Raw genomic sequence first — 72,089 nt, 5'->3', positions numbered from 1 at the left:
TCCCAGTTCCTCAGTGGCTGCAGGGCCCAGTGTGCCAAGTGATCATTAGACACCTCGGAGAGACAGACAGCGTGGCAAACTGGATGCAAATGAGTGTCCTGGCGAAACTCCACTCAGTCACCAGCTGTGTTTCACTGAGCTATCACCATGAGCATGCTGCTCACTAGAAATGCTCTTTGATGAGGCAGATTGTGGCTCCAACAGTCCTACCTAGAAGCTTTGAGAAAATCCTGCTCGTTACTCATCAGGCGCTTCTCGGTTTCTGAAGGGAGTACACCTTACAAGAAGTGTGAGTCTGCAGTGCTGGGAACTGCTGAAAGACCTCCTGTTTTGCAAGAAGACCCCTCTTTTACTTCTACGAAACAAAAAAAGAATTGTGAGGAAATTGCTTGAGGGCTGTTTTTACCAAGGATCCTTGCACAATTTTATGGAGGTGTTCAGCTGAAATGAATATGGTGTTAGGAATATGCTCACAAGTTCAGGTTATATGATCAAATGTTCAGGTTTGTTACTATACAAAAATGAAATTTGCACCAAGCTTGCAGCACTGAACTAGGCACAAGTGAAGCCTCTCACTCTGAAATGAGCCACACATTTTCCCATGTCCTAATTGCTACTGTTACCCCTGCCCTCTCTGGTTTTCATTAGTCACTGGAATATATGGCTTCTTTCCAAAGCAGAATGCTCTGTCTGCTTCACTGCTCAACTCTCTGTACCAAGCTGAGATAAACAATGTTCTGATTTAACCTCTCCTCTGGGACCCCAGGCAATTTAAAGAACACAAATTCAGCTGGACTCGGCCAGATTTCCAGCACTACCTTGGCTTGCTACATGTGGTGCCATAGTGCTTCTATCTGTAACACAGACACAGGGTGAGTGTGAATCCTTTGGTATTCACTGTCCTTTGAAATAGGAGGATAACAGAAATAAAATACTTTATTTTTAAAGACATAATCATTACTGGATGTGCTCTCAGGATCTCCTGGATATCCTTGTCTCTTTCTTCCATTGTACATATGTACATATTTCTCCTATATGACTTTAAGTGTCAAGAAGCTGAAAAAAAACCCTGACCATGAAGGAATGGTAGCTGCCCTTATAGCAGCTGCAGTAAAGCTGTAATACTGAAATATTAAGGGATAAAATTTTAACATTCAAGTGCCCAAAGCTGCTCATAGAAGGGAAATATTTTAGATGTGGTTGTGCTGGTATTTTGATGAATAGTAATGGTTTGGGGGTAAACTTGACAATCTTCCTGTTTGTTTTTTTTCATGAGGTAAAATAAAGACAAAAGAGCTTCACTGTTCAGCCTTATTGGATGTCCCATTATGGTAAACAGAAAAAACAGTACTGCTTTCACACTCTACAGACCAACAATTTATTTAATGTTTTCCCAGGAATAAACCCTCAGTGTCAAAAGAGAGAGAAAGAAAAAGAGAATCAGAAGGATGAAAAAAGATAAGAGAGAAAGGGAAAGGTAGGTATCTAGGAGATATTCTCTAGGTTATAGTGGGAGAGACTGAAGTTAAACTCAAAAATAAGATTATATTAATATGGAAATTAATAAAAAGATTAACAAGTTTGATGGCAAGATCAGTGGCCACTTGAACCCAGTTGGTCCCAGTGCAGGGCTGATCCTGAGCTCAGTGTGGTCAAGTGTACATTGGACTCCCACCTTATCAAAAATATACCTGCAGAATTTGTGCTGTCAACTTTATCTAATGTGGTGTAAAACAAGCATGAGGAATTAAGATAAAACTTTCACAATGATACTTGAAAGTGTTCATTTCCACAGATGTTTGATTTTTGAACAGGTCCTTGGCTGTTAAATTCTTGCTAGAACAGAAGATAGCAAGACATGTGCCACGTATCCTGCATTTCTTTCCAAAGCTCTGCTGTCAGAAGTTTCACATATCTCAAATGCATGGGGTCATTCTTTTCATTTGAGAAAAAAAAAAAATCTTAGCTGTGCACCAAGCCAACAGTTGGAGAGATGAAGCACATTTCCTGTAGAGCACCAGATCCAAGTACATTCCTTCTGTTCCCAAAGCAGGAGAAGTCAGAGGCCAGAGGCAGTCTTCAGGCTTGGAAAAGGCTGGTGACCAATGTGTACATGGGGATTTGTGTCTCCAAAGTGATCAGAGGCTGATACCTTTCCTTTCCCTCTTCATGACTCACAGTGCCATTGTGCAAGAGTGAGAAGCCCAGGGATTAAGGCTCACTCCTTCAATCACCACACTTGAGGACTTGGTTAACTTCTCTGGCTGGGGCAAGGCTAGAAAGGCTTCAAGAACATCTCTGCTTCCAGAGTGTTGAGAAGATTAAAGTCAAGATTCTGTTTTGCAGAAAATTTAGTGGATCCATTGATAAGTGCCGAAATGTTTCCTGCTGCTGGGAAGGGCGTGGCACAGGAAGAGGAGACAACTGGACCCTCACAGACTGGGAGCTGAATGAAATGACCTTTCTCAAGGAGCCTTAAAAGCTCCACCAAAGTATTGCAAGACAGGACTGTGCTTTAAGTTGTGACTACTTGGGAAAAAAGTCCTTGAGAAACAGGAGTGTGAGAGCCTTCCCACCCTAGTGAGTAACCATGTAACTATTATTTATTTTCTTCCCTATAAAAGCAGGAAAGCCTGGCACAATGTTATAAAGGCAGACTGAAGGCATGTGCTGACTTGGCATCTAGCTGTGTCATACAAGTTTTAAACCACAACAATGCAAACACAAGGAAAAATTGGATACTGCTCAGCAATAACAGGGAATATTGCCAAATCAATTAGTGCCATACTAATAATTAATCAGGACAGCTCACTGAGGGAAGCACATCTTATTTATAACCCTTGTATAGTAATCTAATGTGAATTACCACAATGAATCCACAACACTAACCAAACACAACGTGAACTTCATAAATCATGCCACAGTATACTTTTAGACATCTTCACTTATATAAATTTACTTAGATCAATATGTACTTAAATCATTATTAAGTATATATTTTCTTTAGGGTTTTTACACAGAAATATTGAAATTTTGGCACTACAGTTACTCCTCAATCTCTTCAAAAGCATTTTATCTCAACATGGATGCTAACATTTGAATCCCTGTCAAAAAAAAAAAAAACAAAAAAAAAGGAAATACCTTCACCTTTTAAAAAGATGCTTGATGAGTCTTTGTTAGCTCTCCTTATTTTTTTTTTGGGTAAAGTCCTTGTATTTTACATTTTTCAGGTTAAAGTCTGTGATGCAAAATGCAGCTTCCTATTTTGACAGCATCGATGAAAAATAAGTTTGAGTGCATTTGTTACATCTTGGTTTCTCTTCTACTAGAATAGTAACTTACCCTTACTGCACAAGATAGAATTTTTTAAAGGAGAATAAACTAATAAAGACACAATAGGTTGTTGTGAGACAGAAACAGTTTCGATAAACCTCAGATATATAATTCAGTGGAAGGCTTGGAGTGCATCTTTCTGTCAAACAACATTACTCTTAAAAGTGCCTCTACATTTTTCAGTGCCTCTGACACTGCTTCAAATAAAGGCAGGCTAAGCCATATTTTTGCTACTACAAAATTCCACAGTTTCTCCGAAACCTGAACATCTAAAGCTGTGCCCTGCCTTTAAGCAGCTTTATCCACATTCCACATGCAAAGCCATCCATTTCTTACAAACACCACATAAATGCCCTCCCCAAAGTCTCTGCCTCTCAAGCACTCATGCACATAGCCCTGAATCACAGGAGGTGCCCTTCAGGAGTTTCATCATGCAATTTTCAGTCATAAACAACAGAGCCTCTGAACCAGGGATTCTTCATGGGAAGACCTATGATTAATAGAAGATTTAATGCTAAAAGAGAAAATCCTACATTTGTACTTCTTGTTTATATGCAGAAGGGTTGCTCCATGATCATTTTAAACTAGGTGTGTGGTTGTGTTTCTCAGTGAGTAGTGCTGTGCAATCAGCACTAGGAAATGAAGGGAGTTCCTCACAGGTGAACCCTTCAGAGAAGGCAAGGAGGAAAGTGATAATGGTGGGGAGAGGAGAGAAACTAACAGCTGGTGACAACTGCTAGAAGATGAACAGCAGCAGCAGCAGAACAGGAGCTAAAAAGCAAACAGAGAGAGAGGCAAACAACCTTTTATCTTCCAACTGAGCTTCTATATGAAGGACTATCTTTAGCCTACAGCAAAAGGCAGTGATGAATCAGAGGAAACTGCTTAGACACAGACTCATGGCTTGGCATGGTACAAGAGGTGACATGCTCTGAACTCAGCCCTGCTTTGCCCCACGGGGCTGTCAGTGAGCTGACATCCCGGGAGGAGGCTCATGGCATCTTCCTGCTCCCCACCACTCTGGAATGAGACCTGCCAGGAACTATTTTTGGCCCTAGGGAACTGTAACCACAGACCAGATTACATGAATCCAACTGAACAAGTAAGGCCAGCACCCCTGCAGTTTGATTTACCCCTGCTTAGTACAAATACACATCCTCAAGAAACAGAAGAGTGATCTGCTCTGTTCACAGCAGCAGTTTCCATGGAAAGTTTGTCTCCAAATGGAGCTTTTGCAAGTTTTCAAGGCTGGTGGGAAGGACATTGTCCTCTCCACATTTATGGACTGCTGTCTTTGTTACTCTTTGCTCTTGGCCACCTCTGTATTCCTAACTAGGAGCTGAACAAAAGCAAAGTGCAGCTGCCTGGTCTCTGGAAGCCAGCCTTCATCTCCAGCCCCTGAGAGATGTTCAGCTCCCTCTCAGGCACTGCAGTTGTGGTTTTACTTTTGAGCAGAGATAAAGGTATGTACCCAAAGACATTTGCCCAGTTCCTTGGAAACATCAGAAGTTTGAGATTATATGAAAATTCAACAATAACTCATAATCTTGTGGCTAATAAACTCCCAACATGGGTTTTTGCAGAGCTCTCTTTGCATAACCTCTTCATGCAGAGCCAGGTTTCTGAAAGTTGGGTTTTCTTAGGTGACAGAGTTACACTGGCAAGGGCTCAAAATTAATACAAACACAGCTTTGCTGGTCAAGAGCAAAAAGCAATCCTAGCCCCAACTGTGGTTTATTTAAAAATAATAATAATTAATTTTCTATATTCATTTATTCAGGGAACAAAACCAAATTTTAAAACCACTTGAATTGAAATATTTCTTTAGACTGGAGAGTGTAAAATAAATGGTATGGGTTTCCAGTTGAGAAATGGAAATGTAAGATGAGTGCAGCAGGAAAGAAAACCAAATTATTTCTGTGGTATAGTTGTTTGACCAGCTGCACCACCATTCCCAACAGGGTGCTACAGTGTTCAGGCAGACCCAGAACCCCCTTTCCTCTTGGAAACATGGACAAGGGATAAGATTATCTGTCAGGGAAATTTCAGGAGATAATGAGGTCTATAAAGGATATGCTGAAGCATCAGAAAATAAAAAGGAAAATTCTCAACACCAAATAAAGACTAAATTTTAGGGGTGGGAGTGATGCACTTCACACCAGAACCACACATTCATCCCAAACTCTCCTCAGCTCCAGGGAAAGCTTTCACTGTAGCACTTGGTCACTGCAGAGACTGGAATGCACTGTGACAGCACAGGGGCAGAGGAGAAATCCTTTAACCTGGAACAAGTGGCTCATTCTTCAGAACACAGAAAAATATAAAAGGGACTGGGAGCAGACAGTAGCAAGAAAACCAGAATGTTTATGGTTTGCCATTCTACGTGGATCGTAATGTCCTAATTCTCAACACTAGGATGTGTTATTTGGTTGGTACAAAAGATATGGGGCAAAGGGTATTCACTTTTCTTAACTAACATAAATTGACTCCAATAATAGACATATTCAGCCTTTCCCACTTCACACATGTTTTGGGAGTGGGGTAAAGAAAGGGGATGTTCCTCTTCAAAAACAATATTTGAGGATGTTGTGTACTTCAGAGATTAATGCATCAGCCTTTCCTTTGTTAAAAGCTGGATTCAAAGCCCAAATCCATCTCAAAGAAAACTAAATGTGAGCGTTTCATCCTGTTCATAAGTAGCCCTCAAGAAAGGAACCCAGAACCACACTGAAGCAGAAATTTCTGCCCAAACAAGTCCCAGAACTGGAAGAACAAGTGTGAGTGCTTTGAAAATATTTCAGTCTTGAGCTGTATGTGAGCAGTCCAGCCAGCACCTGAGTGTGGTGTATGCAGCCCAGCCTGCTACCATTAAGTGCTCTGCTTATGATTAAAGGAACAATGCAGCATAATAAAGAAAAGTGAATGAGGGAGGGAGAAAATAAAATTGCTTATGCTGCCACTTTGTGGTCTGAAATAGCATTTATTGCTCAATGCATCAATCTAGTTTACACAGCTTCCAGACTCTCATAATCCAGAGCCCTGATACTCCATGGGGAGACAGCAGAAGGAGTTGATAGGGAAATCAAAATGGAAAGTTCATCTCATGTGAGTAGACACAAAGCCTGAACTGTAATGCAAGCATCATGGAGTTCCCTAAGAAGGAGCAATGATTAACATTTAAGGACAGTTTTGCTTTTTGGAAAAATCCTGCTAGCACAGGAATTATTAATTTTACCTTGTTTTCCTCTTTATCATGTCTCTTGCTCAGCACCAAGTGTTTTATGAGCTGTTCTGAAGAATACTTGCAGTGAATACAGCAGTATTAAGACCAAACAATGTTATTTAACAGCACTAATTAAAACCACTGACTGATGCTGCAAAATATACTGAACCCAGCTTTGTTATCTTCCCATGCCCAGTGGCAGAAAAGCCAAAAGTTTAATTCTGATGACTGACTGCTAATAACCAGCAGGTGGAGCCCGGCCACAGCTCCCGCTCGGGAAATGATGCTCTTCCCTCTGCACTCCCTCTTACAAATGATTTTGACAAGCTGAAGTGGAGAATTGGATTATTCTGACGCACTAAAATGGTATTGACTTGTTCTAGAACTGTGTGGTACCGAGAATGGAAAATCCTGTAGCCAGCCACAGACGCAGCAGAAATCTCACTCTCACGTTCAGCAGATTTGCAAGGACTCCAGCCCAACAATTCAGACATAAGAAGTTCAGGCTACTTAGATATGAATTTCCCAGCACCTGCATACACATTTGAAATGTATGGGACCAGAACCTCTGGAGAACATTTCAGATCTAATATCATGCATGCTGTGTTTCCTTCCTGAAAGATTTCCCGTCCCCTACCTGAGCTCTACGACCAAAGAGGAAAAGGAAGCCAACCCTGAGTGTGAAAAGTCCTTGTGCCTCTCACACAGAGCTCAGCTGTGTGTCCTCTCTGGGGTCTCTCCCACCTGACAAGCTGGTGGTGCATGGAAAAGCTCAAGTCAATCCTATCTTAGCCTATCTTGGCTTGCTCCAGACGGAGCCTCCGGAGTGGGAAACCTGTTTGAGGCTATTAAGCATAGCTCAACCTGCTCTTATTTCCCTTCTCAGGGGAAAGCACAAGCTTTCTACAGCCAGCTGTCCACCCACAGACAGAGCTGTTCTCCAAGATATGAGAAGACATCCAGAAGGAAAAAGGCACCTTCTGTCACACCAGGCACTCAACCCTTTCTTTATCCTCCTCTCCCCCCAGGTAGGGAGGAACTGCTCTAGGCTCTCTGGACCTCACCTCTCCTGTTCTTTCCTGTATGTCTGTGTTTTCTTTATCCCTACTCTGTCTCATACCAGGCCACCTCAGGCTCCTTTGCTCCCCTGCTGCAGTGAATCAGGGAACTCTCCAGTCCCTGTTCAGCTGCCAGGATAATGTTCTCTCAGCCTGCTTCGTTCTGAGGAGAAGTGTCAGCTTTTCAGCACACCTGGAAGTCCAGGGAGGCTTTAGAGACATTGGAGCTCTTGGCTGGCTAGAAGTTTAATATTTGAATTTACTCTGCTCTATATTTTGCTTTTTCTGGTTAGACTCAGGTTTTGTCACTATTAGAATAGTACCAATCATAGTAAACACATATCTATACACAGACAGGAACAAATTAATGCAAGATTCCAGAGGGCAAAGACTGCAGCTTGGTTCCCCCAGTACACAGGCAGGTAAAACCTTCCTGTACACACATAAAGGCTCACACTCTGTTTGTGGAATGAGATCAGCCCACTGGGAAAAGGGAGCTGTTGTCCCAAATTCACAAATTTTCTCCCTTCAGGATGCCAAGGAAACTAGATGGAAGACCCATAGAATCATTGAATGGTTTGTGTTGGACCTTAAAGATCATCTAAAGCCATGGGCAGGGAGATCACCCACTGGACCAGGTTGCTCCCAGCCCCATCCAAGCTGGCCTTAGTGACAAAACTTATAGGAAAGGACATCCAGCTTCTCTGGGCAACCTGTGCCAGGGCCTCACCACCCTCACAGGAAAGAAGGAAATCAGTCACCTCATAAAATTTCACAGACCTGCTGACAAATTTACAGACCTTATGAAACAGGACTGTGACAGCCCTGGTCCTGGAAAGGAAGAGTCAACCAAGGTCCCTCGTTGGGTTTTCACAGGGAACTCTGACCCACATGGTGTGACATCAGATTAGAAGGCTGAGCAGGGACTGCAGCCACACACCCCAATGTTAACTCAGTGCCCAAGAAATTCATTAGCTCCAAGCTGCAGCACATTAGAGCTGCCTCCTAGCAGAGGTAAGTGATGAACATGTACAGCTTCCAAAGCCAGCTTGGCCAGAGCAGCTGCTGCACAGCTCTGCTTTCATGGCAGAGGCATATCCTCACTGCTCTCAAATCCTGGTGTATATTATTGTAACCTGGGGAACAGACATAAGGCAAAGGAAGGTGGGCAGCCAGACTTCCCCTGTCAGAGCTGACAAAAGGGCTGGGCATCTGTTTTTCTCCCCAAGTGCTCCAGTTGTTTTTTTACTTCAAGATAATAACTTTCACTCCAAAATAATAAAAAATATGAAATTTTCTGACATACTGAAGGATGGGGCTTGGCAGATGGGAAACAGCTTTGGATCTGTGCAAGTCACAAGTGATTTGGCAGAATTTCACTTGCTCAAACATTCAGCTCCAGGTGAAGTGTATTAGGCATAAAGCTGAAATTCAACACAGGGTAATAATCACCTAAAGCCCAGTGTATGTCAAAATATAACATGTAAAAGCATGCAAGATTATGCAACAGTACCCCAGAAAACACTTCCTCAACTTCTCTGATAGATTCACTTCTTTTGTGGGTCTTCCAAGTAAGTGTTCACGTAGTCTTTGGTTTCCAGTCACTTAGCAGCAGCAGGAATATCTTTTTCTATTACTAGAGAAAAACCCAAACCAAAAATGTGCTCATGGGCAAACCCAGCCTTGTCCTTTTCTTGCCCTGTGCCCGTTGTACCCGCAGTGTGGCTGTGAGTGGCAGCAGTAAGTCATAAAGAAACAGAAACATTTCCTCAGGCATCCATCCTGAGGGAGTTAGGAGCTCCAAGGCAAACCACACACTCAGTGGGATCACAGGGCTCCATCACAACCAAGGAACAACCCTGCAGCCAAAGCCAACTCAGCATCATTTTTACCACTCCAACATTTTTGTCAGTCATCATTCTTCTTGCACAGGTAATTAGAAGTTCACACACAGCTCTGCAGTGCTTTTCTCAGAACTGGGCTCACACACACGTCCAAATCACTGCTCTCTGGCACGGGGCAGGCACTGTAACAGTTCCTCTTCCTCTGGCTTCCACCCAGAGCAGCTAAAGCCGATACTTCCCGTCTCTCCCTGCTCCCCTGGATCCCCTCCAAACCATTCTCTTTTTTTGCTTTTTCACAGTTTCTCTAAGCTCCAAAACAAAACTCCAAGTTTTAGCCTATTGCTCAAAAGATAAAGCCTATTGCTCTGTGTCAAATCAGCTGCTTGATCACCATCGTGGTGCTAATTAGCTATTTGATTAACTATGTGTGGACAGCTGCCATGTGGAACTCTCTTCCAGAAGGATTTAAGACCAGATTCCTATCTATTGCCTTGTCTGGCAGAAATGGGCTGTGCATGAAGTTTTTCTGCAGGTAGGGTGGCTTTGCTATGCAGAAATGAGTTCCAGAAGTGCAGCCATGCCAACACATTACCTGTTTTTACCATATTTACCAAACCAGAAAGGTAGCATCTTCCTGTCTTCTCTGCTGTGTTTTTAAAAGATCAGGCTAAAGGAAAACACTCCATAGGGTTATATTTGGCCTCTAGTCTATCCTTCCTCAAGAAGTCTGACACTTCCACAACCCTATAAACACTTCTGTTTTCCTGCATCCATCAGTGATGCTGTTTAAGTGGCAGTTTCTCCTTTTCTAAGCAGAGGCCATTATGTCTCAGTAGTTGCATTTTGTAGATTACTCCAAGTAGCTTCTGCTAGTTTAATGTACCAATATGCCTCTGACACTTGTGTCAGTTGAAGGGTCACCACAGCAGCTCCTCAGACCAACACCAAGAATCACTTCACATCCAATATTTACTACTATGTCAGTACTGAAATAACCAGCTTTTGTTGTAACCAATCAATTCCCCAACAGCTAAAACCTCATTATACTCAGACATGAGTCCACTTATCCATCCTTATCCCCTCTCACCTTCCCACTTTACAAACCACCCAGAACAGATATAGGGAGCTGTCCATAACTGGAGGGGCCACACTGAGAACACCTTGCTGTGCTAAAAAGGCCTCCACAATATCCCTGACAACAGGAACAGAGCAAGGAAGATGAGTGCAAAAGGATAAAATTAAGAATTCCACCCAAAGGACCCCTGATACCCTCCTAAATAGGATACCACCTCCCACTGAAGGTTTCTCTCTGGCAGCTGGGATGCTACTGCCTTGGTTTAGACTGCAAAATCCAAACAGTTCAAGGAGTAATCTGAAAATGAAAATACAAACATCACATTATTCCACTGTTTTTCAAAGTGGAGGGAGGAGGGATTTCAGATAGAAGTGCTGTCAGTGCTTTCTGTTAGTTAGCTTACATTCCTGTACCAAACTTCATAGGAAATGTCATTCATCTCCATGTGCTGTGTGTGCCAATAGCTGGGCATCACTTGTCTGTGTCACAGGCCAGGACACACTAGTCCAGATTCAGCTGTGGAGGTTCTCTGATGGAAATGGGTCACACACTTCCATCTCACAGATCTGCAAAACTGAGGTTGTCTGTGGGACTCTGAAGAGCATAACCAAGATGTACAAATTGGTGCATCAAACTCCAGCACATGTGCACTGTGTCCTCTAAGGACCTGTCTTTAAGCTATCTGGATTAGGAGCCAGCAGTTTAATGCACTGTTCTTGGAAGAAGTAATTGAGGCTCTTAAAATCAGAGGAAGAGCACAACACATTTTTTTTCAAGAGAATAAAAGGCACTGAGAGCACATTGGAGCTCCTCACTTTGGGCAATGATCTAGGCACAAAACAAATACAATCACTGCCCTTCAAGTAGAACCCTTTACCAGTTCTGTGATGTTTTGAGCCACAGGGACTTCATAAAATGAAAACCTTTACAGGCATCTCCATCAGGGATGTGCTTGAAAACAAGCAGCATGCAAAAGTCATCTTTGATAAAGCTGTTTGTCTATGCTGCAAGAAGAGAAAGATGAAATAAGAACAAGGTACCTGAAGAGCGTGATCTGCTATTGAAACATCCAGATCATGAAACATCTGTATCAGAACCTTCTTCATATTATTCAAAAGCAACAAGTAGATTCAGTGTCCTCTGCTGCTCAGAACATGAGAGCTTATCTCACATTTACTTTATTTATAAAGATCTCAGTGATCATCAGGAGTCAGAACCGACACAGTGGTTTCTGCCTGTGCAGGAACAGGCTGGCTGTGCCATGATTCAGCAAGAACAGAGAGGGCACAGTCACTCTGAAATCTTGGCTGGGAGGAGAATGTGCAGAAGTAGAGCAGCTCTCTGTTTGTAAAGGCATTCCCAACACCTTTTCTCCCTTTGGTGCTGCCAAGGAGACGAAGATTTTCAAGGAGACTCATTCAGTTCATGTTTGCAAGGATAAATTGGAAATCCCAAAGGGGCAGAGAATCAACATCTCCCTTTATCAGAGCAACTTCTGCCTTAGGGATAGACACCAATAAACTTGTAACAAAGCAGCACAACATACACACAAGCCAGCAGAGGGGAACACACAGTCCTGGTAATTTTAAGCAGTTAAATACAGTTTTCAAATTCTTCCCTTTTCTTCCCATAGATTATTACAGTTTTGAACTTTTTCCTTCCAGTGTCTCAGGACTTGTTTTCCAAGAGCGTGGTAAAAATAACTCTCCCAAAATCAGCTTAAATTCACAATGTACACATTGTATGACATGTATATTGTACAACAGGCCCTAAATATTTATAAATAGTTTTAAAATAATGTTATACCTCTGTACCAAAGACTGAAAGTCTCTAAGAGCAAGATCTGAAAAGGTTCAGTTGTTTCCAAGGCTGAATTCCTGCTTCAGTGGGGTTTAATAGTATCCCACTTACAAGAATACAGCCTTGTGTTCTGTTCCTCTTACTTCTGGGGCAAAAAAGGTCCCTATTGATTCAGAAGTAAAAGTCTTATCTCTTCTTTCTTGAAAGCTTAATTTATGAGAATGACTGGAATAGGATGAACACTGTTCTCAGAGAGCAAAGGTTATTCTACTTCCATGATTAAAAGTTTCTTTCAGAAAAAAACAATGGGTGGGAGGAATTTTGTTGCCACTGTCAAACTTTTCCATAAATATTACCTGTGAAAACCTGGAATTATGGTGTCATTTTGAAGACAATAAATACATCTCTAAGGGTCGATAACATCACTTAGATTTAGCAGTGCTGTACAAGAATAAGTAAGAAAAAGACATTTTCCTTCAAACACCTTTTTTGCCCAATGGCCCCTGCTCCAGATCTCCATATTCTGTGCTCCCAGCTTCAGGTGCTCCCTGTACCCAGGAGCAGCTCCCACTGCCAAGGGCCCCATTCAGCTCCTCCCTGAGGATTCATCATCTGAGGATTCACCCAAGGACTTGTTTCCAAGCACTTTCTGAAGGGTGAGATAATATGTGAGCTGCCAGCCCTGAAGAAGACAATAATTCATGCTGATACTGTCACTGTATCAGCAATTTTTATATTTGCTGTTGTGTTGTGATTAATGCCAAAGCTTTTTATGTTTCAATAATTTAGGCTGCTCATAAATTCATGCTGAGCATGAACCAAGCATAGGAAAGAAGCCTGTTAACCCCCCACTGCTGAAAATAGTCTGTTTTGAAAATCATATGTATATTGTCTAAATATGTCAGCAGGAGAAATTGTTCTTTCTTAACAAACTTTGTGTCAAATTTCATACCAGCAAGAGACTTGTGCCTACAGATTCTCTCTTTATTTCAGCTTACCATTAGTACCTCATGCCCAAAACTGTCTATTTATTTTTGTTCAAGAAACTGATCAGACTGAAAAAAGGTCCCTGTAAAAAGAAGCAGGACACATCCCAACAGGCTAAAATGCTTAAAGCTGGAGGAATTACATATCTCCCATCATAAGAAAAGGCAGAATAAGTATTCCCATCTAAAAAATGAGCCTCTCTTCTAACTAATCTGAGGCAGAACTCTGTAAAATTTCCAGTGCAAAATATTGGGAATGAGTTCTCCAGAACAGTAGTAGACATAATCATGTCAGCAAAAAATATTTCCTGCATATTTCTTACTTGGAAAGCAGTCTCTGAACTTGCACAGAGATCTCAGCTCAAGTGGTTCTTTGCACGTAGCACTGGTGTCAATTCCTCTGAAACACCAAATTCCTGGAGTCAAAAACATGTGGAAAGTTTCCCCTGGAACAGCAGAGATGTATCAAAATAGCAAGTATGAGGGAGGGGAACAGGAGGATGATGATCACTGGCACTGTGGAACTAAAGTAGAATTAATGTATTTTCAAGTGACACCTCACAAAGTATCAGCCCAGACCCAGTGTCACAACACAGACACAACTGTGACAGATCATATGCCACTATTTGCACTGGAGTTCCACAAGTGAGGTTTAAGATAAGTTATTAAATTTATTCTTTAATTTAATTTAGTTTAATTTAATTTAATTCCCTCTAAGATAATTGTGTTCTACACTGACATCTAATTCTCCTGGCAAAGCATACAAATATTCAGCATGCAATTAGGGATTTTAGGGGTACTGCTTAGGCAACAAGAGCAGAGCAAGGAATGAGACAGGCTGGACCACAGTCCATCCGAGGTGCAGCTGGAAGTAAAAGCACATTTGTTGTTCCCTGCCCTGGGTGGGTCCAGGTTTGGGTGCTGATTAACCCTGATCTCTCTACTATTGCTGTTGTTCTTCATGGCATCCTCCCTCCAGCCCCAGAGGCACCAGTGACATCCCTGGCATCATTCCCTCCCTGTGCCTGGCACAGGGAACAAACCCAGAGCTACAACAGTTCCTGGAGTGGAGCTTCACTGCTCCTGCAGGACACAATCCAGCTCTGCTCATCTGCAGAAAGGAAACCCTGGCTTCTTCTCAGTTGCTCACTGGTAGTGTCTAAATATTGATACAAAGAAGTGACTAAACTTGATGTCTTAAAAAACAGATGCTGAGAATTTGGCAAGAGTCAGACCTTTGTGTTACAGTCAATGACATGATTCTCCATGGATTTCTCAGTCCCATTCCCTACTGCCTCTCAGGCCAGCTTCCACATTATCACCACTCTGCCCAATGCATGGCCCCATGATGACATATGCTGCATCAGCTAATTTTCAGCTTGCAAATGCAGGTTTCCTCCTAAATGTGGGTGGTCTTGGCTTATGTCTCAGCCTTGAAGGGCCTGGTCCTTATTTTTAAGGCACTAAAGTAATTGGCAGTGCTCATGCAAATCGGATGCAGCACTGAATGGCTGCAGAGAGACCATGTGGAAAAGTGTTTTATATTATTTTATTTTATTTGCTTATTGCTTGCAAGCCTAGTGAGAAAACCTGTTCTTTTAAAGGAAGGATAAAATAAATCTATTCAGGAGAGATTTTTTTTTTTTCAGGTCTTATTAAGACTGGCTTGTTACCAAAGGGTTTATGATAGCCAAAATGCAGCTCAATCTATTGAGAGCACATCACCAGGTACCTGCTGGCATGCTGAAAGATGCAGCCAAACCAACAAGTCTATAACTCAATGTCAGCAGTAAAAAGGGTTTCACTTGTGCAAATGTTTTGCCCAATAAGGAGGCACACAAGCCAAGATAAAACAAAGCCTTTTGTTGAAGGTAATTCTTGAGTAGTCACTGGAGTGCTGCTCCACTCTTACACAGCCCTGCACTGCTTTTACTGGGAGAACGTTCTCATAAATTAACATGGGATTGACATAACCTCAAGAACTACCAAGAAATACTCCACTGATTCAAAAAGCTAAGGCACAGAGAGAAAGGGAGATTAAATCTAAAGCTTAAGACATTCTTATCTGGTTGAGTTTTGATCCAGAAAGACAAGAAATACGTAGGCATAAAGCTTATATTCTCAAGTGATAGAAGCACACCATCTTTGATTTAATCTAAAGCCCTCCTCTGCTAATACTCTTTGTTTTAGCAAACAAAATGAGCTTCAGTTTGGTCAGATATCTGAGTAAAATCAAGTGTAAAGCATCAGCTTGTCCCTGGCTCACCCTTACAAAAATACAAATAGGCTCCCATTCAGGCAAACATCACTCAAGAGTGTTTGAAACACACAGCAGATGTTGCCCAAGCACAGTTGAAGAATAAGGAAGCTTTGATCCCTGTCTTCCCTTTTCCCATGAATTGAAAACAACACCATTGTCAGCAACTTCACAGCTGAGAAAAGTTTAAGTATGAAATTAAGTATTTGTTTCTTAGTACTGAAAGCAATTCAAAATCCAGCCTCATTTTGAAGTTCCAATAATACCTTTTAATAGTATAACAACTATGTTATACATAAAGAATTATCTTAAGGAAATATAAGGATTATGTTACACTGTGTTTTGACACCCTTTTTATATTATTGTCAATATAGCTTCATGCATTTCAACTAAATACCTTTGTTTAAACATAATTTGTCTGTAGATCTAGATTGCTCTTCAGCTAAAGTCAGCAGAAGTTTGAAAGTGTGGTTTCCTTCTATGTCCTTCAAACCAAAAGATCCTGCAGAACTCTCACCTACCAAGGACAGGTAAACAAATGAGCAAGTGGACAAATGTAAGAACTGGGAAAATAAAAACTGTCTGAAAGATTTCACCCCTAATCGTCATCCAAGTCTGGCTGTAAATCAGAACAGATTGCCTGTGGCACCACTGTGACAAGACCCAGTCTCCAAAACAAGATTGAGAGATTATCTACATCACAAAACAAGATGTACTTGAGTCTTACGCTCCATAAGAAAAGCTAATCTTTATTAATTAGTTCTCATGGACACTCAGCCTTAGGAAAGCTATGAATGATACACCAAGATCAGATACAAATTGCTATTACAAAGCCTTCATCATGATTTGGATAAACAAACAGTAAGCAAGGTAAAATTTGACTTATTCCAGAAGTCCTGCTGAGAAATAAATGCCACAGGGGTTCAAAAACAAACAGACAAAAAAAGGAAATTAATTAGAAAACGTTTAAGATAGTGCAAATAACAGCTATTACAGTTCCGTCAGGCTTTCTGGAATATTATCTTATGGTGCCTGAATGATAGACAGCTGAAAATATCAAACCAGCAAGAGCAGGATGGAAACAGCACTCCAAGCACAGGGGTGAGGGCCCCTGCTCTTACCGCCTGCTGCGTGATGCATTACCACAGAGAGACCAGGTTTTAGCAAGTCTTAAATTATTTCTTCACATAAAGTCAGACTTCCAGGAGTACAAGCTGACTTTGGCTTCTTTTCCTCCTTTCAGAGCTGTCTGTGTACAGCATGCTGTTGCAGAGCTTACACCTCGGAGCCAAGAGAAGGAAGATGCACAAGGCTGATGTCCCTGCACAGACACCCCATGGCATCAGCAGAACGGAGCTGAACAAAGCAGGGTGACAGCCCAAAGCCCCCAGATCCAGCTGGAGCTGCCGAGCTGGCAGAATGCTCTGATAACAGAGCTGATAACAAAGAGCTGAGGAAGCAAATCATCTCATTTCTACGTGGGGAACATTTCTCCATTCGCTGCTGCATTTGGAGGGCAAGCAAAGGAAGAAGAAGAGGGAGAGGCAGAAAAATTTTCAGGCATCTGGTTGATTCCACTAACAGGGTGTTATCAGCTCTGTTATACTGGCAGTAAATCCAGAAACAAAATCCCAACCTGTATGTTGCTCTATTAGGTAAAATCTATAAACTTTTTACAGATTAATTAACAATGTAATTTATGATGCTTTGATCCCTTTTTTTTTTTTTTTTTTTTTCAGAGTCGAACAGGAGAATTTCTCTCTAGTTTATTACTTCAGGTCTGTTTTATAGACTGATACATGCAAAGTACAGAAATGAAACTCTTATTGATTAGTAAACTACTACATCACTGTTATGAATGCACCACAATCATCACAATCACCATCATTGGTCAGTGGGGCTCACCACCCCCCAACTTTCTCTTGCAAAGAAAACAAGGGACAGAAAACAACACCTGCAAGGCTGTTTTCTGTCTCTGAGGATTGTTTTAATTCTTTCTCATGTTTTTTCCAGGCTATGGCCTGCAGTTTCACAAGCTCTCTGTTTCAGAGTTAGCATCCACACCTGTGGAGCAGGGCAGGGCCACGACTGCTCATCTCCACAGCAGCTGCAAGGCCCCATCTCTGGCTTTCCTACACAGACAGGATTTGCTCTTTGAACTTGATTTGGATGCAACAGTGAATTACAGCAGAGTGCATACACTATGCACATTACATATTTACACACATTTACACACTTGTGTGCATGTTATAGCAGCCCAGAATGAGCAGCTTTCCTATAAACCTGTAAAGGGAATTTTACAAGTATTTTCCATGTTCACTCAGGAACCACATATCATTACCTGTAGGATTATTAAATGTTCTATTGTGGATCAGAAAACTCTTTCATTTTATAAATGAGTGAAAAGTAATCAAATAGTTTGATTCTTCTGAAGGTAATCAACATTGAAATAAGGCAGCATTTGTCTTCTCAAATAAATCAGCCAGCTCTTCATAAAATGAAATGAAATTAAGTCAAATGAAATAAAATGAAATAAAATATAATAAAATAATAGCCCTACAGCTGGTTCAGGAGTGTTCAGTCTCCTGAAGCTATAATGAATCCCTTTATTATGGGATGTCTGTTAAGATTCTATTGCCAGGGCATTGTGGCTTTTGATTAACTAAAATCTAGAATAAAGAAAACAACAGAGGGATCCTGTTTATTAGACAGCACAAAAGATTGACTTTGAAAAGATATTATTACCCTTACACTTGATTCAAACTATCTCAGTGCCTTTCCATCATTTTATACAATTCCTACTGTAGAGGTCTCTAAGACTTTCAACTCACGGAACTTAATTCTCATGAAAATACATAAAGAATATTCCAAATACCATTTAATGGCATATATTTTCCATTGAAATGTCAAAGTAAAAATTAGAATATATATATATAAGCTGGAATTTGAGAAACAGACAAGAATTCAATCCTATATGCTGCAGCAGCTTACCTTCACTATAGGACACACTGTGAAGTGAAAAACTTTCTTCCTTTCCCAGAACTGGAAAAATATCCATTTCTAACCCAATCTTAATTTGTTAATTTTGGAATATTCATCTGAAAATACATCAAATTCTTTTTGTTGTTGCTGCTTTTCAAAATATGCTTATTGAAACTATGGTTTCTTTACACTATTGGTTGTTTGCTTCTTAAATTATTATACTTGACCTCTTTAATAAGCCACAGAGAGTACAGAGGGCTTGATGCTCACCTGCTACAGAGAGACTTGTACTGAAAAATGGACACATCCCAAGTTTGATCAGAAAGTTGTCTATTGAAAATGCTAAACCTCAGCCAGTAGAGAGAGCCATGCTCTGCAAGCAAGGCTCATCTGAGGCCTTCATGACCACAAAACTGTTTTAAAATGAGAATTTGTTAGCACCAGGAAGCAAAGATGCTTATGAGAGTGCCCTGAAGAGGAAGAGCACTTGCTCTGTTTTACAGAAATGTCACGTTTATGACCAGGTAGCATTTCACTCAGAGTTAAACACTGTCCTCAATTTGCCAAGTGCATCTGTGGCACGCCTACCATGGGAGATTTCCAAGAGAAACAGATTGCTCATTAGCCCCTACTTATTTAGCATCAGTGTAGAAAATTGGCTCAGCAGAGGGGTTTGACACAGAGAAGTGTTAGAAGAAGGAGGAGGAGGAGGAGAAGTCATCATTCAGTTCTGGAGCAAGGCTTGCCTGAATTTCCACCTTCAATCTTGGCAAGAGAGGAGTCTGAAGACAGAATCGATATTTCACTTTATTTTTATGTGTGCAATGAAAGATGCAGCTCAGCTAATTATCTAGAACATCTCCAAAGGCTCCAGCTGCAGCTGGCTGAGGTGCCAGAAGAAGGCTGACCTAGCCAACGAGTGCTTGAGTGTTGCAAAGCACTCTTCATTATTTTAATCTTCTTGCATTTTGCATAAAACCACAAAAACATTGTCATTGACAATTAATCTGATGCAAATTCCTGCCTTGTCTCCTGGGATTTTCATTCAGGCAATAACTCCTGTGGGGTCAAAAGTTGAACCTAAGGCTATGTATAGGTTCTGGTAATGTTTAACTTTGTGGTGTGGTTTAATCATACAGATTTTCATTCTTCATGTATGGGCTGTGTACAGGGTGAAATCCTTCTCTTAAGGAACACTATTTAAGTGCTACCAGATTGCAATCATGTTAATTGAAACTCTGTTTATCTAAGTAATTACATACTCATCTGTATGACCTCAATAATGTTGCTGGAAGTTTCCCAGCAGCAAGACCTACTCTAGCTGTGCAGGTTTCCATCTCTGAAGGCAAAAGAAAATTGTGACTCCCAAGCAGGCTGAATTCTTTGGGGCACAGCCAACAATGTCATCATTCTGGTGATTTGGGAAACTGTACCAATGGCCAAAAGGTACCAAAGGCCACCTTGCAGGAAATCTTGATCTCAACACAAGCTTTGATTATGCAAAAGCTGACCAAGACTCTCAGCACTTTCCCTGCACTTTCACCTGTGAGCAAACCATTCTTCCTTCTTGGATATCTCTTTTCTCATATATATTCTCTTAATGGGCCAAGTCTGTTGGTTGCTCAGCTGGTTTTTGGGTCTGGGGTATTTTTCTGGGTTGGACTTGATGATCCCTGTGGAGGCTACAAACAATGTGTGTTGTCACATACAGAGGTGCAAAATGCCACTGATCCTAGTGGTCAAGAAGTCAAAGTGATTCTCAGTTACAGGTCTGAGCAAATGGATATATTTTTTCATTCCTATCAATGGGTGAATTATAATTGTAACCATTGTTACACTTTTAACCATTGTTACATTTTAACAGCCATTCTCTGCAATGGAAGTCAGGCATTTGTCCTGCCTTAAAACTGACAGTCCTTAATATATACTGAAATAAGTATTAATTGCAAATGTTAATAATTTAGAAACAGGATTTGCTTCCACTCTCCTAATCTGATAATAGCACTCTTATATTGAGGATGAAGACAACCCAGCTTCTGCAGCAGTATTTGAGATGAGGAAGTGTGTGCATCACCCCTTTTAATGTATATACATGCAGGCAGGTTAATCAGGAATTACCTGGCTGCCATAAATTCCAGTTTCTATTATTCTCAAAGGTGCATTAGTGCTTCAGAGACTCTGTCCTTTCATTATTCAGATAGTTTGCATACAAAGCAATATTAACTTTCACTTGATATGTCCTTAAGCCTGTTCCAGACAAAATGCATTCCTTTTTTAAAACAGTCAGAACTCATCTGACATCTTGTTTCCTGACCCAATAACTACAATTGATCCAAACCTCATTCCTTTTTCAGTCATTAATCTTTTCAGGCTAACTTTAATCTTCTGATATGTGAACTCTTAGGTGAACCTCCTCCATTTATTTGCTTTTGATACAGAAGTGGATATCTCCTGTACCTTCATCTGGTATCACAGTCTTTCCCATATTACAGCTTTTTTTTCCTCCTGCATGAAGACTTCCCATTGCCATGCACTGTACTGAATTTTTGGCATTAAGAAAGTACAATATAACTATCTGGGATGAGAAATTCCCAATCCTGATGATTTGCTATACACTCTGCAGCTTAATTCAGGCATTGGGACACAATGATTTTTAGAGGGAAGCCATTCTAAGGATAAAATGTATTAATTACCATTCTTCTTTATATCAAAGGTATTAGTTAAAAATTTAACTCTGGCCATCATATTGCTCATCTCAGTGGAAAATGCACTTCAGTCAAGGCAGGCTACTTTCTCTGGACAAAATTTAGAGTTTGTAGTTACCTCAGCTGCAAAGTATTTGTCTACAGCTGTTTCAGCCTCCCTGAAAGCAAGTCCTTCACAGAGGCATTTTATACATGAATTTATGCTCCTAAAACAGCTGTCTTTTTAAAAGCACTTAAAAACTTCAGCAAAATTAATTTTGTATTTTTGCAAGAGCTAATACTCCCAGCATTGACTGCACTACCCATTCTACATGCCAATATAACCCAGGGCTTCTTACAAACATATCTGCAATCATTCAAATTTGTTGTTTTGCATATTAAATGAGACACTAACAACCCTCTTTAAGTTTTCAATGAAGAGGTGTGTATTCTGGTATTACCTGCAGAGTTGTTACACAGGTAGTATGAGTTGCTGAAGACATTACTGTAAGATCTAAGCTGATATTCTGGGATTGTCACTTTAGCTCCAGCTCAACGCTGTCTTGGTTTAATTTATGCTACAAGAAGTTCATTAACTAAACACTGACAGTCTTCTTCAGCCAGTTTTGCAAGGAAGCAGTTCCCAGCCAGCTGAAATGTTCTGTTTGTTCCTGATACTTTTTGTTGCTATTTAGAAAGCTGCAGCATCAGTGCAGAGAAGTCCCAGAGTACAGGGTGACCTCGCTGGCCAGGAGATTGGAACCTCCACACACTCACAGGGTGCCAGAGATCAGGTTAAGATACCTGGGTGCCATCTGCCTGCCTGACAGCTGAGCACGCTTGAAGAGCACATTCCTCCACCACAACATACAGATCAGATGGCAAATAACTGATAAACACCTATTTAGAACAGCTCTATGATACAGCCATTCCTAAATTTTAGGCAAAACCTGAATTATCCACATAAAACCTAAAATACCCACAGTCATTATTCAGCCAAATATGTTACAGTCAAGACATGGCCCCACGCAGCAGCAATGTTACAACTGCACACAACAGAACCCAAGCTTCTGGAGATAACAAAGTACATTTTCAATGAGAAACATTCTGACTTTCCAAGGACATGTCCACTCAGCAGGGTCCCTGCCTCTGTTAAATGTCTGGCACAGATCCAAATGAAATCTGGAATTTTTTTTTTAGAAATCCCTGCTCTTTCTCATGAAGGGAAAAAGGAGCTGGCCCCCAGAGCAGAATAACCAGACAGTATTTTGCTGCTCAATTCACAGGTACCTTAGAGGTGCCAAGGCTGAGACTAACAAAGATTAGCCCGGAAAAGAGACTGATGGTGACAAAAAGGGAACTCAACCACAAAGTTTAGGTGGGAACCAAAATTTTCAGGATAGGTGAATATCCAGTGAAACACATGCAGGACTTAAAACTGGTACAAATGTGGTCCTTGATTTCTTAAGAACAAAAGTTCCTTCAGAGAAACACAAAAATTGTGAACAAGTTCTTCAGTTCAATTCATGTAAATGCAAGTTTGGCACATTGCTTAAAGAGAAAACCAGCAAAGTTTGGTTCAGATCCAAAGTCAAAGCTGGATGGGCTGCAAATCCAGCCAGGGAGATGACACAGATTTCTGAGCAGAGTTAAATGGAAGTTATGGCCAAGGAGAGAGAAATGTAAAACACTTTTGGATGCAGATTCTGATACAAATTTAGGATGTTCCACAGCTGTTCAATGCTGCTTCCTATGACAGCAGCAGGAGTGCTCCCAAAATCTCTCTCTGCAACTGGTGACATCCCTGCTCAGGCATACACGGCCTTTTAAAGTGGCCAGGAACTGTTTAGCTGGTATTAGTGGCCTGGAGCTTTGGTTCAGAGAGAACAATAGGTGTACTATTTTAGAGGCATTAAAGGTATTAGTGGCAAATCTGCATCGTGCCTTGTTTACTGCAGTACCAGTGGAATTAGAGAGGAATTGGAAATGATTGCAATAGGCTGCCTGTTTTGAAATGCTCCATGCCATATGAAAAAATGATTCTTATTGTGGCCATCATTATAAAAAAACAGCAGTATTAATCAGCATCTTCTGCTTTTAAAATTAAAGGAAGCAAGAAGGTGCATCCATAAACTTTGTTGTCACATTTTTCAAAAAAACAATTACAGCTCAAGTCAGCCATTTATATGGCTTTTTATTTAATAAGGAGTTACACTTTGATTTCTGCATATTTGCAGTCAAAACCAAATATATTCATACCATGTGAACAGTCACATGGAATATTTTAATTAGAGAAGTAAGAAAAACCAGCAGTTCAGACCCATGCAGTCAAGCATTGACAAAAACTCCAAGACCTGTTTCCATTTCTCTTGGGAGAATCAAAGAATAAAAATATTAAGCCTTTAAATTGATTATTAGGGGAGACAAAAAACTTGGTTGGCCAAGATGTAACAATCAACCTCCTAAGATCAGATGTGGATGCAATTTTGTGTCTGCTTAAAAAAGGCACCGTGGTGGAGCTGTGTGCTGCAAACTCAGCCCTGTGCTGGGAATGCCTTGAACCAGACACAAACAGGGGCAGGCTCCTGAGCTCCTCTGCCCCATGCTCTTTCCCCCAGTTCTAAGGAGTTTATACCGGTTTCTTTAATTTTTTATTTTTATTTTTTAAATAATTTACAGGTTTATGCTATTTTCAATTTTTCCTGCTCCTCCCAAAGGTGCTGATTCAACTTCCAGAGGAAGACAAGAGGCACCACAGTAACTCTCCCATAGCAGCATTTATCCCAAATCCAAGGGCAGCTTTATTGCTATTTGGCCCAGCCTGCTTTTTTTTTTTTCAGTCAGATCAGGGTGATACTTTCAAAGTTCCCAAGCATAGACACAGGGATTTTAGTAACTAAAATCCTATTGAGAAACGTGGCTGAGGCCTCAGACTGCATTTTAAGCTATTTGGGTCACTCTAACATGTCACAAGAACATCAGAGTGCAGCATGGTGTGCACAGGACCTCTAAAATACAGCTCTAGAAATACTGTAATTTGGCCAGCTTTCAATTAAGAGCTTTCTATTTCAAGAAAACAGAAAACAATGAAGAAACTGGCATTAAAATGGTGTTAATTTCCCCTCCATTTCAGACATAGTTTGACCCACTTAGCTGACTGTTAGATTTAAGTCAATGAATGAAGAATGAAATTCACGGACATGGACTGGCCTTTCTCAAACTAAAACCAACAGAGATGGCACAAAGCTGTTACATTAAAATGATTCAGGATGAACCCAGTAGTCATCATAACACAGTTGACAGCTAAGAGTTTTACTCACTCCTGTTTTTTTCAAACTGATGACTGTAGATGATTGGTCTTTATAGAAAAATACACTCTTGTAAGTGCTGAGAACTATATACTCTCCCACATTGAAGCAGCATATTTACATACACTTTAGCAGCGTGATTTATGCTAAAATTTTTGAAAGTCAAGGCTTGTCATGTGATAAAACAGCAAGTATGCAACCGTGATGAGTCAATAGCCATATCCCAGTAACAGAGAAAAACTTTCCCATTGTATTTTTCCTGTCCCTCACTTTTATCTCTCAAAGAATGCAGTGTTTAGAGTAACAATGTGATTCAGAAAAAAATAAGCAGATGTTTTCAACCCAAATGTAAGCAATTTTTTCAGATCAGCTCTATACAATGTCCAAAAGGAAGCCTGCTGAAAACAGAGGTCACCTCCTTAGCAGTGCTACTTGTTTCCCATGGACAATCAGGTGGTTGCAGGTGCTAATTGTAGTTATATCTCTTAGGACCAAAATTAAGCTTTTTCTCATATTTATTTCAAACACCAGTTGCTCTCCACAGAGCAGCTCTGAGCTGAGATCCACTGCTGGCTTTCCACTGCAGCTGCAATCCTGCAGTGTCCTTTATCAAGAAGCAGTTTGGCATGCAAATGTGCAAGTGACAACATAATGAGAATCTGGAATTCATCTCACTACAGTTATTCTATTCCTTAAGCATTTTTCCTCTAAGTTAGCGTAATTCTCTATTGAGCTTCAAATTCTAACATTTTAGATCTCAGAATAATCCAATATTCTCTAATCTGATTAAACTTTCATTCCTTTGACCCACACTTGTCTAAATCATCTCTGCATTTCCCAGTGCACACTTGTAGGCAAACCTGCAGCCCACGCTGTGGCTGTGAGCAGGGTGACACAGCTGGGACTCAGATCTCACACAGCTGCAACAGCACAGCCTCTGTCACAAAACTTAGCCTCACAGAAAAAGAAACTGATATTCAGTTTTTAGGTATTTGGTCTGGTTGTTTCTTATGAATTTACACTTATCAGCAAAAGTTTATAATGTATTTTGTATCTCAAATATTTTTAATTATGTTAGTGTTCAATTGCTCAGTTTGGCACATTTAAAATACAGCAAACAGATCAGGAAATCATAATAAAATTGGAAGGTAAGATTTGGGTTTGTCTCATAAAATGCATCTTTCACTGCTAACAACTCCCTTGTTGATGGAAGTAGCTTACACCATAAATTTCATGGTTTCTATCATAAAAGGATCTCTCAAACCCACAAGTGTTTCTTTTTTATGGTAGCTGCAAACAGGCACCAAATCAGATGTTAACACAGCCAAGCAAATTGCAAACCTGGTGAGTGCATTTGCTTTACTGGGCATCAGTTCTCAAGAAAACTTCTCACTACACTCCTGCACAAACTCTTCAAATCCAAGTTTCTCTCTCATCAAAACAAAACTAAACGAAACAAACAGGAAAAGTTTGAAAGTGCTTACCTTGAAGAAGCTCCGAAGAAAATACATTATGCTTAGCATTTTGGAGGGTTTGAAATGAAGAATTGTTCAATCTTTAGAACATCCAAGGCCTGGGTGAATTCCTACACTCCTGCTGTGTCTTTAGTTACATGCTTTCTTGTTGCTATTTTGGACAGTCTTAGTACAAGGGAAGCATATGAGCCATGCCAGGAGCTTATGCTAAGGAGTTGCATAACAATTAGGGCTTATCTGTGCTGTGCTGTGCAGTGCAGCAATGCAAACAGGTTTGTTCACAGTTTACTAGCCCCAGAACACTTCCACTAGGCATGCCCAGAATGATGCCATTGTATTTGCTAAAGAAACTAAAGCTATTTGTGAGTGCTTCTAAAAGAACTGGAACTACAAAGGACAGCACATGTTCCCGTACATCCCCCCCAGCTTTTGCTTTTGCCAACTCCAAGTTCACCCAGTGAGTATTACGCTTGCTGCAGCATTTAAAAGCAAAGGCTCCCACACTGGGAGCTTTCCAGTTTGCTATCTTTAAAGGTAAGGAAAAATTGCAGAACAAGTCTTTTGAAGTGCAGAAAAGTAAATGTAATTTCACTTTCGTCTTTTTTCTCGCTTAACATTAAAGTCCCTTAAAATTTACTTGTGCTTCTGTAACATTCAGCCACACAGAGATGCAGCTGATGTCACGTAGCAAAGAATCTATCAATGTTTCGTGGCCAGGACAGAGAGTTATGCAAAGTCTCCTCACACAGAATTAAAGACACCTAGAATTAAAGATAACTCCAGAGTGCAAGCAAAAGTTCTCAGAGGGGGATCATTCTGCAGTTCAGCAGCTCTCAGGCACAGCCTGACTCTGCAAGCTTTCACCTATTTTTTAATCTAGCTATGGTTTATATTAATTACCAAAAGAATTACCAAAATCCTTCCCCCAGAAGAGGTGTTTTAAGGAGTAGCAGCTCCAGAGTAGCTGCTGATGCTGCACACTGCTGGCACAGGGAGGAGAAAGAGGGAGATGTGCACAGCAGGGTGGCAGGGGGACACTGATGCCCCAGCACCCACCCAGAGCTAACCCAGCTCTGAGGATGAACTTCAGCCTTGCCCTGTGCACTGCAGGATCTCTGGGCCATCACCCCCCTAAACACAGCCCCACTTGCTTTGAATTTACTGCAAACCCCTCTGCAGCTCCCAGCAGCCGCAGCTCTGCTTAGCCCATTGCATCCTGATGTTTAGCTAGGACATGTAAATCAGATTTTTTTCCATGCAAAAATCAAATATTTTAGAGCAGGAAGCCATAATTTGCCACATACACAATTTTTTTCAGTGTGAGCTGCATGAGTTAAGCACACACAGTCACACAGAAGGGCACACCTAACTTGTTAGAAACCAGGGCAATAATTTCTAAATTGCAACACAAGGCACAAATGCAATATCATCTGTGGTTTGATCTGCCAAATGACAATACTGCTTCAGTGAAGTTTGGTCCTGTTGACTCTTAGGATTTCATGAATAAAAGGAATATTTTTAGGCCTAAATCTTAGCTCTCAAATATAGGCATATGTCAATATTATAGACCCACAGCAATCTTTTAAAGTAAAGTTTTGGCCCAGATTATGGAAGGAAAACTCCAGATAAAAATTATAAAAAGTCTCAAAACAGCTAAAAATCCAATGTTTGTTTTCAAAATTTCTCTTTGGAGGAAAATGAGCCTGGCTTATGACTTTCCAGTGCTTTGATTTGTTAATATTTAAGTTTAAATTATTTTGAACTACTTTCTATGATTATTCTGAAATTACTGTCATTCTTTTAAAACCTGCTCATTCAAGAAGTGCCAGGCACATTTTTATTTCCTGCATGCCTCTCCTGTATTGACTCAACAGGTTGTGCTCACAAGGTTCAGGTGAAACATTCTTTGCCCAAGCCCTGACATCAGACTCTGAGCAGAAGGAAATGCCCACTGAGAAAAGCCCAGCTCTGCGGTGCCTTGGCATTTGTTTTTCAAAAATGAAAAGGAAAATAAAGCTTTATTCACATTTGAGTTAGGGGTTTTTAATAATAATCTATGTATGTTGAAAGGCAGATTTTTGCTGCCTGATTTTTATCTAGAGGTATTTGTAATTTCCACAGAAATGTCTCTTACAAACAACATGCCAAAGCAGGCCATGGCCCAAAGGACTTGACTCCACTTTCCACTGGTTATCTTTTCTGAAATTAAAGTTCAACTGCCCATCTTCATCCTATTCTTCCATGCTTTAGTCATTCATGGGCTAGAAATAAGGATGTTCCTTCTGTAAATCTGTAAATCAGCTGGGACCATTCCCTCAGACTGGTACATTTCTTGGGCTGATACAATTCACCACACAGGATGTGCAAATTGCACAGTATTCCCTTGATCTGTAATTTCTTGAAGACAGTTGGAACTCTGCTGGTCAAAACACCAGGAAAATTGCAATAAACTTTCTAACAATCAGGCCTGTGTGATTCTGCATCTTAGTAGATCATTATGGAGCTACCTATGGATCATTATGGATCATTATGGATCCTTTTACAGCCCTGGGAAACACTGGCTGGGAGTGAAGGAGGGAGCATCAACCTTGGGGGGAACAAGGGAGAGGTGGGGGGAGCAGTTTCCACTTTGTTTCTCACCATATCTCACCATTTTCTCCAAGTTGAGTCTGTTTTGCCCATAATTGTACTTGTTAAGTGTCTTTATCTCAACCCATGAGCTTTTCCATCTTATTTTCTCCCCTGTCCTGTTGAGGAGGGGGAGATAGAGGGTGGCAGGGTGGGCAGCTGGCAGCTGGTCCCTGTCAAAGCCACCATGCACTATGACTGCACACAAACCTCAAAGCATTAGAGAGAACCTGCAGCCTTATTTAATCTGGGTTACAACATGTGCAAACACCTAAAAAATCTTCTTTCCCCCCTGAATCCTACATAAAATTAAGTTCTTGATAGTAACTTTGATTTGTAAATGTATAAAAAGCTCTCTGATACCCAAAAATTTGCATTTTCCAGAATCTCAGCCTACTGCTGGTAGACTGGCTTTTTCATAGTTAACCTCCCAGAGTTTTATCCCCTCCCTTTAAAAGCCAAAAATCTGGAGTTCACTACTATCAAGCCCATTTCCAGAGTGAGGAGTTTATCACTCATCATGAACTTCCCTTGAGAAAGTGTGACAATCATTTTTTCAGTGCATGATTCTGAGGTTTCATGTGGTCAGTGAGGATTTATTCTCTTTGGGACAAGCATAGAGCTGTTAATCCTCAAGTGCCCAAGGCCAGCTACTGTTGACGTTTTCCTTACTGATACACTATCTAAATCCACATGCCTTTTCTGCTTTATAAAGAATGGCAGCTGAAAACAATCATTGACTCAGAACAAAATATCCTTTTTGCTTTTTTCCACCACAGCCAAAAGTTACTATTTAAAGTGACACTGCCTTCAGCAGAGCAGCACCACGGAGTGCCTGGACCAAAAATAATACCTGTCTAAACCTCGCAGAGAACTGACACTAGGATTCTCTGAGGGCAAACCAGTGACACTGAAACTCCACTACTGCACTAGTGGAAGGCTTTTCTTCCCCTCAATTCAACTATTTGATTATTTCATGTACCTTTCACTTAGTTTGATATAGTTGTGTGTTCTGCAGATTGTGTCAGGTTGCCTTCCAAACTAACTAAATGTTGGAAAATATGTTGAAGTCATTCCAGCTGCAAAGGTCCAGTGTGACAAGGCTTGTGTGCATAGTGCAGAGCTTAAAGTGAGGATGGAGATTGGCCCTGCCTTCTTGCCTCTTCTCAGAGCACCAAAACCCCTGTAAGATTCCTTCAAGGAATTAGTTTTTCTCTATGTTGTCTTTCCCTTGGAAGGCAAAGCCTAGAGATTTCATTGTTTTCATGGCAGTAAAGACATCACCATACCCTTTTAAATAAGGCATTAAAAAGGGCTCTGTGGAACATTAATTCATATCCATGGACTCTCAGGTTTTGAAATACTGTAATCTGAAATCAAAAGCTCCAAGAGTGAAAACTTTAAGCTGCCACCCTGACCTGGGCAGAAGGGACATGCTGCAAGCAGCCATCACTAAGCATCTTCACATGATGATTTAAGTGACCAAACAGGTATTCTCATTTCTGAAGGATCATGGAAGACACTTTCATCTCCACTGTAATTGCTTATTTTCCCTCAGGCAATTCATTTGATTACCATTATCATAAAAATACACCTCTTGATGCAGCCTAACATGTTGGTTCAAGGACTCTTCAAATCCCTCTGAATTTCCCCCCTGTAATCAAAGCATTTAAGTTTGCTGTCTTCATAGAAGGTAAGAGATTCTGGGCTTGTAATGGAGAACTGAGCTTCTGGGAGCTGAGACAGCTATTTCTGTGTTTTACCACAGCCTCAGCTCTCAGCTGGATGAACATTTGTGCTGCTAAACCAGAAATCCCTGGATGCCAACACCAGCCACCATTGCCTGACAAAATCCCATTTCTTATGGCCATAAGCTACTAACTCAGAACTCCTCAGACAATGCTCTAAATCATAGGACAGTTCAAGAGTGGGTTTGAATTATAAACTTCTGAAGAAAAACAATAAAAGGAGTCTTAGCAACAAAAGTCACGGATCAAAGCCTGAGTGGAATTTGTTCTGTCAAAGCATGTATGGGGAGCTGCTGGTGCTGCCACAAGGAGGACTCTGCTGTCTCTGCCTCCTCAGGACAAACCCTGCCCACAGGCAGATGAAAATGGTTTTACTGCAGTTCAATACTTCCACTCAAGACTGAGCCCAGGCTGTGAGACCCAGGAGTCTTGCCATCAATCTTGCAAGGTTCATTCAGAGCTGGTTGGATCTCTGAAGTTCTTTTCTAGGTAACACAGAGTTAAATACCTCTTAGTCTAGTCCAATGGGGAGCTCTTACCATGGGTTTAGAAAATATCTTATTCACATGCATTTAAAAATCCCTTGCAGAAGAGATAAAATGGGCCACTGGTCAAGAGTTGAGTTTGACCCTAATAAAGCCAGTGAAATGAATTCCAGACAGATTTTCTAGAAGAATTGACTGAGATCAGAGGAAGTCCAGAGTAGAAATACTGAGATCCCAAACTATAATTCTGCCCTAAATACCCTCTGAACAAGTCAAACAAATAGAGAGCTAAATGCAGTGTAGAAGAAGGCTTCTGTGTTTTTTTTCCTGTGCCTGGAGAGAAGTCCTGCTGGTAGTCAGCTAGTAAGAAGCAGCATAAGTGGCTTCTCCACCCCCTGTTCTCCAGAATCTCCCAGCCAGGTGACTGGCAGAGGGGTATTTGCCACATGAAAGTGATGAAAATGACAGGGCATTATGAAACAGTTCCAGTATTTTTATTCTCAGAGTTATTCAGGACCTCATGACAATTGTCTCAGAGTTCTAACTGTTACAGCAGATTCAAGTGTGCCATCAAAACCTTCTCTGCCTGGATTGTATTACTGTCACACAAAGGAGAATCCCAGCCATCACCCCAAATCTACCCTACACTGGACATAAAATCCATTTTTGTGTCTTTGCATCCCCCCCAGGTACAGAGGAAGTGCTGGCACCCGCAGGAAGGTGAGAGTGACACAGGAGAAGTGATAACGCTGCAATGTCAAATGTCACAGCATCAGGTACAGGGACACAGAGAGACACAAACCAGCAGTGGGTATTATCACTGTGATAGGAGGCTGAAAACCAAGACAATAACAAGGCTGCTAAAAGATTGCTCTCAGATCAGAGTCCTTGTCCTGTTTGTAGAGCCAGGCTGTTCTGAAATTGATCAAAGAAAGAGGGAGATTCTACAAAACAGGGAATTAGACAATATTCTCTTATTAGCTGATATATTCTGGCTAGGACAATGTTACTATTTCAAAGGCTCATTTAGATTTCTAATCCAGAAAGTTTAATAAGTGAGGCAGAAACAGAGAACTTATGGAGAGGCTTGTCTGTAGGAAAAGCACTTTGGCAACCATTCCAGGAATAGACAGTGCACACAGGAGAGAGAAATTCCCACAAACTGCTCTCTCTGATGAGATCCCACAGCTGATCATTGTGGAGTGAGAAAATCTAGAGCCTTCTTCCTGAGTGGGTGACATCACAAGGTTAATTATTCAAGATGGGGTCAGTTCTTCAGTCAAGAAATACTTCAAAACTGAGAAAAAAATCTAAACTACTTGTACTTTTGATACAGTTATTCCTTTGATTAACATATAAATGTTGTTCTTGTTAAGCAGTGTATTTTCAACCAAGGTGTCAACACTTACATACATTAGTGTGCTCTGACTTCTAGCACAAGTAATTAGATCATGCACACACAGGCAATAGCTACACAACATAGAATAGATTGTATAGTCAGGGACAAACACAACATTATTGCCATCTATTGCTGTACTTTACAGTGAAAATATAAATGCAGATCAAAGCTTTGAGCCTGTAAACCCAAAGTGTTGTGAATACAGGCAAAAGAAACAATGCTCTGTATTCCTTTAACAGAGATTGATGACCAACTTGCTTTCCTGCTTTGTTGATATGGCACCAATCTTCAAAGAAATCACAGTATACATTTCCTAGATTAACTTCAGTATTTATTCACTGTGTCTGCCCTCTTGCATGTGTTCCTCCTGCAGTATTATACCATTCAGATTATTTCCTGGCTTTTCCAATTTTTACTTCATGATAGATTTAGCTCTTTTGAGTAGGTAGTTTTTTCACAAATATCTTTAAAACTCTGCCTTGCAATCAGTTTGTTTAATAAAGAGAACTCAGCAGTTTGTTCTACTGACAGAGAAACCAAGCAATACATGTTTCCACCCTTCCACAGAACTAGCTGGATGTCTAAGAATTGATGCTGAAGCTGATATCTATTACATTAAAACCTAAGAATTCACCTGTAGCCACTGACCAGTGCCACACACTTGCAGTGTATTTCTTAGTGGGAAAAATAACTGCTACTGGAGGTGAATCTCTGCTGCTGATTTTCTGCCTGCTGTGCCCTAAAGCATTTGTACATCCTCTCCAGTGATGTGGTTGGAGATTACCAAAGTCCATGTGCACTTGGAGTATTAACAAGCCTCACATGTGTAGAATGGAAAGAGATTAATCATAACCATGTAATGCTGCTAATCTTCAATCCCACCAGGAATTTCTCTCTTCCTCTGTTTCCTCCCTAGGACAGTTTTATTACTTTCAGTTTGGTATTGTCAAGCTTGGGTGAACAGAAACAGTTTGGGTGATCATAAGAGCTCAATTGGTGTCAATTGACACTAATATCTTTTCAGACTCATGCATCTGAGGTATTTTGGATAGTAACTTTTTACATATGCCATGGGTTAAGTGACACACCAAGAGGACAAACACCCAGGCTTGTCACACTGACTTTAAGAGCAGGATAAAATCTTGCCCAAGGCATCTGCAATTGCCAAAGATCCATGTTCATTAATGGATATATACAGCTACAAACCTGGCTACTCAAATTTTAACCTCTCCCCCAAACTCCTGAAAGCTTCTAAAGCTTTCCTCACCACCTTGAATGGGGACAATTACTACACCCAGAGAGCCAGAAACATTTATTCTTTCTTCTGGGTGCTGTGGAACTCCAACTATTTGCTCACTCTTCAGTGGCAGGACAGAGTAAGATATAATTTATGTCAACTGCTATGCTGTGCTCTCAACACCCTGAACACCCTGTACAGAAGGGCCCAAATGGCAGGATGTCCCAGCAAATAGTGAGAGAGAATTGAAAAGGGATATCAGAACCATGCCTGTTCTTTGAGATAAGCAGTTCTACAATAATGGTGGATTTCAGCATAGCAGAGGAGAAAAAACCAGCCCAGTAATTTGCTAAACTTACCAACTAATTGTTCCCCTCAGACTCATTCACAACAGAATTTCATTTACAGTGTCTTAACTTTTCCAAGAACAGTGTTCTTGCAGTTGAAGTGCTCAGGAGTAACTCAGGGAAAGGTTTTAAACAATAAAAACTAAAAAACTAATTTCATTTTTCAACCTACAAAACCCTTCATGTTTTGGTTTCCCAAAGAAGCTATAATAATTGCATTGTCATTATGAAACCTTTTCATAACAAGAAGTGGAAAATCTGTGAGAAGTTGACAGTGAGTAAAACTGAAATAATTACCACACCTCTTGAGAGGAAAAGTGGATCTGGATGATCTCAGCAACTGAGAAAGTCAGAGATGCAGAGCATTATGCACTTGAATGAACTCACATTTGCCAGGATATTTTGTCTGCACAGCCCAAAGAACCCAGACACAAATGCCAGTTAAAAAAATGGAGGATGAGGCTCTCTGGCTCAACCCTTTATTTTTCTTACAAAAACAATCTGAAAATCTGGAAAATCTAGGTTCTAAAATGAGCCAAATGTAGAGGATTCATCACGTTTTACTTTTGGAAAGACTGCTATTGAATATTTTAGATTCCTTTGAGAGTTCAACGCATAAGTAAAAAAAGAAAAATCAGCCATGAAGAATAGTTTAAAACATTTTTACAATAATAGGCAAAAATTTTCCCCAGTGTGTATATCAGACAATGAGAATATTTTGGTTTGCCTTTGCCTATGCACCAAGGCAGTTCTAAATACTTGCAAGCTCAAGCTTGTTCATCTGTCAGCACAAAACCTGCTTTGATCATCTCCTGTCCACTGCACCGGGTCTGTCTTGCAGAAGTAACCTGCAAAAATCCCTTTCCAACCAACAGTAAAAGCAGGGCAGATCAGGATAAGGAAAAATGCTGTCCCAAAAAGCGCAGTTCAGGTAAGAAATAGAAATGTTTCAAACTGGGAAGATGTCACTGCATCCCAAGCTTTGTGTTGTTTGTGTGTGCCTGGCATTAGTAATGGGACTGAGGCAGCTCGATTGTCTGTGTAAGTCAAGCTGTAAGTCAAGGCAGGACACAAAGCTTTCTTCTGAGTCATTAAGGGTTAGCTCCCAGTTTTATAGCCTGCCAGATGTTCCCTGGCTCGCCACAAAACCAGTTCTTTCCTACAAAGTGTGATACAGGCTGAAAATGGTCCCAAGGGAACAGCCATGTGCTTGTGGAATATATCAAATTAGAAAAGCTGTTTTTCTCAGGCTCTCAGCTGTGGACCAGACCACGCTGGACTGTCCACTGACTTACAGGGTGTCTCAGTCCTCCTGTCCTCTCAGCCCCTGCTGTTTAACCATGGGCTCCAAATCACACATACTAAAGCCCAGGTGAGTCACAACATCAAGGAAAACAAGACCAAGCCTGTTGTATCCCATCTGCTCCATGCACAAAAAACCAGTTGCACAGCCCCAGGACAGTGAAAGCTGTAGACTGTCGTGGAAAGCAGCCAACTTCCTTTTTGCTGTGTTCTCCATTTCTCCATCTGCCATCTTGCCTTCACTGCAAATTGATGTTAACAGTATTTTATTACTTTTTTTTTTTCATCTGAGCTCTGTGCTGGTTTCTAGGAAGATCTCACCCCAACAATCTTTCCTACAAATAGAAGTTCACTTTAGTTCACACTTCCTAGGACAGTGTTGACAGACCAGGAAAGTAGTATGTTGCTTCATATCTTGACAACACTATTAAAATAATAATACTTAATACTCTTCTCCCAACTATTGTGCTGAAGCATTGTGTACTTGAAAATAAAGTCTTTCATGTATTTGATCTAAGTCATTCAGGATTAAAAGGATTCTGGATACTTCCAGTTCAAACTGGAAAAACTGATTTCTGATTTTCTTATTGACTATGGTCCTACATCTACACAGAAAAACATCTCTGTCTTTAAATTAAATAGCTTCCAATCATGTAATCCTGGGATCCTTCCTCAGATAAAGTATTTTAGCTTTGGACAACTATTTCCTTTCATAAATCTGCTTTTTTCTGAAATCTTCAAGAAACTCCATCTCCATTTAGATGCTATCTCCAAGTAAGCAACTTCTAATTAGGGCAACATTAATGCTGTCTGTATTACACATTCTTATACCCTGATCATTTTCATGTCAGCAGCTGCAGCACAGCTCTTTATATGGATTATTATTCTTCTACCAGTAGTTTAAACCACACACAAGATTGGTTTGGTTCCATTTAAACTCCATGCAATTCTTATTTTAAGTAATAACATTTGTGTTTCTTCTTTTAAGGATCCCAGGTTTTGTAGGTAACATCCACTTGAACAACAGCTAGGAAAAGTAGGATTGAAAAACAATCTAACTTTCTCTACAGTTTTTCTATATTACATAAGTCTATGTGGCTCATCTCTGAGTTACTGCTAATGTCCTTTCCTTCAATTTCCTGCAATTCAGTGAAAGATATATGAGGATATGAGATATGATTTCAGGAGACACAAATTTTCCTATAAATTCCACTGATAATCTGCATTACTCCAGGAAAATTTGCTTGCTTAGGGATCCCTAAACATAAATGAAAGCAATTATTTCCAATGAGTCCTAACTTTGTTAAGCCATAAATGCCCATAGTGGGTTTGAATCAATAACTAATTTCATTTTGTGGAGAGAAGATCTGTAAAGACCATAGGCCTAATCCAGCATTTTGAAACAGGACCTCTCAAATCTCTGTGAAGTGGTTGGTGATCTCATCTGTCATTTCACAGCTTTCCTTAAGGACCTCTATTTTCAAACTCATAAAATATTTAAGTTTTAAACATGATGTGCACCTTCACCAGAAACAGTGCTCTTCTCCACCCCACATGTCAGAAATGTAAATATTCCCTCTGAGCCCAAGGGATCCTCGATGCTGTTTGCAGGGTCTGAAGTTGCTTGGAAGTCAGCACCTCCTGGATCAGGTAAAGGAAAAGAGCTGAAGCTGCTCAGTTACTGAAACACTGAGGCCCTCACCTTCCCAAACCTTGCTACACCTTCCCAAAAGGAAAGGATCATCAGCTCTTGTCTCATTAAGGACTTCTGGATTTGGGTTCTTTTTCCCTTGAACTGAAGATTGACGAGAGGGAGGCAATTTTCTCTTATTTGGTCTCAGTTGTTTATTCTTTTCTTATCAGCATTACAAGGTACAAGGAGCTGTGTGCACTATGATAGAAAAGGGGTAAAATGGCTAACAAAGATCCTCTTCAAGGTCTTTTATATGTCCATTTACCCAATTAACAGATGCCAACCAAGCTATTTTTCTTAGTGACTCAATGACCCAACACCTGTGTGCTGCACTGCAGCATTTTCTACCCAATCACTCATTACTAGCCAAAAACTCCGAGGAGAAGAACATGAAGAAGAAAGAAGAAGGACAAGAGACAACACCCTAAATCCTCCATCTTGTCTCCTGTTCTCTAAACTACTTTTTCACCCAGTGATTTAAGAAACTTTCTGATCTACACATTTACACTTTTCCTATCTAACTTTAGCATTTGTTCTCATGTATCACCATGAAAACATGCTCATGAATTTCATATTATATGAAATTCAGTGTTTCCTTGAATCCTAGAACTAAATATTAGAAACAAGGGCACACACTCTGTATCTCAGACTCCAACAAGCTCTCATGTTAAAAGCAAACAGAAATTACTTCATTATGTGAAAAAACCCCACACTTTTAAGACTGTTTATATGTAGGCAACTCCTGTAACTGGTTTCACATCCACACTAGCTTGTTTTACTACTTATTTTCCCAGGGAGCAGCAGAAACATTTAAAATCCAGGATGTTTGAAGAGTGGTATTCTCTCAGACAGGAATTCTATGAAACCAGTTTTACCATTCTGCCTTTTCAAAGGTAAGTATGTCCTGGGTGTTGTCTGATGTTCTGGTTCTCCTGAGGAGAGCACAGGAAAGGAGATACATTTATACATCTGCCACACAAAATTCCTGAGTTTAGGAGAATATTCACATGTATTAAACTGACAGAGAAAATTGCTGTTTAAATTTCACTCAGATGAAGAGACTGCATATTAATAATTGAATTGGTGCTTGCTAGGAAAGGCCATGAGCAGGCCAACAGACCACTGGCAGCACTGCCTGGCAAGCTTTCCTCTTAATCTTACCCAGAATTCAGTGAACAGGCTTATTTTTTTCATTTTTAGTTATGTTCTAAATTGGACTTCTCATGTCTCCCCCCAAGACTCCCCGAGAGAACTGCACACAAGTGCAGGTACAGCCCTTCGACCTCCTCCTCCTCCCCAGACAGAGAAATTTCCTTTTCAGATGAGTCAGTTTTAGCTGCAGTGTGAACTCTCCCATGGGCTGGAAGGGAATGTGGCAGAAAGGAGATTCCCTGGCCAGATGTTTTTATGGTCCCACCTGCATCACCACATTCATTTTGTGTGCTGGAAGGTTCATTTATTTCAAAATAGAAGAACAATACATAAGATGTTTTTGTAAGGTTATACCTTGGAAACTTTGCTCCAGTTTATACACCACACTTTTGGAAGAAGAGACAAAAGCCAAATTAGAGAAAGCAGGAAAGATATACATAGAGAAACTGAGGTAATTCATGTCTTTGGGAAGAACAAAGATATAGTAAATAAGAAACAGAGAAGAAGCAAAATGGGAGAACTGGAGCAAGCTTTTAAGTAGAACAATTATGTGCACAGAGCAGAGATCATCAATGTTGTACCTCCCTTCAACTTTTCCCCAAGGATAATTGTGCCTCCCTCAATTGCTATAATGGAACAGCAAACACAAAGAATGGAAGGCACTTACATCCTATGACAGTGGAGGCACAAAGAATAACACAGAAAGGTGTGAGTGCTCTGGGAGCATTATGAACCTTCATAAAACAGGACTACATAATACCACGAAAATTAATGACATGAACTAGTAAAACTAGCATCAAACAGGGCTCCAGGTACAAGGTTTGAAACACTGAATTATCCAATTCCATTTAATATGAAGAAAAGGATTCAGTTCTAGAATCTCACAGTTTGACAGGTGCAAACAACAGCTAATTCAGCTGATTCCCCACAGCTCATAATCATGAAAAACCCCAATTTTGCTGCTTTGAGCTTTTGAGCTGTAGTTGTTGTAACTATGTGGGAGACAATCCTAAGAAGGGCTGAACACCTTTAGGTTGCATTGTCTTCAGATGAATCAATAAATTAACTTTTGTTACACTGTACATAAAATTTATTGTACTGTCATATAATTTAAAACCTATCATAATTAATTATCATAATGCATACAAGGAGTGAGTGAACTTACATTTGTGCATTTGGTATTGTCAGAGCTTAATAGAAAAATTATCCTATAAGATTAGCTTTCCACTGAAGGACATTCTAAAATTTCTTTAAAGACAGCTGGCAGCTTTTAAATCATCATCATCCATAAGCTTTTGTGGATCATGTTGAAATAGATTTTTTTCTGAACATTTTCCTGTGATGCTCAAATATCCCCACATCAAGAAGCCAGGATTTGCTTTAAACTATTAGAACACAGATGATTACTGTAAAGGACTCTTCTGACTATACAGGGCTCTTCTGACTATACCATGAATGAAAGCACAATCCCAACTCAAAGAGAAGTGGCTCTCACCTCAGAGTGGCACTGTGTCTTCTCAGGAGAACTCTCTTCTGTTTCTCCAGCAGTCCTTACAGCACTTCCCTGGCAATCCTGTGCAGAGATACAGGAAGAAATTTTTAAAAGTCATTTTGACCTTTAGAAAACAAGGAGTCATCCATACAGTTGTTTTCAGTCCACCTGCCCACGGGGGGGAAAAAAAAGCTGTCTTAATTTAACTGAAAACTCTTCATAAAAAATAGGGTTACAGAACATCACTCTGATTGCAAAATGAGGCTCTCAAACACTAAGAATCAACAGAATGAAGGTGACTTGTGTGACACTATGTTTTTGAATCTTTAACTATAAAACATAAATGAGTTTTCACAAGTCCCATGCTTCACTCAATGCAGGAACGGACAAAACTCGCCTAAGACTTGAGTTTATTATTGTCTTTGGGTTACAAAGAAGAGGGAACAAGCAGCTGTGTTAGGTGCCAAAAGAGCTGTGTGTCCATGGAGAGCTGAGGGCAGGCTGCTGGGGAACTGCACAGCCCGTGCTCCCCTGCCAGCAGCCAGCCAGTGCAGAACCTACGGCTTCATTGGGTACCACCATGGATTTCTAGGAGGAAAGAATCTTCTGCTGTTTCTCAGTCTGGCAAACTGACAGTTCCTCACTTCTTCTGCATGCCTTTGAGGTTAACTGGTCTTTCCTTTAGGTTCCTATCCCTCCACTCTTTCCAAATCCATCTGTCTCCAGCCTATTCTCGTCTGGAGATGATGTTCCTGCCAGCTGTCTCCTGTGTTTGTCCTGATCATCAGGCACTGGTCACACAAACTCAGGGGCATCAGCCTCTGAGCTGTGTCAAGCTCCCAGTCAAAAGCTACAAAGAAGGCAACAAGTGGCAGAATATCTCCAGCTCTGGGAGTACATACCCTCCTCTGGGTTCAATGCAAGGTCTTCATTAAAACTTTGGAAAGAACATTCAGGTTTAACATCAATGGTACCTCTGAAGAGAGAGGAATTTGTCATAACAAAGAGGTTTTTGCTGTCTTTATGACAGATGAATACAGTGGTGTAGCTTCCCATTTGCAACATGAGACATGAAAACTTTGAAATAATATTTCAATTGCCAGCATCATCAAGCTCCAGCTTCTCTGAAGTCCAATTCACTTCCACAGAAAGAATTGGTGTTAGTGCAGTAGAGATCTCATTGACTTTAGCTGAATTCAGCCTCAACATGAGATGGAGGAGCAAATCTCTCTCCCCAGAGAAAGCAACAGTATGAATAAAAGGGACACTAAATGAAAGAAACTGCAAAAGAGAAAGTATGAAAAGAAAAAAACACAATTAGACTGAGATTAGTCATTAGGGGGTGGTCAGAGCTGCTACTTGTCTCTGTTTGAAAAACACTGAATCTTTTGTTTCAGTCTTCAGTGATTATCTGTACCATGTAACAGCAAAAGCACACATCATGGCCACAGGGAGTGTGGGATATGGTAGTGCAGATGGAAACCAAGTCTCGGAACTGAGTAGTGTCTTTCATCACAAGAAAAGGCAAAATAAGTTCTTATCACAAGTAGTTTTGCTTCATTCCCTATATTCTTCATGTATGACTACACCAGGAAGTAGCTGTCACTAATTTTTACTTGTGGTCCTACAATAGTTTCTCCCCACTATTTTATATCTAGAAGTGGCTCCAAAGTGGGTGCACATAATTCATGGAGAGGACATGCTGTGCATAGAGAGGAGTAAAAAGTTGCTGATTCCCCTGCTCTTCCCACCTTAGACTGCACAAAGCGTACCAGATCTGCAATTAATGGAGCTCAGGGATAAACTGATTGCAAACACTTCATTCAGAGGCATTATTGGATTTTTAAAGCTTAGTCTTTTGCTAATTCAGGAACACAAATAACTAATTGTACTGTGTCTAGCTCAGATTACATCTGAGAATGGATCTTGGGGCAATTGGGAAAGAACACTGCCTTTGCTTTTATTGTGGGAAGCATTCCCTAAGCATAATGCCATTGGAAATGGCTGAAGGGGATTGCATCTGGTTAGGGAGGAAGTTACAAGCATAATAATTAGCATGGAATTAGCTGCTGTCTCATCCTGAGCCAGGCAAGCCCATCACATTCCTTTTCCCAGCTGCCCTCTGGTGGAAGGCTCTGCAGAGCAGCCCCGAGCAGAAAAACCTTGCTGCTGGTTGTGTATGGTTAACTTGTGAGTTAAGCCAGGAAGGATCAAATTAGGATCAACAAATCCTGAGCAGATGCCCCCTGCCCAGAGGCAAGATAGTTTTTCGAGGCTGAGCTAGAGTGATTGACACGACTTTAGCACAGTAGCTCTCTTTATGAAGTCACCAGGTATCTGACAAGTGGGTTTCAGCATGATACTTAAATATTTGCTGTATTTATGTTCAGTACTTCTAAAACTGACCAGGATCATGTTTGCAATACCTTAAAATAGGGTCTCCATGTTAATTAGAAATGTCTGGCTGTAATTACTATAATAATTAAGTAGATATTTTTTTCTTACTCCCTTCTCTCTGAGTTTGACTACATGCCGGTGCTATTTCATCTCCATCTTTAATTTCCATGCTAGGTGCCCTGTGCTCAAGTCACTCGCCAGCCAATCCCCAGCTTCTGCACACAGGTGATGGTTGTGGGGTCATGTCTCAGGAAGACCACAGAAGCTCAATCCACAGCAGAGGAAATGATAAAAACAAGGATAGAAACCCTGTCTAGGGGTATGCCAGGTCTGCAGGCAAAAGCCATGGCCACACAAGGTGAAGGGATGAGTGTTCAGGGCAGCAAGGACAGGTAAGCAAGCAATAGGCTCAAATTTGGCACACAAACATTTGAGGGGCCTGGCTGTGTGGGGCATGAAATCATTTTCTGTCTCCTCATTTTATGATTCTACACACTTTCACTCCACTAGAAACATGAGAAGAAAACACCAACAGCACCTCCCTGCCCCTCCTTCCTGCCACCCCCAAAGAAAGAGCCAAGGCCAAGCAAGACAGAGGAAAAGACCCAGCAGTGAGGGGATGGCTCCAATGGCACTCAGCATGGCAGGAGGAATCACAGACTCACTGTGAGAAGGGATCTTTCAGTGGGATCCCCCTGCTCCAAGTCCCCTGCCCACCATCACATCGTGCTGGAACCAGGATGAATCCTGGTGAACCCTCCCAGGGTGGACCCAGCCAGAGCAGCCCACTGGCAGGATCTGCCCTGCTCCTGGAGAAACACCCAAGGGATTGGTGGGAATTGGGAGCTTTGTTTCTGCTGTGCAAAACAAAAAGGAAAAAAAAGTGATGCTGTTGGCCTGTCTCAGGATGTGGCTCCAGTCTGGGTTAACTAACATGGATGGGAGAGCATTGTAAACTGGGGTAAGGGTATGGGAATGCTCATTGCATTGAACTGTGCATCAGAATGCACTGAGCACCTACCATGGTGCTGCCAGAGGTGCTGTGCTCCTGGAGAAGTGCTGGACCAGGTTTAGTGCCTGTGGCTTTGCAGCAGCAGGGATAGAGGCTTGGGCCAGAGCTTTACCCAAGGAATGAGATTTTTGTCTGTCAAAAGAATCTCATATCCAGTCTTCCTCCTGCTTAGCCTTACAGGCTGCTGGAGCTTTCTAGTATGTCTTTTATCATTGGTGCATCTTAGAAATGGGGCATTATGCTGTACGTATTTATTGGGGGACAGAAAGACTGCCAGAACAAAAAGGCAGGTCAGTGTTTAGTTTTGAAGATGGAGAGTGTGGTTTGCACTGCTGTCATCAGTCACCAGCAGCACCAGAGCTCCTGTCCTGTGTCCTGGTGGTGCCCTGTGCCCCTGTACCACCACAAAGCCCTGAACTGTGCTGAGAACTGGGGTCCTAAAGCTCTCTTATATACCTACACCAAAAATGTATAAAAGGAGTACCACATCTCCTCTCTTTATGAATGGTATGGAGCTACTGGCATCGAGACATAAAATGCTTACAGTGAAAAGCTGATGATCACCAGTAAAATGTAACACAGGCTGTTCACACAGCTCCATACAACTGGATGGGTGGAGCCATGTGGAGCTGAGGGCTCAGGCACAGTTTGGGAAGTGGGACAGTGAGATGTGGGCTGCAGCACCCTCTGTATTGTTGGCCACTCTCCAGCCACTTCCCACCACACACATTTATGTGCACGATTAGTGTTCTTGCAGCCTTTGAATGCAGGAGAGACAATGAGTTCAAAGCTCTCCCTTGGATGACAATCTCTTCCATGACTCCTCCTGTCACACACACACATCCCTGGCTTCCCTGACTGCCCTTCCTGCACAGCCAGAGCTCATGATAGCCACCCAGAGCTGCTTCCCTTGGCAAGAACCACTTGTGTCATCAGTGTTCTGGATGAGCAGGGACACTCCCTGCACTTGGCTTGCTTAGCTTTAACCAAGGGGAGGAGCAAATTCCGTGTTCCTGGGGCCTTCTCTCAACTGAACAGGAGCAGTTCCACACTGACCTGGCCCCTCCACCCAACAGCACTGGTGCTGACCAGTCTCTGCACCTTTAACAGGTCCCTGGGGGCTTCCACACTCACCTCCCCAAACACAAGGAGCCTGTCTGGGGCTGTGGGTAGGGCTTTGTTTTCTTGCCTGTGTGGTTTACAGAGCTGCCTTTCTTTGCTCCTTTGCGTTTGCAGGCACTGGGCATCCTTGGGGTTATGAGTGGTGTGGGAGTTTCAATGACAAAGATTTATTGTAGAGATAAAATAATCCTGTTTGACATCACAGATTCTGATGATGATTTTCAGTAGTATTTCTTCATGATTTAAGTTGTACTTGGGCATTTTTCATAGACAATGGATTTCTAGTCCATTACTTTCATAAAGGATTTCAATAAATCTCTTTTGAGATGTAAAACACATATGGAAGTTTATCAGTGAAGATGTAAATCCTATATTTGTCTGCCATGTCTTCTACCTGACTAGAGATGGGATGAGGATGTCAGATCTGGTTCTTTAAAAAGCTTTTCAACTACACCATGAGGTGATAAAGGCACTTAGTGGTTTGTATTATTTCAGTTTTTAATAGAGGTATTTTATAGAGAGGTTTCAGGTAAGCAGTACCTAGGCATTGACACAAGACTTTTTAAACCTACACACATAATTCTGTGACATACCAACATAATTCCCAAATGCATAAAGCCTTTAGACCACAAACAAGGCCAGAGCACCAAGAAAGGAAAGCACATTTTTCACCACATGTTTTCAGCAGAATCAAAGGGCATGACTCAGTTTCCCTTCAGTCCTTGGGAGCACAAAGGACCCTGGTTTGCCAGTTGAGCAATAAAACAGCCTCCAGTCCCACACTCACAGCACCACCACAATGAGCCCTTCATTAGTCGCCACTTCCCGTCAAACTGTTAAAGGGAACACAGGTTTACCAAACAGCTAATCCTTGATAATGAAAGGTTTCCAACAAAGCTGCCTTTCCAGGGAGTCTGGGCACTTTCACATTAGCAAGAAATGAATAGACAAAGTGGTTCAGGAAACATGCCAAACAGTAGCTCATGCATTGAAACACAAAGACCTGCAGTCTTCAGGGAGCTAAAGAAAAATTACAGTAGTGTTTTGCATTCTTTTTTGTCATCATAATTACTTTTTCCTTCACTTTCTTTCATATTATTTAATGAATAGTCTTCCAACTACAGAGTATACACACATTTGTCTCTTAAATTTTATTTGCAAATACAAATCAGTTTCTGCAGTATCGTATCTCTGTGTGAGCCAGGTTCCCTCTTTTTGCTGTGGGCCTCTTCTGGATGTATGCCACTTTTCTTACTATCAGTCCCTATGCAACTGTAACATCATTGACTGCCACCCCTTCATTTCCTCAGGGTTTTGTTTTAATTTGGTATTTAACAAGTCAACCATTGCATCTTTTCCTCCTGGGGTCTATTTTAAGGCAGCCTTGTTTAGTCAGATGCAATTAGGCATTTAAGATCCAAGATAAGTATTTTTCCTTTAAAATTGTAAAAGCAATGCATATTTGGATTTAGGTAAAGAATGTCAGGATTAACATCAAAGCATGAAATATAAGGGCTATGGAAACAGCTTTTCTTATTGACAGAAAGTCATGGCAAAACAAATTTTGGGCAGCTGAAGAACCAGTTCACAAGGACAGAGGAGTTAGAGGCCAGACAAGTTTGAGCACAGAAGCACAAGCTGTATATAATCCTGAGTGCACAGTGGAACCTTGTGAGGTCTTGGTCACCTTCCCTGCAGCTGGTCAGGGGAGCAGGAGGAGAGCACAGCTTGTGTGTGTTGTACCATCCTGTAAAAGACAGCCACTGCACTACTGGTCACTCCTGAATTACCCTTCTAGCCCTTCATTTTCTATCTCCAAGGGAATTTGAAGGTGCTCTTGACTTCACTGGGAGCACCTGTCCCTCATTCTTGTGTGCATGGTGAGGCAGAGAAGGGGAGCTTGTTGGAAAGGAGATAACTGGTGTAACTCAGCACTGAAATCCTGGAGACAGAACTTGGCTGACACCTGATGGTTCAAGCTCGAGCCAGAGGATGATGATGCTACCGCTCATGCTGGCTGCTGACAGACAACTCCACTTCCCATGGCAGCCACTTGAAAGAAGGGTCCTTTATGTCAACACCCATCTGGGTCCAACCAGTTTATATTCCAGCAGAATTAGGCAGATCACGAGTTGAGCTCCTGAGGTCCCTCTCTGCAGTTCCTTCTGATGCCTGGGTGCCAGCAGCCAGCAGAGGGCAAGCTGCCCCCACTTCATTTCCTTCAAAAACATCTGAGCATTTTTGGAGCTAGGTGTGGGAGAAGACACTAACCCACCGGTGTTGGGAAAGAAAGATGAACCACACACCACGTGTCTCTCCAAATCAGGCTTCTGGAATAACTCTTTCAAGTGAAATAGTCCTTTATCTTTCAAAAAAAACATTCTTGTGAGGTAAAGGTAACAAATCTGATTTTTTATTTTCTGAACTAAGCTGCTAATTCTTGCAGTGAAAGAATACTGGTGAAACCTGCTTGAAGCTTCAGGTACTGGAGGTCTGTGCTCTCTGTATGATGCACAAGAGGTTTTTGTGCTGAGTGAGCAGCCATAACATGGTGCTGCTGAGAACGTGAGGCTTTGCCAGGAAGAACAGATATTTTGCCAAGAAAGCAGCAGCTTGTGGGGCAGGTCACTCAGGTGAGAGCCTGCTTTTGTAGCAGTTTGTTGACCTCTGGGCTGAACTGGACCCACTGCCTGTAGGTGTAGGGGCAGAGTCTGTCAGCTCAGTCCCTGCAGTGACATGGGGCAGCTCTCTTTGGGCAGCAGAGCACAGCCAGGGAGTGCCTCACCATGGATGGCATCCAACCTGCTGCTTTGGGGGTGCTCAGCTGTCCTGTTCCATGTCCATATCTGAGAGGCTCAACTTTAGCAGCAATCACAGACACATGTCTGCTTCCCCTCAGCCCAGCCATATCAACTCCTTGGGTGAGTCTCACAAACTCAGCTGAGGTGCAGAGGAGCTGCTGAACCCTTTCCTTGTGGCTTCCTTCTGCAAAGTGCTTGGGACTCACATGCTGGAAACTAGCCAGCACTTCTGAGCTCCACATCCCTTTCACTTCCATGACCAGAATCTGAAAATAGTGGAATGTCTCTACTTCATGACAGAGATGTACAAAATTACATTAGTGCTGTGACTGAAAATACAGCAGAGAGAAAATAGGGTATTACAGGCTGCTTGAGAACACCCCACATTCCAACCAAGACAAATATATCCTTGCCTTAAAAGTCCAAGGCAAATAAGTGAGACTTGGGTCTCAATTCTTCTACAAGACTTCTACTTGTGGGGGGAGCATATAAATCACTTTGAAGATGTTGGGACTGTGTCTGAGCAAAGAATGTAAAATAAGGCTTACTCTCAGAGCAGTGTGATTTCCACAGCCCTTACAGCTATCTGAAGTTGACCATTTGCCATATTGGAGTCCTCTCATCCTTGTTTATTTGTCACAGTAAAGTAATTGAACCAAAGAAGTTATATCATCTTCTCTCTTGGACTAAATGAATGGATAATCCTCATTTGCATTTGGCAAGCTAACACAGACCATTCACAAGTCTTGACAGAAATTGCATATAATGGCCTCTGTTTTGTTCAGCTCCACTGTCCAAATGTTGAAAGAGTCTCTACACATTACACTCTTTTACTGAAAGACAAAAGCTAAACTGTAACTGAGGTTTCACATCTATGCAGCATCTCTGTGCTCTGCTATACAATAGCTTGTTCCCCAAGAGACTGAACTGATGAAGACTGGTTTCTTATGGATTTTTGCCTCCTAATAAACCCTTTCTCACCACATTTGCTCTGTTCCCACCCATAAATGCTGACTGACCGGTTGGGGCTTGTCAATAAAAACACACATTTGGAGAGTTCCCTTGGTAAGAGCACTGATTTGAATATTCCTTGATTATTTAAATGCCAGTGTGTATAAAACCTGCAGAAAGCTTTGATACTTTACTACCTCTCTTTTAAATTTGGTTAAAAACTGTTAACAGTTTCAAAAGGTACATGCAATGAGACAGACAGACATAGACCTCTCAACTGCCTCATTAGGAATTAAGGTAAAAGCTTTCTAAAAAGTGATTTTTCAAGTTCTTCAGGACTGTAAAAGATGGTCCTTTGTGACTTCAGGAGTCAGAGTGTAAACTCTGATACTGGGTACGATTGCATTCCCCCACTGCCCATTTTGGACTCCCAATAATCCATTCCTTTCACAGATGTGATGGCAGCAGAGGTTAAGTTACCATGGATTGGCAGGCACACAAGGACACAAACATACCCATACCCTCATGGAATGCAGATTTTGATACAAACTATTCCAACCCCAGATGGGAAAAGAAAATCCTACTAAACTCTGAGCACTCAAACACTTTCAATAAGTGTCAGTAAATGATTGGGAAGCTTGGCAGAGCAGAAAGTGGTGTATAATGATCTGTAAATTGTGTTGTGCTTAGTATGTGAATTAGAAAGGCTGGACAGTGGTCATTTCCAATACTTAATACTTTAATCTAGGTGCTGGAGGGAGAGGACACTGGATTCTTAGGGATCCTCTTTGTCTAATGATTGAGGGAGTGAATTTTATACATCTTCATCTATTTTCTGCAGTGTCTACTGCAAGACCTCAGTCTGAATATATTTTTTACACAGACTGCTGCAGACATCAGCATGTTATGAAGAAATATCAACAAGGTACAAAAAGCATGAGTATGCTCACCAGACAGAAGCTTATTGCAGCAGAACCTTCCAGGTCAGTGCTGCAGAGTGGTGACATCAGATGTAATGAGGAGTGTCAATAATTAAATAGATCCATGGCTTCTGAATTACTTCCTACCCTTCAAAATGTTTTCATCTGGATGGTGATGATTAAGCTTTGTTTCCTGATGTATCTCCTGCTGTACACTAAACCAGAACTCTTTAATGGACTGTAAACCTGTATTTGGAAAGCAGATTCCCCATTCTCTTTGCAATATAGTGTGAATAATTACATAGATGGCAACTGCAACATTCTTGTTATAAACAAGCAAATATAATATGAAATGTGTGCTTTAGCAATTCATCCTCCAAAGGTTGAGCTCAGGTTTTCTATAATTTGAAGAACCTCATATATTTTTACATGCTGTCTACAGTACAAAGTCTCAGAAAATGTTTCTCCAGGAAAACCTGGTGAAAATTGTAGTTTAATAGCTTCATATATGTCACTTTTAAAGCAATTTATCCTGCAGATTATGCATCTTAATTATGATCCTGAATTTGCAATGAGACACTCCAGCAGCAACTAAGAGTGGGTATGAAATTACTCATCAATTTCACCCAACCAAGAAATTTCTAGTATTTGTTTTCTCACTGTTCTAAATGCAATTCCTCTTCCATGGATGCAAACCATAGACCAATTTTAGTTTTATTTTAGAGGGAAACTGAAGCTGATATTCTTGTGTCAATGGGTCAACAGGTAGAAATCATAGGATCCATGTACAGCGCAGTCACACTGCTCAGCATCCTGACTTGCCACCTAAATTCAAAACTAGTGGACAAATTCTGATTTGAAATCATAATGGATCAGGTAAAGTACCTGATGGGAGCACAACTTGCCCAGGGATCTTTCACTTTGTCACCTGAAGAAAGACAGGAACTGAGTTCAAGCAGAGAAGAAAATTGCTTAGGTGTCCCAGGCTAGCAGAGCACTGAGGGGATGAGGGATCCTTAAGCCGTGCACTTCGTCCCCACTGAGGAACACTGCAATAAAAAGATGAACAAGCTTCACCTCCACACTCTTGCTACAAACTCTAGAGTGAGAAAACCAGCACCATAAGCAGGCATCTCCCTGGAAGAAATCCTCTTTCCAATCATCCCAGAGCTCTTTATATGGTGCCCAGCACAGGCACAGACAGACATGATGTGAATGGGGATATTGAAACACATTTTACTTCCATTCTGAACCAGGAGGAGCTCCTGGGTTCCAGGAGGAGCACCCTGAACAGGAGCTCCTGTTTTCACATGCAGCAGCAGGGTGGACAGGTCCCAAATGGCTGAAGGAAGCCAGAGCAGCAATGTGTGAAGGAATCAGCTCTGTGCTGCCCCCAGGCAAACCCCTTGTCCTCACTGGCCACAAGCCCAGCATTTTACAAGCCAGTTTCTATAGAAAGTGGTTCTCTGCACCAGGCAGGCACAGAGGACATTAAATAGGAGCAGTTATAACAAAAAAGGAGGTGACAGTGATGCAGGCTCAAATGTCATGCTGTAACCAGGGGCTCACTGTTGAACACATCTGCCTTTTGTCTACTACTTTGAATAGATGCCAAGGAAAAGCCTGGATCTGAGTGAATCTAGGCTGAGAATAGCTACAGGAAATAATATTGTGGTTTTCTTTCAATCTTTGGGATCCATTCCTTCCTAAAATAAAGGATAGACAATATATGAGTGTTAGGTTATCTGCATTCAGTTCCTTGTTCTGCCTTAGACTTGCTGAATGACCTTGAGCATATAATTCACTATATTCACCCCTCAAATCTCCTTTTGCTACTTCACAAAAAGATACTGGAAGACAGAATGCATGGAGAAGGCACTCAGACACCATGGTGATAAGGTCTATACAAAAAAAACCCACAACTCTATACAAAAAAGTAGAGGCGTCTTTAAAGGAAAAGATAATGCTGCCCTGATCCTCTATAAACTATGTGCTTTCCTGAACTTTGAGAAAAGCACATCATTTACAGAGAGTCAGGATAGCATTATCTTTTGGGTTTTGCTCTTTATCATAAAAAATTGCAAAGCAGCAAATGCTTTTTTATCATTCTCTTTTCCCTCTTTGCAAAGGTTGTGGTTGGTCATCTTAAAAGTGCAGCTTTATCTTGAAAGCTAAATCAAGTTCTTAGAAAGCTAAAAGTGAATTTATTACATACCAATGTCATGCTAAAATTAAATTTGACCAATGAAACAAACATTCTCTTGACTGCAGAGCAAATACCTGAGATGTGTAATCACTGCAGGCAACAATTCCACCTGTTGTGAGCAGAGATGCACATAACCACTACTGAACTCTTCCTACAACAGCCTTTCAAGGACCAGAATGAAAGTGACTGCAGACAAATGAACCCAGATCCTCTTTGTTTGCAGAGTTTGCACTGACAGCAAACAGAATAACCAGCACTACACTTATCAACTCAGGAGAGAATACTTGTCACAACTTCAAAATGGAAGGCAACAGGGATCTGTAGCACCTTTGTTATCATAATTCAGGTTACAAACACACAAGACAGAATATTTAGTGGGCCTTTTACCAGTATTTAATCAAAGACAGTATCTGGTCATACAGGACAGGAGCTCATCTCTATCTACTGGAAATATATTTCACTTATAATGGGAAATGCTGACTTTTGCCCTAAGAGTTGACATAGCCCTCTGCCTGTGGACAAGGATTACTGAAAATACTGAAAATACTAAAATACTGAGAATACTGAAAATACTGAAAATACTGAAAATACTGAAAATACCCAGTCCTTTCAAGGGTGAGTACAGAACAGTGTCAGGGCATGTAAGAGTATGTACACAACATACCTGCTACAAGTCTGGCATTACACACAATTCTGGATGCTGGAGTTTTATTACTTACAGACAGTGATATATTAAGGCTTTTTATGGAGTCCTGTAATAAAATGAGGTCCATACATGTTCAGGGGTTGCAGCTATCTCACATATGAGCTGAATCACTTGTTCAAACATACACCACAACAGCCTGAAGTCTGCAGACAGCCACTCACCTACAATTGCTCTGAGAATCCACATAGCCCAAAATATCAGCCAATACCTCACATCTATTTGAGGGAGGGTTTTTAAAAAACAGAAGTATAATACCGTTGCCAGTGTTAAAGTTTTCTTGGTCTTTCAAAATTTTATTCAACACTTATGAATTCCAATGGATATTTCATTTTCTACACTGAATATACAAACTTGTGCTCTGCACCTGCCACTTGTGGAGGTCAGTCCTAGTTATTTAGTCTTCATGACCTCACTGACATGGGACTTTACAAAAAGTCTTTACACAGTTAACATCTGTGTTCTCCTTTCACATTTTCTACCTGGACAGAAACACACATTTTTTCTCCACTGAAAAAAAACATGTTTGAAACAAATGTAGGGTTCTCATGTTTAACATAATACATTCTCACTCATCATTATGAAATCTTCCTTTTTTATCACTTTGAATACCTGTGCAGCTCATAGGCATAATCAGCATAATGAAGAATCCAGAAGGAAAAACATGAGGATACTCCAATGTATTTTATTTGCCAAGCACATAAGATGGCTTCAGGAGCATTTCATGTCTCTTTGGAGATTTTTCATACAGTGTTTCACAAAGAGGTCACTGCTCTTTAACCCACAGGATGTCACTGAAGCACCAAGAGAACTCTGGTTCCCTAAACACTCACTACATCCTAAAGCACAGTGGAAAGGAGATACAGGACAGATATTCCTCAGATAGATTTGCTGGTGATTGGTGTGAACAGTTTGGTCCCAAAATGCTGAGTTACTTTGCTCCATCAGCAGCAATTGCTGGAAACACATTCCATTCAGTATTTCCCTCTAGAACTGCAGTGATTGCTACAGGGTCATGGAAATATAAATGGGATAGGAAGGTTCTGCCAAATAGAGGAATGGGAGTAGGCTCCCTGTTAAGATTTGCTTTTTAATACACTGATAATATTCTCTAACCTTGGAATAGTATTAGCCCTTCACCTCATTCTTAATGTCTCAGGTATGTTAAAGACAGCTGAAAGACTAACTGGATGCAAATGTCACTGGTTTCCAACTTATTACAAAACCGTGTCTCAGGGATCTTCTCCTTTTACTATCAACACAGCCTCTTTACAGACAATAGCCAAAACACTCTCTAAAGCCAGAGGACTGACAGCTAACACCAAAAAGAAAGTACTTCCTGAGAAAAAGGAAGACATGTGGAGACACCCTTCTGCTGTTCCCTCTCAGCTGAGGAACTGTCTCTACCTTGTCCACTTTCATTTTAATCCCTTAACTATGATTAAACAAACTTTCTCTGGCAGTCAGGCAGGTGCCTTGTTCAGCAGGATGGGGAGCTGACAGGAAACTCCCTTGGCTAAACAAACCCCAGTTAATGCCAGCTTGCCATTTTCCATATCTCTGTCATCATCTCTCTGGTTTGTATCAGTGACAGGAGCAGGTTGCTGGCTGCTGAAGCAGCCCTTGGAGACACGGGCTAAACCATCAGCACCTGACAAGCCACAGACCACTCTGGGAGATGAACCAAGACACAGCAGAGCAAGGTGCTGGCAGGTGTGGCCCAGGTGTTGTTCCAGCAGCTGTGAACACTGCCAGCCTCTGCAGGAGCATTCAGTACAAAGGCAGAGAGCAGCAACAGCTCCTCCCTCAGTGCTAAGGGCAGGAAAAGAGCAGATGCTCACCTTCACTGACTTAGTGACTTCACTGTGCTCTGCCTTGCATTGCTGACTCCTGTTCAGAGGTGTCTGGCTTGGATTTAGTGATGCCTCAGATACAAACTGAGAAGAGACAAGTAGGATAAAGCTTGAGAGCTACTGACTTTCAATCTCCTTATTACAAACAGGAGGCTGGGCCCATCAACTGCCAGCTCAATTCTTCTGCTAATGCAGAGTTTTACACAGTGCAGTTTCTGCTCTTTGGAAAGGGCACTGATTTGAACTGAGCAGTGTCATGGAGATAGGAATACAATTCTTTTGTGCCAAATGCCTTTCTTTTACCCTTCTGCCTTTAAGCTCCACCTGTCCACTCCCCTCCTCTGAGACCTCTGACCTTGCCTTTTTGCCCTGTAATCTCTGTTGTGATTGTTAATGTTATATTTATAATCAAAGTAACCATATTAAACTATTCCTTTTAGACTGAGGTTTCGCAGTAGACTTTGCAGAAAATGTATAAAGGTGTATAAAGTTAACTCCCTCAATCATTTGACAAAGAGAATCCCTAGATTAATACTTTAATCTAAATGCTCCCTCCAGCACCTAGATTAAAGTATTATGTATTGGCCAGCCTTCCTAAGTCACATATTAAGCACAATACACACACTTTACAGATCATTATAAAACTATTCCTTCAGTAACTCTTTTGTAGCATTCTATATACCTGGACTGTATTACTCCTAATGAATTCAAGTGTTTAGACTTGCATATTTATTTCACAGTTCTCTACTGCTGTATTAATGACTGAATACAGCCTTAAGTGGACAATTCACATTTAAAAGGAGAGCCTTTGATATGGTTTTTACCAAACTCACTTTAGGGTAATGGGTAGGTATTGTGCCACACAAATCACACTGTCCTCTCTTGTGTTAAGGAGGAATTGGGTGTGCTCTGAGCAGTGCACACCAGCAAACATGGGTTTGTGCCATATTTTTACATTTCTAGGAGTCTCCCTGTTCATTTACTTTTGAATAGCATGGAATATGAAATCATGGCTCTCCCCTTCCACACAAGAGGTCAGAGAGGTCACCTACAGCTGTGCAAAAGATGTGGGTTTTTTTCCTTTGGTCACAGGAAACCAAGGCTTAGAGCAACCTGCCTGAGTCAAATACACCTAATGCTTCAAGTGCCGAAGCTTGCAATCATGAAAAGTATCCCAGAAATTAAAAGTTCAAAACTGGCATAAACAAAAATCTGGCAGTGAGGAATCTTCTTTGGAAAGACAGCTTTGAGATCTGATGACAAATTATTCAGATTGTGAATGGGAAGCTCATTTCCATCGCAGCACTCTTTCCTCTGGAGAGCCTGGAGTGGGGGTGGAGGGGAGGTACAGGGAAGAGGCTGAGAAGGGACACCCAGGGGGAGTGACCTTCCAGAGATAATCAATGGCTTTGCAATGAGCAGCCAGCTCTTCTGAATATTGATTAGGCTGTGCTGGCAAGCTCTGCTCCGGGGAGGTCAGCGCTCCTGCCAGCTGCCTTGTGTGAGCACAAAGGGAGCCTCAGCAAAAGGCAAATTGTAAATAGCAGGTTTTATGTGAGAGGCACCATTCAGGCCCCCGGTAGAAGGAAAAAAAAACAGAATTATGGTCACTGCACGAGCAAGCAGAAGGCAGCAGCAGTCCTGCTAACTTCTGTTATTACACTGTGCAATTCAGTTTTACCCAAATAAACTTGTTTTAAAGATTATCCCTTGCCGACATGTATGATACCATGAGTTGCCACAGGTTTCTCTTCCCTGAAGGTTCCACAGACATGTGAAATGGAGTGCTTTCACAGACATCTGCCCTCAGAAGCTTTGCCCAGTGTTACACCTCAGCACATGCCAGGTATGAGTACACATTTCAAGATGATACCATGTGCTGGCCTAGCTCTGAGCACATCTCACGCCCTTGAAGCAGCACAGCTGTGTGTTAGTACTGCATCCCTCTCACAGCACAATCTGTTCTTACTGTCCCATTCAGGAACCAAGATTCTAGCTTTTTAGTGTTTTTAAAAATATAAAAAGTTAGATATTAATTTTATTATTACAACCATTGGTCGATACATATAGAACGTATACAGCTGAGGAAATTAGCTATTAGTGACTAAGAGGATATCCTACCTTTTTAGAAGCAGACAGTCTTTTCTCATAGGCTTTCTGTGGAAAGAGAAATTAGGACAGTCAGGGAAAAATACCTGGAAACTGTTCTTAAAACCAAAAAAGCAAAACAACATCAACAAAATTTAAAAATGGGAAAAAAATAAAATAAGAAGAAGAAAAGAAAAAAGTTCCAGTTTCTGCCTGGTGTAACTCATCTGACTTCAGTGGGGTTGTCCCAGAGCAGATTCGTCCCTCTGTCTTTGCCAAAAAGAAAACAACAGGAGCCAGCCAAAGGCATCTGCTTTTGCATTTCCCCAGTGAATCCATTCATTATACTCTCCTGATAGAGAAGAAGTAAACAAAGGCACTTCATGATGCTGCATCGTGCTATCCATAATTACATTGTATGTGCTTCATCAGCAGACATGCTCCAGGGCACACTGCAAAAGCTTTTTATGTATTCAGGACTCTTTCTGAGAGGGTGGGTTAAATGAAGTGAGGGAAAAGCTAACAGTTAAAACAGGAAAAGAAAACCTAACTTTACCTAAGCAGTTACTTAGAGTGGAGCTCAGTGCAAGAGGGAGGGGAGGAAACTATCACTAACACACTGCAAAAAAAAGAGATGGGTGCAGAATTCCTGCCCACCAATATCCCAGTTAGTATGTGAGCTTTAATAATCATCCCTTTCTCTTTATGATCTCTAAAACAGTAATCATGTTATGTGGTGCTCCCACATGAAAACCTCACTCTAGATAGGGATCTAGAAGAATTTTTTAAACAAAAAGTTCAGTTTGGAAGCTCTCTGAGGCTAACTTTATATAAATAGCCAACCATGCTCTGACTTCATAGTGACATAAGTCAGGTGTAACTCCCAAAACTGTGAGCATTAGAAAACTCTAGTGTCGGATCATAAGTGAGTCCTAAACATTTTATTTCTTAGCAGATCAGCTTAAAGTGCTTGGCAGTACCTGGTGCAAATCATTCTCTGAGAAAAAATTCTGTTTATCTTGTAAGAATGTACTAACACTTTCTTGGTGGCAATTAAGTCCAGCAGAATATAACATTTCTGCTGAGAACTTTGCTTTTAGAAGTCCAGAATCTGCCACGAGAACATGTGTAATCCACACCCTGCATAGAAGTGTTTGTGTCTGAAAAGAAGAACTTGGCAAAAGGAAATTCTTTAAGATAATCAGCACCCAGGTGGGCAGGAGAGGCAGACATCCAAGGGCTGGAAGCTGAGACTGGTCTGGAAAGAAAAGCACAGAGAGAGGTAGCAAGCAAAGGTGAACACAGATTGGTGGAGAGACAGAGTGCTGTAATAAATTCTACCTTGTACTACCTATATGCACATATAACCTAGGCTGCTGCAAAATCACAGTCTTAAGTTTGTTAGGGTCTTAACAGAAGTAATTTTTGGAAGTGAAAAGAGGTAATAGAAGTTGACCTGTATCAAAATACACTAAAAATGGCACTTAACAATGTCAAATTGCTTCGAATGCTAGATTTCACTGTGGACTGTGGAACAAAACAGTTTCAAAGCACATACATCAAGACCACATTTGGATAGTCTAACAGCAAACTGCAAGATTTCTAAACTGTGCAATCCTAGCTCAAAAAATTTATTCCATCTCCAAAGTTTCCATCTGTTATAGTCAGTTATGATAGAGGTGGAGACCACGAAAGGAAAAATTCAGACAGCTCTTTTCTGAATGCTTGTTACATAAAGATTAAAATCTATCAGGATTGTGTAATTTGAAAAGTGTTCACAGATGAGTAATTACAGCTAAACAGTAGCACCTGCCTCTAGAAAGGGCTGGACACGGGCGTTTTCTTAGCCACTGCTCAAGGGACAATGGACACAATATATAAGGGAGCAGGCAGTGACAGCTGCTTACAGGTGACAGGGGAAGTAACCTACCCATTTCTCACTAGAAAAGCCAAAAACTCTACCTCACTTGGGCCCTTGGGGTTTAGCATCTTACAGACAAAGCACATCCCAAGAATTCTCTAAGAGGAGCTGGCTCTGGAAGGAGTGACTACATGGCAACTCTTTAAAACTTTGCCATAAGAGCTGCAGACTTACTCCTCATGTTATTATATAAAAGTTGCTGGCATTTATTTCCCAGTCATCTTATTCATCAGCTTGCCCTTCAGAGAGAAGAAAGGAAGCCAGGAAGAGACATGAACAGGCATTACCACGTCAGAAAACTCCCAGCCAAAGCTTAGTCATTCCATACAAATTCAGAAAGACTGGAGACTTGTTTAGCTGGAGTTTCAAGGTTGTTCAACTCAGTGTAACAAAGAGGAAAGGATAACCAATGTCACAAAAAAATACACTGCTACTTAGCAGCAAAATACAGTCAATCCATAATAGCTTTTAGAAAAGTTCCCTCAGCATTTATAACAATTAGTTACTGTATTAATAATTATTAATAACACCTTATCTAGCTATTCAACTCCACACATGTGCAGGTCTTTAACACAGGCAGGACCAGCATTTGCTCATTCTGGATCACCAAACATTTGACCTTACCATCATGGCAGGTACCCATATTGTGGCTACTGGCACAAGGAAATCCCTGAGACCTGCAGGAACCAACTTGTGATTTCTACAAGAAATTTTCCCCAGACCTTGCACTACACAGAATAGAACTGAAAAAACTTTACACTTATCTGAAGGAATCTTCTACAGGTCAAAAAGTCTCTACAGATTAATTTTTTTTAAATTCCTAGTAATTCCTAGGAACAGAGCTAAGGGGAACCCTTTGGAATTATTTTGGCTTTCACCAGGAAGGAGTCTGTTCCAAATAAAACATGTGGAAAACTGGGTGAGAGGCACATGTTGTCCCTTTAGCTGTGAAGTTTAGACATGGGGATGTCTGTTTTTACCCTCTAGCTGAACAGGAACCCAAGCCACCCCTCCAGGACAAGCACACAGCGCTCCCCATTTCTGTGAAAAACCAATGAGAAGTGCAGTGGGCATCACCCACAGGGCTTTGGGCCACAGCTTTCCTCTGGGCAAGTTTAGATCTGGGCTGTAAAGAAGGCTGAAATACAGAGCTGCTTGTGGCCAGAAGTGCTGTGTTTCAAGTGGCTTGGGATCAAACCCATCCTGATTTGCACCCAAACCACAGACAATTTCAGGCTTGCAACTTAGCCAAGTGTTGCTGAAGGGTTCACAAACTTTTGTGAACTTGGCTTGAACTTTGCATTGGAAAGGAAAAGGTAAAATAAAACTTGCAAGTTGAAGTTTCTGCCTGAAGTCATTTTGCCCATCTCCAATGCTCATGCCTTATAAAAGAACAGTTGATGTTCCATTCTACACAGTGACCCCAAACCCCATTCCTTATACACATTTTCCCAGATTTCTTTTTCTGTATGCACCTTTCCCACCTCATGGGTTTCACAGAAACTATGATCTTTAAGATGAAGATCCTCAGCTACAGTAGCATTGTAGGCAATGCATAATCCTTAATCACAGAAGTAAAACCCCTCCATCCCAAAAAATTCACTTAAGTAATGATAACATGATAACATTCCTTCAGATTTTCCAAGGCCAAATGAAAAGTTGTTTTCTATTTTTAAAGAAAGATAGAAAATAATATAAAAGAAGAACTTGGAAAATTGATCATGGTCCTGTGAGTGGTGGTAAATCCAACCTTGGGGTCACAGATTCCATTATGTGCCTTTATTTCTTATTCTGAGCTATAGGTAGATGTAGATACAGATGTACAGCACCCTGCAGTACACCAGGGTGTGCTGGTTTTGGCAGCTTTGACTCTTCCTAGAAGCAACTGTTTGTCTGGAGAAGTGCATGTTCTTCTCAGGGAGGTCCTTGCCCTCTGTTTCAGCCTCCATTTGTAACACACTCACATAAAACCTCTCTCTTAGAACAGGAACTGCACATTTGGGGAGCTTTAGGAAAAACTGCAAAGGGGTTCATAAAAATGAGAAGGGAGAGTGAAACATCTGGAACTAAAATTAACTCTTGAAGCTATACCTGTTCAAATAAATAGATTTTAATTCAAAGCAAAAATAGTTTATCCCTGAACAATGAAGTTTCCTGAAATTTGTCCTGAAATAACCATCAACCCTATCTACTTTTCTCCATGCTCATTTTTAGCCTGTTCTTTCCACTTGTTTCTTTTTTTTATAAAGAATTACCATTTTTGTAGTGGCAGTAGTAAATCATTAAAGTAAAAAACAGCTTCAGAAACCTCTCTCTGATATTCTGAAAATAAAACAAACAAAGAAAAAACCACTACTAATGTCTTCTAAACCATTTCAAATCATCTAGGATCACATATTTGAAAACAAATGAAGTTATCAGATTTCTGAAGAATACATTTTTGGTTCTGCACACTTTATCTCTCTAAGCCTTTGCATAGTCACTTGAGTTTTGTGCTTAACCTGGCAGTTTGAAGAACTGGCAAATAAAAATAGTTCCTGCCTCTAACTCTGTCTTTTCCATGTGATGATATTTCACTCCTGGTGCTGCTCAGGAGAGGCAAAGCAACATCAGGATCAAACACAACATGTAAATAACCCTGAGGCACCAGGGTTTCTCCTTCAATCTAGAAGAAACAACTTCTCTCTGATGATTTAGCAAAAAAATCCCTGAATCTTTTCACAGCTGGTGTATGTTTTACAACAAAGGTCCTGACCTTGTCTAGGTTTGGTTTTCTTGGAAAGACTTTCTGACAGCAGATGACAGTGTGGTATAGCCCCATGCTCCTGGGGCAATGGGGGTGTAAGGAAGTTCCAGCTGACCAATATTCCCCCCTGTTTCTTGTGGGACTGTGCTCTGAAACATGGCACTTCCACTGAAGTGAAGATTTACTGGGTCAAGTGAGACAGAAAGGAACTTTCCAGACGTGTCTCTTCCTCTGCTTGTGCAGCTTGCTAGGAGTTGTGTTGCTACAAGTGTGTGTATTTGTGGAAGAAATGAACTAATAAATAAGTAATTGGAGGTTGGAACTGCTCAAGGCATGAGCACCACCAAAAAAAGGCACTTAAAAGACAAAACCTGTTGCATAAGCTTCTCAGCAACATCCCACCAGCTTTTTATTACACTACTCTAAAATAAATCTAATCTGAAAACTTAAATGTTCCGTTAATTTTGGATGTTTTTTAACTTACAAATTGAAGATGCAATTCAAATTAAACTTTCCTGCTAATGAGCAGGCCATTTCCCCTTCCACCTGCTCTTTGTAATGCAATGATAGCTGCAGGCTGCTGCCCAAATCAGAGACTTGCTGTGCAATGCACACCCTTTCTCTCAAAGCGCTGTGTCCATCCTGGTGGGAATGCTCGAGTTTTCTCTTCAGATGTAGAACTGATGCAGAGGTGAAGGAGTTTATCCAAGGCCCTGCTGGAAACTTGAAGCAGGAAGAGGAGTGAACCCAAATATTCCGTGTGCTCACACAGGATTGTGCACATTTCTCAGTGTGGAAGGGATGAACTCTGCTGAACTGGGAATGTACATTTGGATTGAGCACACGTATTTGGGAAGACAGTGCTGTGGGATGGACATCAACCCACAGTCTGTTTCCAGAGATCAGGGTTTGCTGCTCCCCTGGGGTCTGTACCAGTGGTCCCCAACACAAAACAGACATTGCTCTGTGTGGGACTTCTGAACACAGGACTGTGGAGCCCAAGGTTCCATTCTGCTGGGACTGACAGGGGCTTGGAAACAAACTGGATGAAAAGAACACACATCCATGGAAACAAAGGTGTACACAGAGCCCTGGTTTCAGCAAGACTGGAAATTCTGTGGGATCACATGGAGATCACTTTTTTTAAGATTAGTGCCACCCTGTGTTGTCACCCTCACAGTTCAACAGGCAGTTGTTATCTTTGGAGAGTGGAAAACACTGATCTGATGGACAGTGGGAAACCTTCCACCATTTATGATCACTACAGTTCCCAGGATGTCTTGTATGCAGATTGGCTCTGGAAGCCTTTGCCTGCTTCTAGCAGCTAAAATGCAAATGTTCTTCTCTCTTTTTTTTTTACCCTTTTTTTTTTTTTTTTTTACCCTTTCTGACTCTCTCTCTGTTTTTGAGGTTTTCTTAGGATGTTTTCTAATGGTTCCATTGCATTTTGCTGATGTCAGTCCCCTTGTACTCTTTCTCTGCTGGGCATTTTGGCCGGCTATTTATGTGGGAAGTGAAATGAAAGCCTGCACTCTCCTGATGAATACTGCTATACTCATGTATTTTGAATTTTTATTTGGGCTAAGCGAAGAAAAAAGTCAATCCAGCAGCTATTATAATCAGCATCTTTTGCAAGCTGATCCAAGCCCTAAAACATTTGGAAGATGATAGACAAGTCCAAGGATGAAAGGCTCGTTGTTTAAGAACTTTCCACTGCAAATTGGTATTTCAGTTTTCCTCTGCAGTTACAGCACCTGAAAATGTGTTTGTTTTTTTTTTAAATCAAACCCTCATGCAGTCACACGCCTCCAGGAGCTGGGAATTCAAGGGAAAAAATGCCAATTTGAAAACTTTAACTGGCAACATTATGAAAGCTACCGTCTCCTGAGCATTGACATTAATATTTTCTGCACATTCTAGTTTATCACCCACGCGCTTCTCACCACACCTTAAGGGCCTGGTCTCTCCTCCAGCAGGGAGAGACTGGCTACCAAACTGTACTAGGCTTCTCCATTGTGCTAATAGGATTATAGTAAATAATACCAAAAAAAACCTGCTTATTCATATGGAAACAGCATTAATCCCTTCTGCATGCCCCACCCCATAACTTTGTGTCTGAGCATGAAAGCTATCTGTCTGCTTTGGCAGCACAGAAACATTCACAAAATGTTTTCTAAATTCTAGGTTTCCTCCCCCCATCCCCTCAGTTCTTTTCAATTTAAATCTGAAGGAATGCATAAAGTATAAAAAAAGGCTGTGGCATTATTTCCCATATAATTTAACATGGGGCGTTGATACTGCTTTCTGGAGATTAATATCAAACATAATTACCAGGAAAAGGTAGAAAATACAGAAGGATCCATAAAAAGAAGTATTTTTTATCCTGTTAATTTCCTGTCTCATACATGCCAGAGTATGTTAATCAGTTTGTGAGGTATATGAGGTTTTACTAAACAACTTTGCAACACATCTTACTAGCCAGCTTTTCCAGGTGATAGATTGACACCACCTGTACCATATGAGTGGATTTTATATTGATCTTGTCTGCCTTAGTCAGCCTCACTTATATTAACACAGAGAGTCAGCTGGAATGGCTAAAGAAAACAGCAGTGCTGACTTCTTATGGTAGAATCTAAATGACAGTCCACTAATAATGACTGTAATCAAAATTATATTAGTGTCTGCAATCTACAAATAAATTCCCTGATTTCATCAAAAAACAAAGCTAGAGAACAAAACCTACCTTTGACTAAGAAAAATGTAATGTATCTATTATTATTCAAAGCAAAGGGATAAAAGTTGCTTGTTTTTTGTTTAATTATCTGATTGTTTTACAACATTTTTACAGAAATTTGGGTTGGTATAATTGAAGGTTGATGGCTCTACAAAGAATAGCCTTTTTGCACCTAGACACACTCTTTCTCAGTGCAAATGCAAGTTTCAAAAAAAATCAAATTCCAGCGTGTAAAAAGAATACTTTTGTTGTTATTTAGAAATGGAAATTGTATTTTACTCCTTGCTCCTGAATGGTAGAGTGACTGAGCAAACTTTTAAACCTGCCCTGCCCAAGCATTCTTGTGGGTATTTATACATTTTGCTATCTGGCAACACCTTATTAAAGGCTTTTAACAGCACAAATTCTCCTTATTTTCCAATTTTCTTCCAGATTTGTAAATAATCACATTCAGAGCACCACCCTTGAAGCATCAAGATGTTTTATTTCTTTCCAGCACCAGTTCTGCTCTTCTTCCAACACAAAACATTAGGAGGAAAAAAAAATACAGCACCTTCTTAGATTTCTGTATAAATGAGACACTTTCTAGGAAGAGCATCAAATATTCCAGAGTGCACAAGAAGTGATTTGTTCTCAGTCATCTGCTTACAGGTTCTTAATCCACCCTGTGTGTTCTGTTAGTCTTTCAGGATTTCAGTCAAATTTTTTTTAAGCTAATCATCAGGTCACAATTCAGCAAGAAAGTTCTGCCCTGGTTCAGGAGCCTGCAGGTTTGTTACAGGAGCTGGGCTTGAATCAACAGCGTGAAGAAAATGATGCAGCTTTGATTGATAGTGTGTTTTGAGAACTGTGGTACCTGCAAAAGGCAGTTCTGATGAAAAGTAGCTATTGAATACCTTCTCCCCTGTAAATGAAGGTGTGATAACTTCAAGAGAATGAGGTTGTAAACAAGGGATGTGTCTGGCTTTTCCAGCAATCATTCCATGGGTTTATAAAGAATGCGTTGAAATGGTTCTGCACATCAGACTTTCACAGCCTGCACTCTGAGCACACTGCTTGTAGCTCAGAGCTGGATCCAGGACATGGATACTTGATGAATACTAAAGATACTGGAAAACTTTCAATTCCTTTTTGCAGTGGGGAAAGGAGGAAGTCAAAGTCCCCAGCACATGCTGAATGGTTTACACTGCCCATAAACAACCAAATCTCTGGCCAGAATGAGAAATCCTGAACCGAGCTCGTTGTCAGGTTCAATACATTCCAATTTTCCCTCTGATGTTATCCATCTCCTTTCTTTCTTTCTACAACACTTAGCTCTACCCAGCACTGCAAGTACTATTCCAATATAAAACAGACTGTTTAAATATTTTTGACCCAAAGGAATCCAGAAAATTGGAGCATAAATTAAAGGAAAACAGATTCAGAAATATTACCCCTAAACAAAACAAGCCCCATAGAACAGATTATGATGTTTTAGGAGTTAAGTGTATCTAATCAGACTGTTCACCCTCAGAGCCTGACCCTAAATAAAATATTGGAAGCTTTGACCAAATGACTAAAAGAAAGTTGAGTATTCTGGCTGAAAGCTTAAAAAAATCAGTGTTCCAAAGGGGAGGGAGGGGAATGTTTAAAGCTTTCTGCAAAACATCCCTCTTTAGCTGTCTCAAGTTGCACTTCTTAAAGCCACTTCTTGGCTTTTACTCTGAGGACTGAAGACAAACTGTAGGCTTCAGTGGAGTTCCATTAATAGCCAAACAAAAAACACTTTACTGAGAAAACATGTATTTCTGCAAGCAGCTGACCCAACAGAGTCCTCTTTCCTACAGCTCTGCATTTCTCCAGTGTGCAAATGGAACCAGTACAAAATTTCTGGTGTTTAATATGGGACAGTTTTATGAAGGAGCCTTTCCCTCAGGAGGAGCATTAGCTAAGTCTATTTTCACTCCCTGAAGAGCTATTTGTGAACTCTGTTAACTTCTATCTCACTCAAATTTTGCTGAGATTGGCCAGAATGTTCGAAAGTTATTAGGAAGGAGTTAGAGATGCAGCAAGACCATGTAAGTATATCACATAACAAAAACAAACAAACAAAACTAAAACTAACAACAACAAAACCAACAAAAAAAAATCACAAAAAATAGCCAAAACTAACCAACCAAAACAAAAACAAACAAACAAACAAACACAAACAAAACACACCACCTTCTAATTTCCAACAAATGCTTAAGGTAGCTGGAAAGTAGCTGTGAAGGGAGTCAGTCAGGTCCCCTCACAGAATTTTTGGTCCAAGTGTGACCTGTCCACTGTTTAAACCCATGTCCCACATTCTGTATATCAAAGTCCAGCTCCTTCCTCTGTCAAAATCCTCTGTGACCATAATAAGTCATGTTGAAAAAGAGCTCAAAAATTCATTCAGGCTGACCTTACCATTGCCCATAATTACAGGAAGATAATCCAGCCCTACAATGTTTATAATAAGAAGAAAAAAATCAAAATAAATTAAGAAATAAAATCAAACAAATTTCCTATCCCCTTTACTATGAGCTGAGCCAAGGATGACAAGATTATGAACACAGAGTGATACATCTACTGAATAGCAAAGAATTAAGCCCCTGTGCCCTAAACTATGAGACAGTGATTTAATCTTTCACTTGGGATCCATATTCATGCATTACATGGCATGTACAAGTTCATAGCACAAGCAGTTGGAAGTTCTGTAGAACCCAGTGCTCAAAAATACAGAGACAGGACAAGAACTTGAATTGCAGATCTGTCTCACAATTATTTTGCCTTTGGTATAGATTTTAGACTGTTAAAAATTACCAGGTGAGCTGACAGAAAATGCTTAAGGTATAGTAAAGAACAGGGAAATCACCAGCTGGTTTGGATATTCAGAGGTACAGAACATCACTGGAGTATTGCCAACTATTGAAACAGAGAATCAATCCAAGTAAGTTTGTGTTAAATCTAAATTAAAGAAAGATTTGGAGTTTCTTCCCTCATCCCCACAAGTCCTGGTGACCCCTGAAAATGGGAGGGAAACACGAGGGGGAAATTTCCTAGATGTCAGTCTACAAAAATACCTCTTGAACTCTGACAGGCTTGTTGCACATGTTCCCATCACACATTGGTAGAATTTGAGTATTTTGTAACTAAACTTCATGTCAAGCTGCATGAGCACACACTCAGATTGGTTTCTCACCTGCTAAACACAGTCTCTCCTCATTCTCCATGTTAATTTACAGGAGGGTGAGCTCCCCTGACCCAAAGGACACATAAATCTTTCTGGGGGAGCATCAATAAGAAGTTACAGGGAGTCACTGATATTTTCCAAATCATGAGCACCTGGGGCCCTGTCTGCAGCCAAGAACTGGGAACATTTGGATGTACAGGGGATGAACACAAGCTACAAAGGGCTCCTCTGTAGCACAGCAGCACCATTTCAGTGCTGCTGGAATTCCCTCCCCTCCCACTACAGCAGGATTGCTGGGTTCTGCCAAGTTGCAGAACCTGAGAAAAAGCAACACTGTGCTGCTTTTGTTCTTGTGAGGGGAAGGAGAAAAAAAAATTAGCACTTTTTGAATGGATTAGGACTTGGGAGAGATTTAAGTCATCGAAGAGTGTCAGGAAATAGGAAAGTGGGGTCTCAAATCCAAATAGTCTTTAAGAAAGCTCAGCAAGAAAGAAGCATTAATAAATTAGAGGTTTAGTTATCCTCTTGGTTCAGCCAGGGCATTGTAAGGCTCACAGAAAGCTTTCTGAAGAAATCTGTGATTTTTACAGAAGCTACATAACCTCTTCTCATTCTACTTTTGTTCCTTCCCAAAACAAAAAACTTAAATGCACTGTGCAAATTTAACAACATATGCAAGAACATAAAATAACATACAGAAACATCTCTTCTAAATCATGTACTTTAAAAATTCTTCCTGTCATCTAAGAAACTCCCCACAAAGATATGGAACAACCATTTATCCTACAGGATAACTCATCCATGTTGTGCAAAACCATTGTGTGCAGACCACTCAACTTTGTGCACACTTTGTAATTAATCTACAAAAAAATCCATACACAGGCAGTGAGTCCTGGGGACTGAAGCTGCTGTACACACCCAGACCAACTACTGGATTTGCAGTCACAAGTGAGGTTCTGCCTCTTTCTGTGATACAAGGATGGCTCTTAAAACCTACAAACTCAATGGCTGCAAATGGTCCAAACCACAAGAGAACCAATCAAACCGATCAGCAACCAGACAAGGTACAACCTTCCCCAGCCTGGATCAGCGCTCCTCAAAAGCATCACAAAGTGTGTGCTGACCAGGACTCTGCCTCACAAATTGTCTCTGGCACCTGCCCTAGGGCTGTGTACTCCATTCCCACAGCTGTGTGGATTCCTACTTCTTTTCAGTCAGACTCACTAAAGATCCCTGCAGAAAAAATACCAGAAAAAGTCCTATGAGAGGGTCTCTATCTGCCCCCTAATGCAAGCAATTGGCACCACAGGATAAGTGCTACATACAGACAGGAGTAAAGACACTACAAATGTGGAATATGTATGGAAACAAAGCTCTCTAGCAATCCAACACATGACACTGTGAGTGGTGTTCAGTTTACATGTTGATGTTGTATTTTTGCATAGCTATGCTGTCAAAAAACCTGATGCAGCAGCTACTGCCCCAAAGCTGCTGTGCACACAGAAAAGAGAGCTTCAGCTGCTGCTGAGGCACCACCTGGTCCCACTCCTGTGGTCTCCACCCCATCATCATCATCATCATCATCATCATCATCATCATCATCATCATCATCATCATCATCATCATCATCATGGATCTCCTCTGCCACATACTTCTGAAACAAAAACAGTCAGTAAATATTGTCTTAACATTTGTTTTGATCTATATGGTGATCTGCCCATCAACTAAATGCCCACACAGTAAGATCTGAATGCAGAAACAGAGAAACAAAGACCTGTTACACATTCTAAATTTACTAATACAGTCTTGTTACACCATTGTAACAGCAGCATTTGAAGCTCAGATGTCTCAGTGCTTTCCTGATTAAATTTAAAACCTTAAATCACATGACTTTTGTAGAATTCAATGTTTCTTTGCTTGGATCTGAACATTACAGTAGCTTTCTGCAAGGAATTAAATGGAATGAATTATAGCATTTATACCGTTGCCTTGTTGCTTCCCTATCCAGTAATACATTAGGCAAAAGTAGTTTTATTAGATGTGGAAAGATCAAATTTAAAGTAACACCCTCAAAAACTCCATTACATTGATGAAAATGCTCCAAACCCCCACCCAATTCTTTACTTTTATAAGGTTTACATTTTCAGAGTTAAAATACATTCCAGTGGTCATCCAACACAAGAGATTAATGCAAATCAGCAAAGAGCATGACAAGAAATTGCACCTAGAAATTAATCAAAAAACATCTTGAAACTCTTGCAATTATGTAGCTGTGTACAGAGATAAACTGGCTAGCAATTATTAATATACTGCTTTGTGTAGTACTCCATGAGTAGCCCTCATGGAGTTTTCCCTTGTTGGATCACCTGTTTCTGGGTACAATGTCAATATTTACAAAGCTCCTGCTACTAATAAACCATGAAGGAAACTGCATAGTACGTAGTAAAGAATGCTCAAATGCTTCAGAAGATAATTTGATCAATTTATATTTTAAGCATATAGGAATTTAACTAAAAATATCACAGATTTGTACTAAATTCTCTTACCTTGCAGAGTTTCAACAACAGCCAGCATGTCAGGTACGCTGTCTGAGTGAATTTCACTTTCATATATTGTTCAGGCAAACAGGTAAGGTACATTTGTACCAAATCCAGCTCTTCATGGACAGCACTACTGCCAGCATTATTGGTATCTTCTTCCCCACCCTCTTGCCTTCCTTTTTCCTCTTCTGCTGATGCACCCAAACATCTATTGAACTCCATTTTAAAAACGTCCGTCGTGTCACACCCCCAGGCCCCCCTCCTTCTCCACAAAGCTCTGATCTTTCCAGAGACAGCTCAGGAAAGTTTTAATTTCATATCAGTAATGATATTCCCTGATCCTCCACAAGTATGTAGCCTTGTCTTTAAGCCAAGCCAGAAAGTTCAGGCTGTGGTAGAATAAACTTTCTTTAAACTGTATTGGCTTTCTGCCTTTGTCTTATTAAACAACCTCTTGCAAATATGCATACAGCTACAAGACAAATATAGCACCAGCTAGCCTTGTCATACTGAACAAGAATACTCCTGCTGTTGCCAAGAGAGGAGAGAAAGATCCCATTTATTTAAAGAGCAAGTCCTCAGCATCAGGATTTCAGTTCATTTGTCGGGGGGGACAAGGGGAAGATGAAAAATCTGTTATCTTTGAAAACTTTTTTTCTTTTTGTCAACTCTGTTTCTTCAGAACAAATCCCAGTTCTGTAAAAAAAATTATGTTCTTATGGAGGAGGGATTTTTAATTCCAGAGACTTCCAGCCACAGTAATTCATTGTTTGTGATATCACAGATGCCAAGCTTGTGAAGACTACAAATTTCAAAAGAAAAATGAGGTCTTGCAAATGGACAGGAGCCAAGACATTCTGAAATAATGAACAGGCCAAATAGGCCAAAACATGAAAAAAAAATATGCAAGAGATTAACTAAATAATTTTTAGTTAAACATTAAGCAGCTCATCTCTTCCTTGTGACAGCTCAAATTTGTACATTAAGAAAAATTTCAAAGATCTTTAGCCTACTCTTAGTGACAGTTAGAAAATATCTAAAGACTTAGATTTAATTGTTTCAAAATTCAACAGCATCAACAACTAATAGGCATTATTTTAATTAATAGGATTAACTTGCCTGGTAACTTCATGCAGAAACTTACACTTTCTACAAATTATTTCACCCACCACAGAGAGGAGTAAAGGAGGACATCAGTGTGATTTGCTGAAGAATTAATGAAAAGTTCCAGTATCTTGGAATATTGCACTTTTTAACATATAGAGGCTCTAACACTCTAAGATTTCATCTTGGATCACGTTCAAGCACCTCATGGCAGTTATTCAGTAAATGCTTGCCATCAAACTTTACAAACTTTAATCATATTAAACATGACCTTGACCTAATCTCAGTGACTTTAATAGGGATTCCTGAGTCATACATTTTACTATTAGAATGGATGTTTCAGAAAACAAAAGGTAAAAACAAAATTGCTGTACACCCATATACAGTTTGTACACAAGAAACAGCAAATGAAATGCAGAAATCATACATATTTCTTTTGTCTGATATATTCATGTCTGGTACATCTGATGGGTAACGCTGCCCCTGTTTCCCTCTCTTTTCAGGTTCACACAAATTTGAGGAGAAAATACAAACGACTGGACAGGCAAACCTTCCTGAGATATTTCCTAGAATAAAGTGGAAGATCATTTCTCTTCCTGCAGGCAATCCTGAGTACAGGTGATGAAGGCAAGCTGGCTCTAACAACTGCAAAGGAGCTGGCCATCATCCCAGTGCTCACTCCTCCTGGCCACATCCCTCTGCTGTCAGCAACACGAGCCTGCAATTCCCACACAGTGCTCCCTCTGACATAACACGATTTCTGAGTTATCCTCAGCAGCAGTCCCTATGTTTTCCCTCCTGCAGGGGATTAGGGTACCACTCTTGGACCCCAATGTCAGCAGGCAGGGGGTGGCAGCCTCCCCTGCACAGGGACAAGCCAGCACTGCTCACCTCCAAGCTTGAAAGCAGAGTAGTTCATGGGGACGAAAGTTCCACAGCTCTTGCCTGCTCTCCTGTCCCTAGGGGTGAGAAGATTACTGCCATTGTTTGGAAGAAATTGTGGCCATGCAAAAAGCCTGCTCACTGTTGCTGCCAATTTTAAACACAGCTAAAGAACACTTGACATAGAAAATTATAGGAAAGGAGAAGCCAAACCAAAGAAATGTCAAGAAGCAGATGACTGAGGCATCTTATAAACTTGTAGAACACTGTCAGCTGAGAAAATTACAAGGGTGGAGGCAGATGAAAACTGCATATATTACTAAGGTATTTTCTCTTAATCTGTTCCCAGAAGGACATGACATTGCCCCATACTGACACAGTCATATTATTTTCATCTTCCCATTGCCTCCCAATTCTTTGATTCTGACCACTAAGAAGTTTCTGCACGAGATATTTTCAACCCTAGTATTTCTTCTCTAATCCTTGGCATTTATGATGTGAATAATGAGATATGAACCAACAAAGACAAGTCTGCCTAAGCTATTTTCCAGCCCTGGGAATGCAAATGAAATGATAGTTAAAATAAGATTCACTTACTACATCCTTCAGATAGTCAGAATTCACCTTCATTCCCAGCATTTCTATCCCAAGCAAATCTCATCAATTTTAGGACAATAAGTCACATAGACTTGGACCAAGTCTTAAGGGTCCATGATCTGGAACCCTTAAGGGGACTTAAAAAGCAGTCTGCATGCAGTGTCCAGACACTGGGTTTGCTTGTTTTCATAATGTTCAATATCTCAAATGGCTTCAAAATCTTAAGATTAAACAAGTATTCCAAATAGTAACTTTTTGTTGTAGCTTGATGATAATTTTTTTGCAATTATGAAGAATTAAATTTAGCACCACACTGAGATAAGTAACTTTCCTCTCACAGCCTGTAGTCACAAGTCAAATTTTTGTGTTGGATTTGATTCACATTTGGAAACAGTTTTCTTGCCAGATACAATTACTGAGCAGCTCCCCCACCTTCGTTAGTACAAAATGCAGTACAGGAGAATGGGTCCAGATTTTTTGTTTTGCTATTTTAAATTTAAAATGATTCATAGCAGAAGCACATTACACTCCAGAGGAGTAGGCTCTTGGCAGCCAATACTCAGCTCCCTGTTCAGTTCTGCTCAGCCTGAAGAACAGCTGCTTACAAGAGTTCTAGATAGGACTATACTTCTCCATCTCAAGATTTTAAAACAACCAACTCTGACCCCTCAAAAAGAACAAACTTCCCCACCCAAAATAAAGCCCACAACTAAAACCTGAACAAACTGAAACAAAAACGCTCAACCAGTCAAACAAACAAACAAACAAAAAAAAACCTAACAAAACCCCAAAGCACCCCACAGGTTTTATT

This window comes from Poecile atricapillus, chromosome 8 (assembly GCF_030490865.1).
Source record: "Poecile atricapillus isolate bPoeAtr1 chromosome 8, bPoeAtr1.hap1, whole genome shotgun sequence".
Lineage (NCBI taxonomy): Eukaryota > Metazoa > Chordata > Aves > Passeriformes > Paridae > Poecile > Poecile atricapillus.
This window is presented reverse-complemented; position numbering follows the sequence as displayed.